This window comes from Ylistrum balloti, unplaced genomic scaffold, assembly GCF_031769215.1.
Source record: "Ylistrum balloti isolate Yb309-2 unplaced genomic scaffold, AGI_CSIRO_Ybal_v1 Utg369980, whole genome shotgun sequence".
NCBI lineage: Eukaryota > Metazoa > Mollusca > Bivalvia > Pectinida > Pectinidae > Ylistrum > Ylistrum balloti.
In genome coordinates, this window is record NW_026782068.1 from 448,792 (window position 1) to 520,880 (window position 72,089).

Consider the following 72,089-nt stretch of genomic DNA (forward strand, 5'->3'; position numbering starts at 1 on the left):
GTATTGTACACATCACATCAATACCTGACTGTGATGAGGTGTGTGGCTGCGATTCACGGGAATAGTATTTATTCACTAAAGTAGATTGATAACCAACAGACATATTGCATTTCACATTTAGACATATTGCTCATAAAAGATCATTTTATTGAACCAGAGTTGAAATTGAGTTTTTCTATTGAAATTGAGGACTTACTTGACCTGTGTCTTTTGGTGACCTTTATGTTGACCTTTATATTGACCTTTGACATTCTAGAATATGTTCAATCAAAAATATTTACAATTGATGGAAATTGATGAACAGTTTGACCTTTGACCAATTATACTGACCTTTGCCATGCAATCGTAATTATGTCATACTGATAGGCGTCGCTGAACATTTGACTAGTGATAGCCACCTGAGGTAAGCAATATCGAATAAAACGGGTTATAGCTTGCAGGAGTCACAAAAAAAAAAATAGATGTACTGATGGTGGTAAACAATTTCAGTAACAATACGAAACAAGAGGATGTGCATTCATTTGTTTTGCAACCATTCCAGAGATTTAATAATAAGGAACACATTCAATTTTGGTAAATAATTTCTAAACCTTTCTATCCATTCAGAGCATTTGATTCATATTTAGGTGTAGAGAATTTTTTTTTTCATAACCTTTAGTAAACTTGACCCTATCTCCAGGGGGAAATGCAAGATCTAGGGTCATGAAATTTACAATTCTGGTAAGCCACTTCTATACACGGTGGTCCTATCATATCTGATGTTTAAAAGTTTTTGTAATGTGACCCATTTAAGTCATATCCCTACAGCCCCTGATGGGTTGGGACAATATAATTCAAACCATTGGTTCATCTTTCGCCATGGAGGGTTTCTGCAAACTTTTCATGAATTTTTTGAGAAGCCAAATGTGTAAAAAGTTTAAGGACACACAACATCTGACAAAAAGTGATCGCAATAGGTCACCATGACATTGTCTCTTGTGACCTAACAACAACTGCCATCTCAGAAATTCCAGAGCTTACAATCACATGGAAATCAAAACTGAAGAAATCCTAGAGTTGAGAGGTGGCAATCCCTGGATGTTGGTTATGAATCACCAAAAATCCTGAAATACTGGAAACCAGTTCAAAGCATAACAACAAAAGCAACAAAATATATTATCGATTTATTTATCCTTAAAAAAATCAATTCTGTGATGTGATTTATGTACATGAATGATGAAATTCTTCATTTGTAGAGAGACACTTCAAGAAATTCCTTTAATATATCCCTCACATATTGAAACACCCATTGTGGCATTTATTTTTAGATATACTTTTAATAGAATGAACGACACTTGTATTGAAAAACAAGTGACACTCCAAGATAGAGACGCATCTGTTAGCGAACCATATAATCAGATAATGAGACACTTAGTGAAACTTAGTGAGACAATTTAAAGACACATGTATAACAAGTTAGTGAGACGTATCTATGTCACGTTTAATGAAACTCTTGTGACTGACACTTAAATTGAGACACTTCAGTGACACTTGTTCTACAATGTAGAGAGACATACCCATGACACTTTTGATGGCGTTTTTCATGAGACACGTCTATGACACCTGCAGTGAGATGCTTTACTGGCACTTGTTCTGTGACATTGCGAGATATACCCATTACACTTAATAAGATACACTGAAAGTGAGACACGTCACTGAAACTATGCAATAAGATACCCCAGCGAAACTCGCAGTAAATACAGAAGAGGTCAAACTCCGCTCATAGGTTAATCTCTTAAATGACTAAGCAGGACAGACAATTTACCTCTATTCTATCAAGTAATACACATTCATATATCACTAATGTTACTGATAACAATACTGGCTTGGAAGTAAAAAATTGTACGGCACCAATCAAAGTTTTCAATTCTGTGGTATAATTGGAGTGATTTTCTAATAAATATGATCAAAAGTATCATACACTTGCATCATTGTCCTATCAAAGTTTTTAAACACATTAAAAAGTTTGATATAACAATTAATTGACTTGTAGTTTTTTTCACATATCACATTTTTGAACATTTTACACAGAATCGCATGCAAGATCATGTATACTGCATCAAACAAAACCCGGAAATATAGATACAATGTATGCTAGTCTGATATTTTGACAATTTCGTAAAAATTCAATCTGTTTAAAATGAGATGCATGTCTATGACTTGGATGTTCTTTTACATCATAATCATGAAATTTTCATTGATTACTGCATAATTCCAGTTTTATTAGAACAAAAATCAGTATACCAAAGACATACTTTTATATATAGTGAAATTTTGCCATTACGAAAGATTCAAATATTCTTGATTTAACCAGGTTATGTGATGTAACTTGTTATTGTAAATAAAGTCAAAGACTCTTATGAAATACATTGTGTGACATCTTGTAGGAACGTTTGTGCCAACTGAACAGAAATCTTGGTCACAGGGGTGTTTGATATTGAGCGGCTTCACTTTAACCCTAAAAAATAATCGCCCACCTTTAGGGTCATTATAGAAATATGGAAATCGTCAAAAACATTTTTTCAAAACATTGAAAAACATTTTAATTGGCAAGTACAAATATCTAAGAAACAGTATAGGAGACGAACAATGTGGCTGAACAATTCAGAGCCATTAAAAAGTGAAACAAAATAAGAGTTTCACAGGAAAACTGTTTTATATTGAACATACCATCTTTAAATATCTACCAAAAACAAAGTAATTTTCTTGTCAATAAATACTTGAGAAACTGTAACAACCTTCAATTATTTTTATCAATATAATACTGTATATCAATCTACCAACTTTAACGAATTCATTTCAATATTTGTTTTCTTTCAATGACAAAAATATGGAACATATGTCCACATTTAACAGGTGTCCAAACTTTATTTTTATTAGATGGAATTCCATGATCCTGAGACTGTTGTGACTGAAGTGCTACCCTGTTTGAGAATGTGGAACACTAATTGATGAGGTGATTGAAGAGGATGAGAGACCGCCATGAGAATCACTTGAGATGTTTCATACACGTGTGAAGTATGTCTATGCCATGGAGCTCTCGTAACTTCTCCAAATGTCTGAAATGAGAAAGCAGTGTCCAAAATGATTAATTCAGAAACATTATTTTCAAAGTCTGACCTTATAAACCGTAAGCCAACACAGTTTTTTTTAAAATTAAAACAAAAGTTTTGAAAAGTATCAATTTTAATAAATATTGAATGAAAAATCTAATACAGCATGTCACATAGATTTCAAAAATATTTCATTTTGTGAACACATCTCTTCAGATATATTTCGGAATACATGGTCTAAATTGACGTTAAATTCTTAAATGACGGGCTAATAGATGTATGGACACCGATATCCATTACCAAATCAGCAAAGATGTGATCAAAAATTAATTTTGACAAAATAATCGCAAGGGATTTGAATTTGTTATTAAAACTCCTGGCGTATCAATTCGAAAATAAATCCCACGCCAAATATATGTGATTTACAGCACATGGTCAGATCCATGTTTGTTTTGTTTTTGAAACTGATTTTCATTAAACCATTACCTTGAATCTCCTTGAGCAAGCTTTGCGATGAGGATGGCACAGTTTTGTTGTACCGCAGGACGTCTTCCGTCTCTGGCTAACACTAACAAGTCTTTGATAATGTCTGTTTTAGCTAATGCCGCACACACCTTGGGTACCTGAGTACAGTGACCCAGACTTAACGCTGAGTTCCCGATGAGAATCTCGTCCTCGGCCTTTAATAGTCGTATGAGTGTCCCAAGTCCTGCAACAGACACCAACAGTGAATATCTACTGTAACAGACATCAGCAGTGAATAACTACTGTAACAGACACCAACAGTGAATAACTACTGTAACAGACACCAACAGTGAATAACTACTGTAACAGACACCAACAGTGAATAACTACTGTAACAGACAACAACAGTGAATATCTACTGTAACAGACACCAACAGTGAAAAACTACTGTAACAGACACCAACAGTGAATAACTACTGTAACAGACACCAACAGTGAATATAACTAGTGTAACAGACACCAACAGTGTATATCTACTGTAACAGACACCAACAGTGAATAACTACTGTAACAGACACCAACAGTGAATATCTACTGTAACAGACACCAACAGTGAATAACTACTGTAACAGACAACAACAGTGAATATCTACTGTAACAGACACCAACAGTGAATATAACTACTGTAACAGACACCAACAGTGAATATCTACTGTAACAGACACCAACAGTGAATAACTACTGTAACAGACACCAACAGTGAATAACTACTGTCTACTGTAACAGACACCAACAGTGAATATAACTATTTTGTAACAGACACCAACAGTGTGTATATCTACTGTAACAAAACAGACACCAACAGTGAATATCTACTGTAACAGACACCAAATGATTTCACAGTAACATTTCTATTTCTGTTGAAACACTAACAGTGAATCAAGGCTATCTAACAGACACCAACAGTGAATAACTACTGAAAAACAGACACCAACAGTGAATATCTACTGTAACAGACACCAACATGTGATTTACATATATGTAAAACATATATCCAACAGTGAAAAACTACTGTAACAGACAACAACAGTGAATATCTACTGTAACAGACACCAACAGTGAATAACTACCAAAGTACCTCAAACACTTCATTACAATGAAATAAATTATTGACACAATTAATTCATAATACGCCCATAACGTGTGATAAAGCCTTCCTCATAAATTTTGGTTTAATTAGAAATACCAACATATAGTGTGTAATGTCTGTTGTAACAAAAAAAACAAAAACAAAAAAAAAACAAAAACAATGAAATTAGAGCACCACAAAAACACATGATTTCACAGTAGCATTTCTATTTCTGTTGAAATTAGATACTGGGAATTGGTGTCACTTTCTCACAGGCTATCTAAAGAAATTATCCTTATCAGGGAGAATGCTGAAAAAGTTCAGAGTTATGACCAGTAACAGATGTAATTATCACTTTTTTCTGACAAAAAGTCATTGCATATTCAAATGCCTGTCTATTGATGGGTACATATATCATAAAACATATATCTCACTGGCGATTTGTCTGACTTAGTAACAAAAGAAAAAAACAATTAGGAATAAAAAAGATTAAATAGCAAGACTTTCGAGCATTATATAAGACATCTCTCTAAATTAAAATCATCTTATAATTAAGAATTGTCAGGCCTTACCTTTGTGATCTACTACAAATATACGTGCAAGTTCGTTGATTTGGGTGCAGGCCGTCAAACCTTTTAAAGCATGTTTTCTGTTTTCTGCATCATCTTCACTCTGTAATAGACATCAATGTATAAGAACCAGGCAACTAATCAGGTCATCAAACTACCTACATATCTAACTTGGAGATATATTCATCTTATGAATTACTAACCTTGACATGACATCATGCTCCCTTAATTTCATATGACATCCTATTTACCTAACTCTACATGACATCCTTCCCTTACCTTCACAAGACATTCCATACCCTCACTTTCAGATAACATCCTACTCCTTACCTTCACATGACATCACAGCCCCTTACCTTCACATGACATCCTACCCCCTCACCTTCACATGACATCCTACCCCAACCTTCACATGACATCCTACCTCCTTACCTCCACATGACATCCTACCTCCTTACCTTCACATAACATCCTACCTCCTTACCTTCACATGACATCCTACCCCTCACCTTCACATGACATCCTACCCTTCACCTTCACATGACATCCTACCCCTTACCTTCACATGACATCCTACCCCCTCACCTTCACATGACACCCTACCCCCAACCTTTACATGACATCCTACCTCCTTACCTCCACATGACACCCTACCTCCTTACCTTCACATGACATCCTACCCCCTCACCTTCACATGACACCCTACCCCCAACCTTTACATGACATCCTACCTCCTTACCTCCACATAACATCCTACCTCCTTACCTCCACATGACATCCTACCCCCTCACCTTCACATAACATCCTACCACCTCACCTTCACATAACATCCTACCTCCTTACCTTCACATAACATCCTACCTCCTTACCTTCACATGATACATCAGGATTTCTGCACCATCTTCTGTACACAACCAATCAACAGATGGTATAGAGTTGGGAAGAACATGGCTGAGCACCCCCAGACTTCGTGACACGATGAGTTTGTAGTGTTTAAATTTTTTACAGAACTCCAGGCACTGTTTACAGATGTTGACGGCATGTTCTTTGTGTTGTGGCGACGTAGTGAAAGTGAGATTTGACAGAAGACCCAGTAAAGACTCGACAAGTTCAACACTAATTGGTTGGTCAAGCCGTTCTTTGTGTTGAGTCTGAAATACAATTAAATACAGATACTCACTACAACAAAATTATACACTGCAAATATAGAGGAACAGAGAACATCCGAAGCAAGAATTAAAACTGAATGCATCCTATATTTGCTGTTTACACATCTTTGAACCAGACTCCTATATTCCACTAGAAATCCATCCTTAAAGACTGCCGATATTACAGAATCTTCCAGGCTGGACGTTTGATCTTGTTTTCTTTGTATTGAAAACTGTATACTGATCATTAATTGACAAGCTAATTTGTGATCGTAGACTACTTTTGATGTGATTGCATACCCTAAATAATCATATCATGTTTTAATGATATATGTCTACACTATGAATGTATAAAACAACATGTATGTAAATATCATTTATTTTTGTGTGTGTCTTTCCTTTTATTTGCTTTGACTTTGTGTTATTGTGATACTTGTGTTATATCCATATGTGTCTAACTGAATAAGCAGTTAAAATTTGTCTTGAATTTTAATATGAAGTAGCAAATTACCTGGTAGTAAAAATCTTAGTTTTAACTATCAACTACATTACAGCATTTATCTGATGGATCTAAATTTGGCACTAGTCTTTTACCATAAGGTCAAGTATCGCCTTCCATAAATCCTGACGCCTACACAGCTTGTCGCGTATAGCTGGGTCTATCGCCAGGTTCATCATTGTCGTAACACAGGTTGGTAGAACACAAGCTTGGCCGGAACAACCATCTTTCTGTAAATGTACAAAGTTAAAGAATTTGTGATGCCTTTCATCTTATTCCATTGAGAAGAGGATACAAAGTATCAGCTTTGTAAATGGACAAGTAAAAACAAATTTTTTTTTTTTTAAATTTTACTAAATTCTGTCAGAATCCTGTCAGTCTATCTGGATAAGTAGTATTTTAAACAAAGGATGCCACAGTGAATGTTTAAGTCAAGTGTATAGGTATGGGTAAAGATTTACCAATAAGAATTTGTGAAGGAAGCTGGGTTTAGACTTACCAATAAGGATTGGTGAAGGATGCTGTGTATAGACTAATCAATAAGGATTTGTGAAGGATGTTGTGTATAGACTTACCAATAAGGATTTGTGAAGGATGCTGTGTATCGACTTAACAATAAGGATTGGTGAATGATGCTGTGTATAGACTTACCAATAAGGATTGGTGAATGATGCTGTGTATAGACTTATCAATAAGGATTGGTGAAGGATGCTGTGTATAGACTAATCAATAAGGATTTGTGAAGGATGTTGTGTATAGACTTACAATAAGGATTGGTGAAGGATGCTGTGTATAGACTTACCAATAAGGATTGGTGAAGGATGCTGTGTATAGACTTATCAATAAGGATTGGTGAAGGATGCTGTGTATAGACTTAACAATAAGGATTGGTGAAGGGTGCTGTGTATAGATTTATCAATAAGGATTGGTAAAGGATGCTGTGTATAGACTTACCAATAAGGATTGGTGAATGATGCTGTGTATAGACTTATCAATAAGGATTGGTGAAGGATGCTGTGTATAGACTTACAATAAGGATTGGTGAAGGGTGCTGTGTATAGATTTATCAATAAGGATTGGTGAAGGATGCTGTGTATAGATTTATCAATAAGGATTGGTGAAGGATGCTGTGTATAGACTTACCAATAAGGATTGGTGAAGGATGCTGTGTATAGACTTACCAATAAGGATTGGTGAAGGATGCTGTGTATAGACTTACCAATAAGGATTGGTGAAGGATGCTGTGTATAGACTTACCAATAAGGATTGGTGAAGGATGCTGTGTATAGACTTACCAATAAGGATTGGTGAAGGATGCTGGTTTAGACTTACCAATAAGGATTGGTTAAGGAAGCTGGTTTAGACTTACCAATAAGGATTGGTTAAGGAAGCTGGTTTAGACTTACCAATAAGGATTGGTGAAGGATGTTGTGTACAGATTTATCAATAAGGATTTGTGAAGGATGTTGTGTATAGACTTACCAATAAGGATTGGTGAAGGATGCTGGGTATAGACTTATCAATAAGGATTGGTAAATGATGCTGTGTATAGACTTACCAATAAGGATTGGTGAAGGGTGCTGTGTATAGATTTATCAATAAGGATTGGTGAAGGATGCTGTGTATAGACTTATCAATAAGGATTGGTGAAGGATGCTGTGTATAGACTTACCAATAAGGATTGGTTAAGGAAGCTGGTTTAGACTTACCAATAAGGATTCAAAGGCAGGAAGAACATCTACATCAATTTTGTCTCTTAATTTGACTTTAAACCTTCAAAACAATAAAGGGTAATGAGAAACCTTAAATACATATATATACATATTTTTTTTTATTTTTCAAAATCCAATATATACAATTACTGGTAAGTAATTTATTAAAAAAATAATACTGTATAGTTCACAATTTATTAACAAATTTCCAGATGAGATGATCCTTATCTCAATATCCATTTATCAAAAATATTTTACCTGCCAATTTGTAAGAAACAAGTTTTTGATAAAAAATAATTGCAGTATGATAATGTGTTGTTACATGTATATCATGTCATCGTAAATTACCGAGAAGAATGCAGGTTTCAATAATTACTATCTTTAAATGTAAATAATAGGAAACTTACATTTTATCGAGTGCCAGGTTGTTTAGAACACTGCCTGCTGTAATGGCTATGGTAGCATTGGTCCTAATAAGCTCAAACAATACTGCGATTAACCTAGAGAAAACAACAACACAATCATAAACACATAGTACTGTAATTACCCTACAGAAAACAGCAACACAATCATAAACACACAGTACTGTAATTAACCTACAGAAAACAACACAATCATAAACACATAGTACCGTACTTAACCTACAGAAAACAACACAATCATAAACACACAGTACCGTAATTACCCTACAGAAAACAACACAATCATAAACACACAGTACTGTAATTACCCTACAGAAAACAACAACACAATCATAAACACACAGTACCGTAATTAACCTACAGAAAACAACACAATCATAAACATACAGTACCGTAATTAACCTACAGAAAACAACACAATCATAAACACATAGTACCGTAATTAACCTACAGAAAACAGCAACACAATCATAAACACACAGTACTGTAATTAACCTACAGAAAACAACACAATCATAAACACATAGTACCGTAATTAACCTACAGAAAACAACACAATCATAAACACACAGTACTGTAATTACCCTACAGAAAACAACACAATCATAAACACACAGTACTGTAATTAACCTACAGAAAACAACAACACAATCATAAACACACAGTACTGTAATTAACCTACAGAAAACAACAACACAATCATAAACACACAGTACTGTAATTAACCTACAGAAAACAACAACACAATCATAAACACACAGTACTGTAATTACCCTACAGAAAACAACAACACAATCATAAAAACATAGTACCGTAGTTAACCTACAGAAAACAACACAATCATAAACACACAGTACTGTAATTAACCTACAGAAAACAACACAATCATAAACACACAGTACTGTAATTACCTTACAGAAAACAACAACACAATCATAAACACACAGTACTGTAATTACCCTACAGAAAACAACACAATCATAAACACACAGTACTGTAATTAACCTACAGAAAACAACAACACAATCATAAACACACAGTATCGTAATTAACCTACAGAAAACAACAACACAATCATAAACACACAGTATCGTAATTAACTTACAGAAAACAACAACACAATCATAAATAAACAGTACTGGTATTGCTCTACTGGTCAGATGTCAATAGTTATCTCCCTTCCTATTTTCATTATTATTTGGTGTAAATAATCCAATAAGACCTATGTGTCCTTTTACACATTTATCAATGAATACTTCTTGCTCAAGCAAATCAAAACATCAAGACATCACAACACAATACTAACTCCCTTGATCAGTGTTTTAGTAATATACATATGGGTTGTAAAACCATGACTTTTTTAGTCAAGTCTTCAAATACATGTACATTGCTGGTGCAGGGTTAGGAATTAATGTATGTACGTATGTGTACATGCAAAATGGACCATCCGTCCATATCTCAGGCACCGCTGCCTCCCACTTTACGCCAACTCTGCCTCTCAACCGTAACATATATCAGGGGCACATTTAAGTCATATGTTAACCTTAATCTGGATGTTTCTAGTAAATCCTTGTGACAAGATTGTAAGTTTTAAAGTGTGTAACTTTAAACATATTAATCTTTTATTATATTTTATCATCGTATGACCATTACCTCATAGTATGAGTAAAGTCTTGGTGATTATGTATGTTTAACTATTTCGAAGGTTCATTTGGCTACAACAAAGAGCTAATACAAAACTCCAAATTTACTGCATTCAGTAGTCATTTCTGGACATGCTACAGTCGGTGCCCAACGTGGGACTCATGAATGAAACTTAGCATTGTCCCAAAGGCATCGCTGTATGACCTGGAAACTCAGGGAGAAGTTCTTCCCTGGAGGGGGAGTATATAACTCTGGTAGATACTAACAACATACTGCTCAGCTGGAGAGAATTTTGCCTTAGCTTGATCGATTGAGCATCAGACTAGTAAACCTGAGGTCATAGGTTCAAATTCTTGTGGAGGCTTTGAAATAAATAATGGTTTCTGTTACATTGGCACGCAACATGGTGCTCTGGAATAATACTTTGGGTCACTTTTACAAGCATCTCTGTAACCCCTGGAAACTCGAGGACAAGTTATTTCCTGGAGGACGAGTAGGTAACCATGACAAAATACAGGCCACAATAAATAGGTCCAGCAAGAGAGAATTTATCTTCAGCTCAATCGATTGAGCATCAGTCTAGTTAAACAGGGGATCCCGGGTTCAAATCCCAGCTGAGGCATTGATATAATGTAATCACCTCTGTTACATTCATAAAGAATATTATCAAACCTACAAATGTAACACTGGCAGGTACACTGGTTATGTATAATACAGTAATAGGCTTTGGTCTTACCTCGTCAGATTGAATACACGAATTACGGTGGATCTCCCTGATTCTGACAAAGTCAGTCGATGTAATAACGTTACACAAGCAGATTTCATCAGTCGACCTTGACCTTTGATTTTAACTTCCATAAACTGGAGAATGTATTCAGAGAAATTGTTTAATCCTAGTAAATGCTGCTGGTTTGATTCTGAAAAACAAGAAATAGCCGCTATTTAGACAGATTTCTAAAACTGGTACCTCAAAGCAACCGGAATAGTCTTAAACAAAACCTGGAGTCCTGGGGTGAGATAGATGTTTTACTGGAATAGCCCTGAACAAAACCTGGAGTCCTGGGTTGGGATAAATGTTTTACTGGAATAGCCCTAAACAAAACCTGGAGTCGTGGGGTGGGATAGATGTTTTACTGGAAAAGCCTTAAACAAAACCTGGAGTCCTGGGGTGGGATAGATGTTTTACTGGCATTGTGTGGTATGCTAAACAAAAGCTAGAGTCCTGACTGGGATAGATGTTCACTGGAATAGCCCAAATAGTAAACTATAACTTTCATGGCAGATTTCAAGCTTTACAACACTGCTAGATTTTCATGGCAGATTTTCTCTTTCACAATACTCTACTGGATCTTTATGCTTGACAATAAAAAATCAAATCTTCCCTTGTCTCCTTTCTAGTAGACTGAGACGATTCATCTGTTTATTTCTGTACAATAATTAAATTGATATGTTTTAAGGACTATCTGCATACATCAATTTCTAAACAATATCAGGATAGACATTGTAAGGATATCCCCAGTATACTGGGACAATTTAGACGTTGTGCTAAAATGTAACTATAGATTTACCATATTTGGTAAAATGTTTCTTTAATGTAACTATAGATTTACCATATTTGGTAAAATGTTTCTTTAATTTCTTGTGTTAAGAATGTGACCCTACCATTTTCCGTACATGCCATTGCCAACATCTCTACTCCTGAAGTCAACATAGTGAGCTGTTCCTGAGACAAGCTCCTAGGAGAGGACGCTATGCATCTGTCAATAGAAAAGCTCTGTTAGTTCCAAACTGGGACCATTAAATTCCTGTACAATCAACTTCTGGGATTGACTCCAAAATCAAAATCAAACGGTCAAAAAATTTATATCCCAACAAATAAGATGGGAATGTAAATGAATAAAGAAACAAGGAAATGTAGACAATTCTACTGGACAATTTTCACACTTACCGTGAGAAACAAGGATGACTGGAGAAGAGATCAATGCCACCATTTGTCCTGAATAGGGTCTTATCTTCCACTGTTAAAAGAAATAAAACCAAATCACATTTTCTATAAAGTCTGAAATATAGTTGTGTGTAAACTAATATGAAAGTTTTCTATTTTATTTCTCATTATTTACAAGTTAAGCAATGAACATGAGCTCTGGCTGCTAAGCTGACAAATGATTTTGGATGTTGAACGAGGAACATCCATGAGAGAAAATCAATGTACCTTCGAAGGGAAATAACCAACACAACAGACATCCACTGCCACCAATGTCTTAAACCCATGTTCTAGGTGAAAGGTATGAATGCTTGAAGTTACTCATCATGACTGTCGGCGAATTAGTGATTGTGGCTAGTGATGTTAACAAATGACCATTACATGATAAGTTATCATTACAGACCAATACTTACTTGTCTGAAGTCCACTACAGATGAGAGTAAATCCTCCACTATAATAGAGAGGGAGCTGATCCGGCTTGCAGACTTTCTCTAGTAATTGTACAATGGTTTGTGCACTCTCATCTCCTGATTCAAACAACTGTTTGGCCTGGACTTCCTGGGTCACCTTTTGTTCAAGTCTGTCAACTTCTGACAGGTATTCTGATGACGATAGCATTAATTCATTATTAGTCTGTATCTCAACGTAAAACAGTGTAAGCATTTTGGATATAATAAAACTTTAATTTCAAAACTACAACAAAACAAGATAATAGAGTTAAATTGTGGAAGAAAACCAGACCATCAAGAATAACTCATGTGGTCAGGCGGGTGACCCTTTACCTTTTCACCTCAGATTGAAGAATTGAAACCATCTAAGTTAAAGACAAAGGTGTCAGTACTATGCTATCCTGACTTTGTACCTGTGTAGTGTGAGTAATTTGAGCTGTTAATTGTTTAATTTATCTAACATAGTTTGCAAAATCCAGCACTGAATTAAAGATACATGTATAGCTTAACTGTTTTACTATTGTTATCAAAGCATCCTTACCTTGTTTCAGGCAAAGAAAGTCAACAGGGTCCCTTAACTGAGCCAGTAAAATGTTGCTTACTTCAGTGACATACCAAATTTTGATAATTAATCTTTTCACCTCTTTGATTTCCATAAACCCTACACTAGGTAATTTGAATATGTGTTTTAAAACCTACAATAGCTGATCACTCAAAAGTAAAGATAGATTTGATTACCTTTAATAGTCGACTCACTTAACAGTAAAGACAGGTGTAATGACTGACTTACTCAACAGTAAAGACAGGTGTAATGACTGACTTACTCAACAGTAAAGACAGGTGTAATGACTGACTTACTCAACAGTAAAGACAGGTGTAATGACTGACTTACTCAACAGTAAAGACAGGTGTAATGACTGACTCACTCAACAGTAAAGACAGGTGTGATTACCGACTCACTCAACAGTAAAGACAGGTGTGATTACCGACTCACTCAACAGTAAAGACAGATGTAATGACCGACTCACTCAACAGTAAAGACAGGTGTAATGGCCGACTTACTCAACAGTAAAGACAGGTGTAATGACTGACTTACTCAACAGTAAAGACAGGTGTAATGACTGACTTACTCAACAGTAAAGACAGGTGTAATGACTGACTCACTCAACAGTAAAGACAGGTGTAATGACCGACTCACTCAACAGTAAAGACAGGTGTGATTACCGACTCACTCAACAGTAAAGACAGGTGTGATTACCGACTCACTCAACAGTAAAGACAGGTGTGATTACCGACTCACTCAACAGTAAAGACAGGTGTGATGACCGACTCACTCAACAGTAAAGACAGGTGTAATGACTGACTTACTCAACAGTAAAGACAGGTGTAATGACTGACTTACTCAACAGTAAAGACAGGTGTAATGGCCGACTTACTCGACAGTAAAGACAGGTGTAATGACCGACTCATTCGACAGTAAAGACAGGTGTGATTTCCTTAAATGGCAAACTCACTCAACAATAAAGACAGGTGTAATGACTGACTTACTTGATGGCAAAAACAGGTGTAATGGCTGACTTACTCGACAGTAAAGACAGGTATAATGACCGACTTACTCGACAGTAAAGACAGGTATAATGACCGACTTACTCGACAGTAAAGACAGGTGTAATTACCTTTAATAGCTGACTCTCTTTTAGGGTCACACTCCTGAGCTTTTCGTAGACACTCTCTTGCTTTCTCATATTGTCCCAAACCCATGTGTGCTCGACCCATGTGGATGTGAGCCTTTATACAGTTAGGGAACACCTACAGTCAAAAAAAGGGGGAAGGTGAAATATTCCAAAAGTCAAATAGAAACATTGGGTCAAAAACAAGGGTCACACAAATCTAGGTCATACACATATGTGTGTATGTAAAAAAAGGACTGTTATTTTTATATGTTTCTACATTTCACTATATTTGGAGGACAGAATAAGATTGTAAAGAACAAAAAAAAAATTATGAATGTTCTACTTTATAAATTAAAATTCAATTGGTTGAATGTTTGAATATCTGAGATGATGGTCATCCACTCACCCGGAGTGCCCAGTCACAGTCAATTAATGCCTCCTCATATTTGTGAAGTTTGATGAGAGTCTGTGCTCGATTTGTATATAATACTGTATTGTCCTTTACCTTCTGTAAAGCCTGCGAGGAAAACACAAAAAGTGATATCAATTATTGGTAAATAATTAAAGACTTGGAAGTAAGATTAATGACTGTGGCTGGTTATCACTGACAGTCATTATTGATGAAAACAAAGGTTGTGACTGGCTGATGTGAGAATGAAAATGAAAGTCAGCAATAGTGATAGAATCTTAGAATCAGGACCACATGTAGTAATATGATAAAATCTAACTTCATTTTACAGCAGCTGATCCACTAATTGATTATATACTGTAAAATGATAATTTTTTTAGTTTCAAATAAATTGTTGTGATATTTTTTGGGGCATACAATTTTCATGGTTACAAAGGACTCAAGAAAGCCACAGAAAAAATAATGATTCATGGACCTATGAATTCCTGTATTAAGAAGAAAACCAGCGAATGAATCCACCACAAAATTTAATGTTACAGTATATAAACTTAATTTATCACGGTTGTTGATCTGGCTACAAGATGATATCTTCATTTCAGACAAAACTGGAGCTTCAACTCAATTAACAAAGACTGCCAGGTAAACTGATATTACCAGGTCTCAACCCAAATCAACTTAATGAATGATGAACCAGCAACATAACATATCCTACCTTAAGCCTTGGGACCCCACACATTACTTCTAACTGAAAGTCAACGGGTGGGCTTAACAAAGGATATTGAAAAGTTTGCTGAAAATGATCAGGTACTGAAAAGCAATAGCTTATTACCAGGCATGAACTTATTGCCAAGGACATAATATACCTAATGCATTGCTAACAGATAAGAACAAAAACAACAGATAGTTAAATATTCAGAATCTCTGGCACATCTGATTTCCTTTTATATTTGGGTGTCATTGTTGGGTGATGCAGTAGCAACAAACTCCCTTTCACCTATGTGAATGGGGTAAGTGATTACCAACCCGAAAAGAATTATCTTGAAAAATTAAAAGTGATATGTGATAAGAGCTTATTTTACCTCTGAATAATACTCTAATGCTTTTTCATAGTTTCCCTGTCTGAACTCGTCATTTCCTTTTTCCTTTATGATGTTTGCTTCCTTTTGCCTTTTTTTCCGTCTCTCAGCTCTTTCATTTGCATCAGCCTCCATAGCTGCCATGAAGGATTCTGCAAAAAAAAAAAATGGATGCCATTTCCTTTCTACAAATTTCTAATATTACTCTCCAGTTAACATTGACAGGTTAAGTATTTTTTGCTATTTTTCAAAAAATTTAGTCAAGATATATTCCTGCTTTATTTTTCTCATTAAGTGAATTTGCAACACTGTACTTCTCTTGTATAACTTTATACCTTGGCTTGAGTTGTCATATTGTAAACTATCAGCACACGGCACTTCTGGGTCTGGAGCAGCAGTTGGGGCTGTATTGATCATGGTTTTACTGAAACCTTAAAGGGAGGAAAAACAAAAATAAAGATCACATTAGAAAATTCTCAATATGTATATAAATACAGTGATAAATTTTCAAGATTTATGAATGTTATGACATCTATCTTTAAACAAACAGGTTTCTATATCCAATTACCAGAAAACATGTAGGTAATGCTTATTTTTAAAATCATTATCAGCCTTTCTATGGAAAAATAACTCGACAAATAACTTCAAACCAAAGATTCCTAATGAAGTATAAAGATGGTTTTATTTCTTTAGCAATATGCTCTTACAATTCCTCGTATAGAACCTACTTAATGTTTCAGCAGAAATTGACAAAAAAACAAAAACAAAAAAACACACATTTATCACAAACGAAAAATAGATTACGTCCATTTCCCTATTTTGAGTCTGACTCTAGGGTCATGTGTTATGGTCCTTAGGGTCTTTGACCCTTGAAACTTATAAACTGATTTGAAAGGATCACCTAGAAATCTTTAATATAAATCAACATCGAAAGTTTTTGGTTATAACTTTGTAGAACATATCAGGTTTAAAGATATCTGCCAGTTTGGAATAATAACTTGTGATATGTAACTGACCAGTTTTTGTTTGGGGAAGATCCTCGTCCCCAGGTTCAACTGGACCCAAATCCTCAGGGAAATGGCCCTTGTGGGATTTAGCATGTGCCAGCATGGAATCTGCCTCCTGCATGGCCGTCTTGACTTGGGTGTCATCACCATACTTCAGAGTCTTTACAATGGATTCTAAAAACAGAAAATTACAAAGTTTATTTACAATAGTGGAGATATAAATTGACTATGTTCTTTAAATCATACTGACCTTGGAAAAAAAACTACTTAAAATCTTTTATTTAGAATCAAATTTTATAAAATTCCTTATTTCTCAAACATCATCCTTCCTTTACTTTTTTGCTACTAAAAGTATCAATTTTACCACAAAATCTCAGATGTGCACATGTGTGGAAGAAAAGGGAACACAACATTTCAAGTGTCCGCAAAAGTCGGAACCTGCATCAACTCTAGTGTGATGATCCACACCTCAACCTGAAGAATGCTGTGTGACACTTATAGAGGCCGTAGCTAACACTACATGAAAAGTTTCAGTTGACTCACTCTTTTTAGCTCAAAACTTGAAGATCAATGTTTATTTCACAGTCACTCTATCAGATAACCTGCATATGTAAATTGTACAAATACAGACACATCGGGGACATATAATACGTCCCTGATATACATGCATGAAAGAACTGGGAAAAACATATTCCTGTTAAGTAATGTTCCATAATGTAAAGGTTTACGTTTTATCAGGTGAGAGACAGATACCATATAATCAACAGGGTAAAAGATTCATGCTACATGTCCCTTCTAGTCATGTCTTACTGGTATCTTTCACACAATGAGATCATGAATGTACAATTTTTCATGTCAATGCCTATATTAAGCTATCTGATACAGTTTGAAGTACTTATTAAAAAAAAATCGTTAAAACAGTAATAATTAATACAAGTGAAGCTCTATACTGGTATTAGGTGTAAGACTAAGTTTCATTTACGTTCAGGACAATATTATTATTTTGTCCACATATTGTCGACATGTTGCGACCACTATTAATACTTTAACATTATAATAGTCATCCTTCATGCACGAATCTAAATTCCTTAATTTAAATCCAATCAAACACAACTGATTAATCATGTTGTGCGATAACACTGAAATCCAAGTGTGCAAAACTGCATCAATATGTCATTTTCTTACATAAACCGTTAGTAGATACCTAAATAACAGTGTTATATAGTTTACTTTCCTTTGGTTCTGCACATGTTCAATGATATCAAGATACGTTATGTCAGTTTCAAATTTTGCATAATTCAAGATGATGTAAATGTAATTAAGACGATAGTAACTACATGAGTAAACACGTTTTTCTCGCGTGTTCTTATCACCTTATCTGTCAAATTTCACGAGATCTAATCTGGTTGAATCAACTTATGTTAATTTTAAAACGAGATCGAAAAGACAACTTCATGCTGTTACCTATATGACAATGTTCAAATGGTATAATTGACAAAATATTTACCAATCTGATCAACTTTGCTTAAAAAATCATCCAGAGCTGGATCTGCTTTGCCTTTGGACGCCATGTTGCTTGTTGATGGCAACCTCAGAAAGAGGCTACTAGAAAATTCGTCTGCAACCAACACGTAAATGCATGTATAAGTGATACTTTTCACAGTTATTTCCGAAAAATGATATTAATTGGCGTACAGAAATATAAATAGTTTCCATCAACAACGGATTTATTTCGTTTCAAAGTTAAAAGGGGAAATTGTCTATAACGGAAGTTATGGTGCTTGAAGTTGTAGCGCATGCGTTAGAAATCGGTATCTTCTAAATGTTTTGTAGACAGGGGTGAAGGGTGGTATTGTAAAGCGTAAAATTACGTTGATGACATTCTTTCCAAACGAAAACCAAGGCAAACTTGTGACGGACTGCTTGTGACAGCAGGTAAATATGCTAACATGATTATCGATGATCGTATTGTTGTGGTAACGATATTCATATAAGGACTGTTTCTCATATGTCGTAGATAGATAATTTATTGTTCAATTAAGACGAGTGAAAATGCTAATGTAGGATTAGAAATACAATTTAGCATCTTCCGACAAGCGTTCAATGTCAGATACTTGCTTTACCACAGCACAGGTTTAATATGGAGTATGTACGTGTAAGAATGTAAAATGTTGCCTTGGTAAAATAGTAATTGCATCCAATCTTCTCAAAGAGCGAGAATATTTTGTTCTGTGAAGATAACGTCTGTGTTATGTACATGTATTCAGGATAACCAGTACAAAAGCAAGAGGGAGAGAAGAACATTTAAAAATTATAGATGTCATGTAAACCTAAATAATTTTTCAGGGCTTAACTAGTGTTACTGCCGACATACAGGATGTCGGAGGACAAACGACGTGGGGAAGATGCAGAGGATGGCGGGCCAGGTCTTGTCTACATGCCATTTGTCATCATGGAAGAGTTTCTAGACAAGCTGAGGCTGCTAAATTATGAAAGTGAATTTTCCCGTACACTTAATATGAAACCAATATCAAGGTACATTATGACAAATGCAAAGATATGCCAAATGCAAAGATATGCTTTAGCTCAGTTACAAACTTGTGTTAATACACAACAACAAGATGCACATCTTCCAATTTAATTATTTTCAATATACATTATTTAGTCATATTTAAGTAAACGACACCAATATCATGATAATTAAAGAAAATATAATCACATTTAAAAAAAATCTTAATGTTTTGATACAAAACTAAGACAAAAATGGTAAAGAATGTAAGAACCATTGCCACTTGTCATACTATATGATTTATCATTGTGTACAATTATTACTGAATAATTTTACCTGGAGCACTACATAAAGATTGATTATAAATTGTTGTACAGCCACTAGCCTGACACCAAGTTCTTTAAAGGACTGGCTACATATAGATATTATTTTTTATTGTACCTTATCAGGAAATTTTATCAAATTGTAAAAGTTACCATGGACAAAAGCTCACTGGCTTTCCATACTATTTCAACTATCAATTTCCTACCTATTTAGATGCTTGAGTTTCATTTTAATGATATGCACTAGTATGTGATACAAATTGATTATTCACAGTATAAGATTTAAAGTACTCGCCATAATGTATCATAATTTGATTTATGTGTTTAAAAAAAACGCTGCTCATGCTCTCTGTTTTGAATAATACTTTCAGACATTACTTTGCGATACCAACAAACCCAGGAGAACAGTTCTTCATGTTTACATCACTGTCAGCTTGGTTGCTGAGAAAAGCTGGCAAGAATTTTGAACAACCACAGGAAGTAAGTGTAGAGTCACTCACAAGTGTCAGCTGCCATTCGCTTTTGTAATTTTAGTTATATTTGAAAACAAAAATGGTGAATATTTTTTTCAAACATTTGTTTTGTTGGATGAAATTACAAGAATGTTTTTTGTCATACAGTATGACGATCCCAATGCCACGATATCCAGTATTTTGGAAGAAGTAAGAAAACTTGTAAGTATGTCATATACAGATTCTGAAAAATTGTCCTGTACTCTTCTCACTTCACTATCCAATTGCCTTGATGGTCATTTGTCTGATGAAGGAAGTCAAATGTACCACTGGAAGTCACCAAATTATAACACCTTAATTTCTAACCATGTTCTGTGTTATATAAATATCTGTTCATGATCCAGTAGCCAATACATGTATACTTACGTAAACTTTATGTACTTATCAACATGTAAAATATGTTCCATCTGAGTGACACGATTATAAATTAAAAAAGAAGAAATCAGCATTGAGAAAAGGGTATCACAATTACCCATCCTTATTGTATTGTTGTCATTCATCTAGGAAAATGGAGCAATGATTTGCATTTTATTTTTTTTGTTCATATATATTGTCAAACATATCAAGACCAATATATTTCTTTGATTTATACAGGGACATCAGATAGACTTCCCTCCTTCTAAGTTAAAACAGGGATGTGGAGAACATGCCATATATGTACTGACACGACTAGCAGATGAGGCCCTCAAATCTACAAATTTCACCTGGGAAAGGTGAGTTGATTTAATGATCTATGGGTGAAAATTCCTGACAGTGATAACATGATTTATCAATAGAATACCTTACAGTGATAACATGATGTTGTAGACCAGAATACCTTACAGTGATAACATAATGTTGTAGACAGAATACCTTACAGTGATAACACGATGTTGTAGACAGACTACCTAACAGTGATAACATGATTTTACAGACCAGAATACCCTACTGAAGAGACAGAGGAAGAAACCGTGATAGAAGATGATGCTGAGCTGACACTTGGGGAAGTGGAGAAAAACTTTTTTCAGGTATGTACTAGTACAAAGGAGAGAAAATTTGACTCAACTCTGTAGTCCATTAGTTTGGCTGATACGTTGAGCTCAGGACCAAGTATTGTCTCTGACTCCTATTGTATACTTCAGAGGACTTAATGGATGATACAGTGAAAAAGTAAAATTATTGATTATTAAGGTGTTTGTATGTTTGAACTAACGATTGTCTGTACAAATGTCAGACACTAAGTTGTGTCTGTCAGTAAGTTGTTTGAGTGTTTGAGCTAACGATTGGCTGTACAAGTATTGACTGGTACAATGTCATAATGTTGGTCGGTAAAATGTTTATTTGGTATGTAACTAATGATTGACTGATCAAGCATTGGTCAGTAAGATGTTTGAATGCTTTACTACATGTGTCAGTCAGTACGATGTCTGTATGTTTAAAATGATGATTGACTGATCGGCTGTACAATATTGGGAGATGTTTTGTGTGTTTGATCTAACAATTGCCTGTACCACATGATCCATGAGTACGATGTTGTTAAATTTGATTTAACACTTTACAGTATATGCAGCGTTCGGTGGGTATATCATCACCATTAATAACTGTTATTCTTCCCGTAAATTTTCATTCATAATAGAAAACAATTGAAGTAAAATTTACAGTGTTGTCCCATCAATTTTCCTCTATGGAAACAGAAGCAATGTTTTGTAAAGGACTTTTATGTTTTGAAATGTAAAGGGAGATAACTTTTGTTACCTCATGATGTTGATAAGTTTACAGTTCAAATTCAGTTAGATTGCAGTTATTTAAAAGTATATATTAAAGTAAAACGATGTTTTCTCCAGATATAGATATGAATTTTACACATAGAAAAACAAAACCGTTCTGACACATTATAACTGTACTAATAATAATATGATTACACTTTCATAGTCCGTGTTTCATGATGTTTCTGCAGTTTACAAATTTATAAATAAAAGAGTTAATTTTTGTCGTCTTTTTATAAATAAAAACGAAAACTTCTATTTTCATGTAGCTCCAAATTAGAGGTAGCCAAGGTGGCTTTCTTAAGAGGTTGATTAACTTAAGATATGTGTACTAGGTACCTATCACATACTGCTGTTTAGATTATCACTTAAGATTGATATTTTGGTCATTTATAAAATTAAATTAGAATAAAAAAGCATTCACAAATAAATTCATAAATAGTTGTTAGATTGAGAGTAGAATGTTTTGCTTTTTGTTTTTTTGTGTTTTTTTTTTTTGGTAACTGAAAAAGGAAATTCTTTATAAAATATTATCCATATGGTATGACGAGTTTAGGTGTGGCTGTTAAACTGGTCGTCATTAGTTTTAGGTTACCATGGTAACCTGACATATATGTTTTCCCATTTTGTTCCATTATTTGCAGTTTTACCCAATGTTTGATTCTACTAAAGGGACTTTTTTTTGGCAAAAAGCATGAAATATTCATTTTCTGTGTTTTATTCTCAAGGCTATCATGCGTCTTGGTCTTATTCTAATGGTTGCAATATCCTAATATAGAGTGAACAACATCTATATCAAGTATCATTTCTGTTAAAATAGAAATAATTAAAGAAGTTATACATATGTTTTACAATAAAAACATATTATCATGACGCAACAAAAATAGAACTCCTGGAGAAATTAAACATGTTCAACGTGATTGTTTCTGTTTTTTGCTGAAATAACTGGACTATTTACATTAGAAGAAAAACATATTAATATCATGAGGTAACAATGAAAATTAATTGATGAGTGAACTTTTATCAAATTCTGCTAAATTGATGCAAAATCTATGGGATGAATATATAGTAGTAATTTGTCTCTTATAACTAAACTTATATATAATGAACCATGTAGTATATATTATATGTAGATATTTGTCTATTAACATGAAACTAGTCCATTACCTTATTTGTCTTGTAATAAGCCCGGGCCAAGTGATAAACCCACTCATATTGATAATGGTACATGTATAATTAAAATCATTATGGTACTGACAATTCATCATCCCTCTTGTTGAGAAATGAATCCATCCATTTTGGTAAATTTTTGGTATAACTAAAATTATTATACTGTAGACAACTTGATTCAGTAACAAGCCCATGTCTGGTAAAAAGCCCACTAATATGTTCAATTGTAAAGTGCTTAAATAAACAATTTTTTGACAATAAGTTCTCTATTTTTTAGCAGAATTACAGACAGATGTTGACAGTTTCATGTCCTTACTGGTCTGGTAATAAGCCCGTCCTTTTGTATGCCTGTTTGGAAGAATTAGAATTAAAAACCAATGCCACTTTTGTCGTTCAGAAATAGAAATATCCCTCCCACCACCACCATCACCACCACCACCACCATTTCTGACTTTGAGTCAATTTGTATGTTGGGTCAGTTGAGCTTATTACAGGATAGATATGGTATTCTATCTCTGATTTTCATTTGTGTTTTTTTCTTTTCTCAAATATGACATTTTTTATGTATATATATCAATTGTTGTACAAAAAAAACCTGAGATATAATTTCTTTCATCATTATCAATCATATATATCTGATTGTGTTGATATTTTCCCTGTTGTCTAATTATACATTTGTTTTGATAGCTTTAGTTACTTATTCTCTGTGTAGTCTTTTTATGCTGGTGTTTTTTTTAATACCCTATTTTCTTGTCTGAGAGAAAAACTGGAAAAATGTATGCTGAAAAAATATTTACCAAAATAATATTAACAGAAATTTTTTGATAGTCAAAAACCAAAAAATGAAAACTGTTCATATAAATTATTCAATTTTTTTTTTTTTCAATTTGTGGACTTCTTCCTGTAAGAGCACTATTGAACTTTCGGTGATGGTAACACAAATTGTTATGTTTACATCAGCAGTGTTTTTTAAGAGCAAAATGCAGTGTGTTTTACGTTATATTAAAAATACAATAGATTTTGTGTTAATTTTTTAGTTAAATGAGAAACACAATTCATTTATTGTTCATGTATTATTATGTCACAGTAAAATATTTCATGTGATGTAGTTGAATAATGTTAGTTTGTAGTCTTTGAAATAAACTAACTTAATTACTGACAGTCAATGCTTTAGATGTAATTTTCACTTAGGATTGCATTTAGTTCACATTAATAAGCTTTATTATATATTTGAAAAAAAACCATTTTTACTGTTGGTGTATTTTACACCACTCTGATCAACAAACATTACATATGTCACCTTCAGATTAGCTGTTTTGTATTTCACTTGTCTCATGTTGAAAAAGTTTATATAACAACCAAAATAGTTTATACAGTAGTACTGGATTTCCATTTGAATCTAAGGAAGATTTTTTTTTATCATTTCCCATGTGAGTTTAAATATTTTGTAGATGCAATCTGGTTAGGTCAGATATTGTAAAAATATATTTCTCAGAGATAGTATTTTTATTTACATTCAATATTGATAAATATACTTAAAGTTGTTCATTGGGTTATAACCGGATAATGATTCCAGCTTTGATACATTCATTATGTTACACACTATGTTACATACTTATTTAAAGTGAATATTTATACTGTAAATATCAACAATAATTAAATTGTGAATTTTTACATCAATGATGATGTAAATATTTCTTGATAATATTTACTTATCACACACACCTTGATTTAATATCAGAAGGGGGTTAATATATTAACACTTCTCCATCCGTCCATCAGACCATTCATCACCTTTTTGATCCTTACCTACATACAATATGTTGAGGTCTGTTTGGCCGATTTATCTCAGAAGTCATCTGTTGAGTTGAGCCAACGTTTTCTTGAAGAAAGTGCTTGGTTTGGATGGTTTTTCAGGTCTGGAGGTCAAAAGTCAAGGTCACTGTAAATATAGTTAGAAAGCTTTTCAAATTCTATATTTGCCAATTTATTCTCCAGCATAATTTTTTGCTTCTTTACAATAAGTGATTGCTTGAGATTAGTTTTCAGGTCCAAAGGTCATGGTCACTGTTACTTTAAATAGAAAATTTGCTTTGACTCAAGATCTGTTGAGTCTAGTGCACTCAGACATCATCCAATGCTTCATCAGATAAAAGGCTTTCTTGTGCTTGTTTTTTAGGATTACAATATACATCCAGCACTCCTTGTGAAATCTGATAATTGTGTTTTTTATCATAAACCTATGTTAGATATGAGCTAATATATCACGATTCTACTGTGTAATCTATTGGTGAAATACAAAAAACACAGAACAGAGGGATTGCTTTTGCTTGACCAATGCCTTGTTCAGCTGTGAAATGTAACAGTGCCTGTATATAAACAAATGTAAATATCAATTTAGTTTGTATTTTATTCTATTTGTATTTTAGCAACATGGTGATGATGAAGATGAATTTGAGGAGGAAGAACAGATCATGGATTTAGAAGGACTGAAACGCCTCGGCCAGAGTAAGGTTGGTACATCAGGATATTTTATGTGTGCTATTTTTCTGAGTTGGAACAAAGTGTGACCGACCATGTCTGTCCATTGCGTTCCATGATGATCTGTCCTGTCCCGTTTCGTATTACATCATGAGAACCTCTCAATAGATTTGTTTCATATTTACTTCATACCATCAAGTTCTACACCATATCATATTAAGATGGTCATTAGTCAAAGTGTCAAAGGTCACATTTTAGATATTCTGCTAATTCATAAAACAGTAATACTGATGCACATGGATGGAGATATTCATGTCTTGCAGAGACGTTTTTAGTTTTGTATTGTAACAATATGGTAGCAGGCAAGATAATCTCAGATAGAATTTTTCAGAATAAAATATATACAAATTTGGGTTTATATCATAATTTCATATAAGTTTCCATACATTTGAGATTTATTTGGATTTTTCTCAGATTACATTTGTAGGATCTCTTTTGTCCTTAGTTGTGTCCATTTGATTTTGGGATTGATTAGGAAAACAAAAATAGCAGACAGATGACCATATTGGACTTAGCAGTTAAAGATTGTTTTTATATTGCTTTTTCTTTAGAAAAGATTTTAACTTTCATATTATTAAGGGCAAAAATAGAGTAAAAACTAGAAAGGAAGGAAAAAAGATTTAACTTTTAAAAGACAAATAATGGGTATACAATGATATATGGGTACCAAAATCCCATTGGGATCACTTGTTCATATTACCAAATGGCTGGGGATGTAAAATGAAAAAAATCATATATCTTATATGAATTGGAAATGAATGTGAGATTCTGTTTATCACACAAATTAGAAATCTTTGCAAACATGAAAATATCATATATGACTGATACCAATTCTAAACTCGAAGTAATCTCAGTGTATATCACTTTGTTTTTGTAACTTCATACTGGAAAAACCTTCAGTCAATTATAACTCTGATGATGAAAACTGTTACCTGCATGTTGTAAAATGTTGAAAACTTTGTATTAAATTGAATTGGTCTTATCTCTACAGCAAACAAATGAGACTACCAAACCAGACGATATTCTTGAGTCAACAACAGATGCTGCTGACTGGAAACTCGAGGTTGAGCGTGTACAACCACAACTTAAGGTCACAATACGTACAGACAATAAGGTTAGTAGATGCTTGGACACTCACAACTAAAGGAAATAATTCATACAGACAGTATGGTTAGTTTACATTGGGGTCAGTCACAACTAAATGTCACAACATATAGACAATAAGGTTAGTTCATGTTAAGGACAGTTACAACTAAATGTCACAACATACAGACAATACGGTTAGTTTAGGTTGGGGTCAGTTACAACAAAATCTCATAACATACAGACAATAAGGTTAGTTTAGGTTGGGGTCAGTTACAACAAAATGTCACAACATACAGACAATAAGGTTAGTTTATGTTAGGGACAGTCACAACATACAGACAATAAGGTTAGTTTATCATCTTATTGTTTCAAATCATTATTTACAATGTAACAAGCAATTGTAGGAAGAATTTCTTCTAAATTTTTTCGTTTATTGTATTATTTCATTCTACAGGATTGGCGAGTGCACGTAGAACAGATGCATCAACACAAAGAGGGTATAGAATCTTCACTGACAGAGACAAAGTCCTACCTAGACAAACTCCATGATGAAATCACACGCACCATGGAAAAAATCGGTAGCCGTGAAAAGTACATCAATAATCAGCTGGAGCATTTGCTGGCTCAGTTTAGGGCAGAACAGGAACAATTATCCGAGACAAAGGAGCGGTATAGACAAGCTAGTGGGGGTGTCACAGAGAGATCGAGAATGTTAGCAGAGGTAAGGATTGTCTTCCTTTGTTTCAGTCACTGAAAGATAAATAAATGTAGTTTAAAGTTGGAATTGAGATCAGTGTTGTTAGTAATGATGAGGATTGTCTCCCTTTGTATTAAGCAAAGTGAGATAAAAGTATAAAACCAGTGTTTATTCTCTCATTTTGATACAGTCACAAGAATGCCAACAGAGATTTATGAAGTAGTGTCACAAGTGTAGCATGTTAGATGTATTTATTCCATGCATTACCTTTTGTTATATGTTTGTTGTCAGCTTATTATCAACCTGTTAAACTCTGATTTTAACTTTCAGGTGTCTGAGGAGCTTGAACAGATCAAACAGGATATGGAGGAGAGGGGCAGTAGTATGACAGATGGAGGTAAGTTCTTCTCTGTCAACCTGTTTGTCAAGCATTTGGTCGACCATCATCAGATATACAAATCACCCGGCATCCTCTATCCATCCATTTGTCTTTGTAAAGTCTGATTTTCTGTGAACCATCATCAGATGATGAATTGTTCTAATCACCTTGCATCTTCTTTTCTTCCATTTATGTTTGTAAAGTCTACTTTACAGTCCAGCATCATCAGATAGTGAATTGGTCCTATCACCCGGTGTTGTCCATCCATACATCCAACAGTCTGTCATTGATCAATTCTTGTTGTCACTATTTCTGGAAAAGCACTTGCTGTGTGAAATCTGGTTTGGTTATTTCTTTTAAGTTCTCCTAATCATGATAAAAACACATGAGGTAATAAAATTTCAATATGATTATCAAATTGAATATAACTATTCAGAAGCTAGCGCTAATTAAAGCAGACATATTCTTTTTTTCATTCAATGAAGTAATCAGATATTCTACTCATGCTTTTGTCACTGTTTTATGGTGATGATGCCATGAATCTTAGTTTAACGGTTTTGTGAAACAAGAAGTCAGGTCACATTTGGGGTCCAATTTAAAATTAGTGGAAAAGTGCTTGATTATGATAACACAAGGTCAAGGGTCAACTTTTGTAATGGACACATGTTTTATGTATTCAAAACTCTGTGAACTCACAAAATGTCATTGGGGTCAAGGTCATATTGACATAAATGTCATAGGTCGAGGTGATAGTTGGGTGTTTCTTACCTGACAGTAGACTTACAGGATCAGCTATACAGTTTCAGTGCTTGCTAACAAGTCTGTGTTCTAGCATATACTTACAGAAAACAAAAATTTGGTTCTTTTTGACAGCTCCCCTGGTGAAGATCAAACAGGCCATACAGCAGCTGAAGAAAGAGAATATGCAAATGGAGATCAGGATAGGTGTAGTGGAGCATGTTTTATTACAGGCCAAACTAAAGGACAAGACATCACAAAACAAACAAGTCCACAGCAACGCCACAGCCAATCAGGATAAGTTTGACTACAGTGCTTACTAGCCAATCAGAACACTTGTTACATCAGACGTCACAGATTTCTAGTAGAGCAGTTTTAATGCAGCCAGATTGAAGATGGTTTCACAACCCATTACAAAAATATCAGGAATACCAAAAAGTGTACAGCAGCTTTTGTTTTGATGAAAATGCATTTGAAATCTAACCAATCCAAGCTTGTGTTGTGTTTATCTGGGTACATGTCAGCCAATCAGAACATGCATATCAATGACATAGTCTAAAAATATATCTTTTGAAAATTCATTCTTCTGTAATAACATACACTATGATACAAAATATTTTTATTTCGTTCATAAAAACATATAAATTGTGAAATTTAAAATTAACGAAACTTTACTGTACATAGGTAACCTTCAGTAGCAGCTCTGATCTGACTGTCCTAGGAGAAGCAGTAGTGTTGTTTAGTATGGGTGATACTGATGTGTTTTGTGAGAGAGTATGATTGGTGTGAGAATGTGTAGACAATATTAAGTGTATTGATTCCTCAGGAATCCTGTGATAATAATATGGTCTTTACATGTAAGTCCGTCCAACATTCCGATACTACATTGTTATATCAGCATTTTGTATTGTTAATGTATATTTGATATCTTAAATGAGATAAAAACATATTTTTTTCTGAATAAAGTGTAGAGATCAGATCAGTGTATAGGTAAACTATAAGTAATTTTTTTACCTACAGTACATTGGTATGTGCTATTTTGACATAACCTACCACTAAACTGTGTTATTGCAGAATGATCTACTAGGAGAAATATGATCCTGATAGAATATGATGTATTGTTGTATTTTGACGTGAATCTCCTTCTGAAAAGAACCCAGCTCTAGATTATGTATAATATGATTTAAAAAGAAGACTTTTTAATTAATAATTCAATTGATAACTAATTGCGAATGCCATGAAATAGTATGTACACCTGATAGAGAATAGAAAATAGATGCATGCAAACTCAGACAATTTTCTCAAATTACTGTTTTATTGTGAAGTGTAGCATACACCCTTAAATCTTACATTTGTGCTGAATTTTCTCTTCATACTTTATTTATTGATGACATTCATAAATGAGAAATTTTTGTTTTTTTCTTTTACACTTTGAAATGTCTATTTTATCTTGTCAAATGATCTGTTTGGATCTTTCAATAAATGAAGGATGGAACTTGTGGTGTATTGTTTGTGTTTTGTTTTAATATTTATCACACTTTGATCGTATGGAGAAATCATTGATGCATAAGATAAAAATAGACCAGTATTCCCAGTGTTAAGGATGCTGTGCTACAAGGTTTCTTTAATTACACTTAGTTGTAATGGAATTTAGTGAATATTGCTGTCTAATATTCATACTCATACTTTCATCAGTGACGCTGTGAGTTTTATTTGAGGGATACTCTTGATTCTTTAAAGATTGGTTTTGACTATTAGAAACAATGAACAAAAAATATATTCCACTGTACATTATAATTGAAAGAAGGGGAAAAAACATTGTTCATTCATGTTCTGATAAATGCATCCTTCATGCTTCAAGTCGGTTAGAAAATTTACATTTAAACAATGGATGACAAATACATATGCTGTAGTCACAGAGTTTTCCTTTAAATCTGTCATGAGGTTATGTTTCATAAAAGATTTATGAAATAAGACTGAAAAAAAATTGCCATTTTAGTGAACCTCTGACTCCAAAAAACCCCAAAAAGTTTCATTTTTAGCTCGACTGGATCAAAGGGCAAAGTGAGCCTATGGCATACCCAGTCATTCATTGTCATTGTCTGTGGGTCAACTTTTTTTAACAAATCAGTGCTAGTCATGAATGACTGAGGGGATATTGAAAAAGTTTGGAGGAAAAAGAACATATTTTGTATAAATGGTAAGTCTTTGCCCTAACTTTACAAGTTCTTTTAAATCCTACTCCTCTTGTAGGAATAATCGGCCTTCTGGGTTTGGACAGATAGGGTCCAAAGGGTTAAATAATGCAAATTCTCTCATACTCTTTTTCAGCTGGAATGATTAAATTTTATCTAAATTCAATCTGAAGCGTCCTTTGTTGATGACAACTTTTTTATTAACTGCATCTAACCCCATTAGGCATAGGTGTGGAGCCAAATAGAGAAAATAGATACAAGTGTTTCAAATACTTTAAATTAAATGAAACAATATCAGCGAACTTAACCAGGTGTGCAAGAAATACCCTGTGGGCCTCTTGTTATGATCTAGAGGCTCTCAAAGATGACAATTCAAAGAAAAAGGAAAAGGTTGAACTGACCAAATACATCCTGTTAAGTAACCTACCAAATGTGTCTGATTTTATGTACTGTGAACACTGGATACATTTGCATTCTTGCTGTAAACAAATCACATAACGACAGCAAGACAATAAAACAAGAGGCCAAGACTGACCAACAGTACTATATCTGTGCATATTTTTCACAGTAGATGCTTAAAGCAATATGACAAATTACTCCATATGGGTTCTGTCCCTTAGTAGTCAGCCCCCCTCATCTGTGCAATATAGAATTGAAACTTTCTTATGATGTTTCCAGTTAAAGATAATTGATAGCTTTCTTTTAAATCAAGGCAAGATTATTATTATTATCATTATTACATTCTTAACCGCCCGTCAACACAAAAAGTCATTAGGCCATCAAACGGTAAAACACACAGCGATCCAAAAGGAAATAGCATTAAACAAACCAAAAGGTAAAAGACAAATGTTAAAAATCTTAAATGGGTATGTTGACACAAAAGATTAAAATCGTACGTCATAGTCTACTATATAGACCAACATATTCCAGGTAATGTAGAATTTAACAAATGTCAATAGTTTCAAAAGAGGATATTAGACATGAAATATTACGATAAAACATTCTCGAATAGACAGAAGGTCAATGCAGTCCAATAAAAAATGGTTGACGGTGAATGGCTCATCACATCCTATGCACCGAGGATTATCTTCGCCTTTCAACATTTATGAATGTGTAAGGTATGTATGACCCATCCGAAGACGGGCAAGGACAACTTCGTCTCGGTGGTTGTCTCTATAGCATGGAGACCATTCACCGATAACAGGTTTAACGGAGTGCAATTTGTTATTGGTATAGGTATTCCAATCCTGCCACTGAGCTTTTAAAATTTGTTTTATAAACGGTTTAAAATCGGTAAAACGAAGTTTAAAAACAACAGGTGGTAGCGATAAAGCTTCCTTAGCGGCACGATCTGCTTTTTCATTGCCTGGTATTCCCTTGTGCACAGGAACCCAGCAAAAAGCAATACGAAAGTTAAAGGCAAGTTCATGACATAGTATTAATGTATTACGAATGCAAATACTTTCGATATTTCTATTGCTAAGACTTTGTAGAACAGAAAGAGAGTCTAAATGGATAACAGCTCTCATTACTTTGTTTCTTTGAATATATTCAAGAGCGAGGTAGACAGCACGCGCTTCTCGAGAATATTGAGGCGTTGTTCGGTAGCCAGAATCCATAGGTTTCATCTTGTGTAACCATGGCCGCAGCAACCTTATCATTATCTTTTGAACCATCAGTATATAATTTTAGAAATGTTTTATATTTTAATTGCAATTTTGAAAAGGACGAATGAAAGGTGTAACTGTCTGTGTCAGATTTAACCATTTCATGAAGTGAAAAGTCAACTTCAGGTAAATTCAAGAGCAAGGGTGAAATTTCTATCGTTCCAAATGACTGAATTTTGTCAACATCAAAATTTGTTTTTTGTAAAAGAATACCAAATGATGGAACGGTTTTTGGTTTGCCTTGAAAAATGTTTTATATTTTGGATCAAATACATGGGGAAAAGCAGGATTTGAAATATTCGACCACAGCTGAATGGTGTATTGCAAAGCCAATTTATTTCGATGGCTTTATAGTGACGGTTCGTTAGCCTCTAATTCAAAGTTTTGTATATATCTATACATATTGTGTTAACGCCCGTCGTTAACTCTAAAAATCTGCTGTTTTTCGATGGTATTCATATACTTAGATCGATAGCAAGTCATCGACATAAAGAGCGCCCTGCATTGAAGGGGATAATGTTTTGACAATACTATTAATTTTAAGTACAAAAAGTGTAACCTAAAAATTGCTGCCTTGTGGTACACCCATTTCTTGCTGATGAAGATCGGAAAGGGTAGTTCCATTCCGGACTTGAAAAACTCTATCTGATAGAAAATTTGAAATAAAAATTGGTCGATTACCTTTAATACCTTTATCGTGCAGATCTTTCATTATGCCGCATTTCCACGTTGTATTGTAAGCCTTTTCCAAATCGAAGAAAACAGCAACCAAGTGTTCCTTCTTTAGAAAAGCCTCGCGCACAAAGGTTTCAAGTCTAACCAAATGATCGTTGGTACCTCGCTTAGATCTAAAACCGCTTTTAAAAGAAATTGAATGAATTTGCGTTTTTTTGGTAGCGTGTGTCTCCAGTATAGTGACTAAGAATTCCAAACCATATGTAATAGTATTCATCTATCATGAATAGCCACTAGGTTTGTTCTAGTAAAATCACCTAAACTAATAGTATCAAACGTGACTTTAGAAATCGGGTTCACACCAGTGACATCACTAACTTTAGGGATGAGGGCGGACGGCAGTGACATCACTACCTTAAGGGATTGGGGCGGACGACAGTGACATCACTACCTTTAGGGATGAGGGCGGACGGCAGTGACATCACTAACTAAGGGATGAGGGCGGACGGCAGTGACATCACTAACTTTAGGGATGAGGGCGGACGGCAGTGACATCACTAACTTTAGGGATCAGGGCGGACGGCAGTGACATCACTTACTTTAGGGATGAGGGCGGACGGCAGTGACATCACTTACTTAAGGGATGAGGGCGGACGGCAGTGACATCACTACCTTTAGGGATTGGGGTTGACGGCAGTAACATCACTAACTTTAGGGATGAGGGCGGACGGCAGTGACATCACTAACTTTAGGGATGAGGGCGGACAGCAGTGACATCACATTATAATTAGCGATGAGGGCGGACAGCAGTGACATCACTAACTTTAGGGATGAGGGCGCACGGCAGTGACATCACATTATAATTAGGGATGAGGGCGGACGGCAGTGACATCACTACGTTTAGGGATTGAGGACGGACGGCAGTGACATCACTAACTTTACCATCTGTGCTAAATGAGAACATGTCGGTTGTGTGGAAAGATACCATATACTGGTCATAATAAACCTAGTCTGAACATTAAGGTTAATACTGAATCCTTTCAGCTTGATCAATTTTTCTTCCTTGTCAATCACCTACCTGTTTACAGTTTTTAGTTAAATACCAGACAGGAATACTTTGATACTAGATATCATTAAGTTACTTTTCATCGTGAATAAGTTCACAAGGAGCTACGTTTCATCTTTGTATTTATGTATACTCCACATACAGGAAACAAAAAGAATAGTATGTATTGACAGTGGCCACCACAAGGTGACAAGTTCATCAGAAATTATAGGAAACATTTTACTTTTATCAAGATATATACGAGTATTATGAAAATATAGCATTTATGTAATTCTCACGCTTAACATAAAGGTGGGGGTTCGGTAGAACAACGCCGTATAAAAACAGAAATTTGAAATTTTCGAGGTGTATATCAGGTGGGAAGAATAACTGTGGACTTTAATTTTTTTTGTAGATTAAAATGAAAAAAATTAGGGTAAGTTCTTAAATCAAAATGGCGGCGGTGAGGGTACACGTTACCAGCCAATCAGAAGGCTGTATTCATAATGACGTCAATCTCTTAACAGCGAATCAAAAACAAGGTTTATATTAGGCTCTTAAGGGGGTTTACCAAAACAAGTTAGGGATCGATATGAAGGAAAATAGACCTATATGTGTCGCCAGATTAAATAAGCTATACGTATAGCTTGAATTTATCAAGGCATCCATGTATTGTTGATAAATTAACACTTACAATGTTTATTTCGTCAAATATTAAAAATTTCCTTTAAGATACACTTGGCGGAACGTATAAATGAAATATTGGAAAATGAATATCTCTAATAGGAAAGCGATTTGGTGGCACCAATAGTGATAATTACGTCTATTGCCGAACGTTGTCACATTAAAGTTAATCATAGTGATTATTGTTTGTCTTAGATTGCTACCCCTACCGCCGTCACCATAGCAACAGGAATATGTTTGTAATTTTGATAGATGAATAGAAGTAAAATGCTTCGAATTAATGATTGATCTTTGAGGCTGAATTTGATTTTCAATCATGCATTGCATGTATAGGTTTGATATATACTTAATATTATCAACAGCCAGAACAATTTGCGGACGGCCTTCCGGTACATAAATGCTAGTGCGCGTGTTTAATGTGTGATTTTTTGAGGCTCGTGAACTCCCTTGGTCATGGTGTGGGATTTCCTTATATGGAAAACAGATGCAACAGCTGAAATACTTTTTGCGAATGGCTTTGAACCAATGCGTAATGCGAAATGCTGAATGCGAAATTTTTAAAGTGTAAGTAGTTTTACTGATGATAATCGAACTGGATACACGGAGATATAGAGCAGCATCCAAATAACTTCACAATAAGCCTTTTTACATTCAGTATTTTGCACCATGCATTTAGTATAACTGACGAAAAGTAAGTATTCAATTATATAGCATTTCTAATTGTTAATATAAATGACATTGACTTACTTTCATGGTCAAAAGGGTTCAATATGTCAAAATCTTTAAACAAATTCTTCTCAATAACCAAAAGGTCCATGGTAGCGATATTGATATTGAAGAGATACCAACCTACTGTCAAGGTGACAGTGGTCAAATGTTTTGAAATGCGTAAGCAACTTCTTTCAATAACCAAAAGCCAGGGGTCTTGATATTGGGCCTGTAGCATGTATTTTCAACAAGCAATATGTCCAGAGTAATGGTATTTGTGTAGTTCATGTATAGAGATTATGATTTCAAGTTTGCAGAAAATGTACTTATGAATAACCAATGTCTTCTATGAAAGTTGTGGTGTAGCAGAGCAATTCATTTTAGGCCTCTTTCACATACAAGTCAGATGACTTATAAGGCAAGGGGGCCTATTCTTTATTTCTTCACGTCCAATTAGCAGTCTTTTACGGACATGCCAGGTATGACGGAGGAAAGTTGGAGCTCGCGGGGAAAACCACCACCATGCGGTCAGTGCCTGACGACTGCCTCACATAGGCGACGAACCAGCGACCCAGATGTGGAGGGCGAATCCAGCGTCCACTGCGGTCTCTAAATGAACCTTCATTACCCAAGTCATTTCCGGCAATTTACATTTCTAATCCTACGAATAATGACAACGTCCACAAAACCACGTGCATTGGATTACAGATTAGCTTAACAGGTACCATCCTTATTATCGTTACATCAATCAGCAACACAGACAAGATGAGAAGAACCAATATAATTAACTTCAAATAAACAAAAAGGGTAAACGTTTATAGGTCAACGTACAATATAACCGTTAATTAAATGTAGCAGGTCTAACGGTAGAAATATAGTAAAGTAAAAATTTCACACATATTGTTGGGGAATTTAATAATCGCGAATAAGTCGATCCAGTCCGTATTGACTAATTCATAATTAAACATGTTGCAATTTGCGTCATGGCAACATTTTGTTTTCCTTTCATATGTGCTTCTAAGCTCTGTTCCAATAGTAAACTCAACCGGTGTCGCTTTATGATAAGATATGTTGCTGTTTATGTCAATTACGTCAGCAAAGCATTTTCTATAGAGTGTCAAAAGTAATTCCAAAATGAGCATGCAATATCCGGAGGTCTATATACAGTATAGAGGAGATATTGTTTGGAAATTGGAATTCGATCCTGATAATCTCGCCACCATGGTATTCCGAATTCGCTCTTTGTCGGGTGCACAAAAGACTGGAAGTGTAAACAACTATACCACCTTCCGGTGCTCCGCGGTCTTGACGGTGTATATCATAACCACTGAGGAGTCTGCGATCCAAGTATCAAGGTGAGTCTCGTTGACATAGACAATAACATACTCGGGCTAGAAATATTCTAAAAATGATAGTTTGTTTTTCAAACTACGATTGCTTACATGGAAATAGATTACATAAGCTGTAAGTAATACAAGACATAATGACATGCATTTATGACGCGCATTAAGTTATACCTACATATGGTAAATAGTGTACCAAAAGAAATGGAAAAAAATACAGTGTTGAGTAGTTATCATAACGTGAGTAATTTGGTAAAAGCAACCAATAGCTGCTCGATTCTGAATTAAATTATTACCACAAGTCAACAAATATTCCGTAAAGAGAGAAACGGTAGTCGGTTACATCTGGAACTAGAACACCCAGTATTACAAGTAATGTAGAAAAGATAAGGACAGAAGAGGTTTAAAAGAGGGAAAAGTAGGATAACGTTTAAAGGACACATGGGTTTGCTATTCAAGGGTATCAAATAGTCAAATTGAGAAACAACGTTTGCTATTATATAGCTGCATACATTTATAATTTATAATAGCTACACCTTTTGATGTGCATATATGATAAATGGAGTCCGATATGAACCGAAATCTGTAAGTATTGCATCAAACATATAACATTTTTTTCAAATATTACAAATACATGTACCAGATTGTTATGTATGACATCAAACTTAAACCAAATATGTTGAAAAAAGTGATAATAATCAGACATATACCAAAGTTGAACATAGGACATAAAATCTATACAAAATTGTAAATATATGATATCAAACAACCAACAGATTTTCAGAGTTAACGACAGGCATTAATACAATATGTATAGATATATACAAAACGTTGAATTAGTTTAGAATTTGCATTAGTGGCTAACGAACCATTACTATATAACCGTCGACATCAGTTGAGTTTGCAATACACCATTAAGCTAAAGTCAAATCCTTCAAATATTGCTTTTCCACTTGTATTTGATATAAAATATAAAACTTTTTTCAAAACAAACCAAAAACCGTTCCATCATTTGCTCTTTTACAAATTCAGTCATTTGGAACGATACAAATTCCACCCTGGCTCATGAATTCACCTGAGGTTGTCTTTATTCATGAAATGGTTAAATTTGACACAGACAGTTACATCTTTCGTTCATGCTTCTCGAAATTGCATTTAAAATATGAAACATTTCTACATTTATATACTGATGGTTCAAAAGATAATTATAAGGTTTCTGCGGTCATGGTTACACAAGATGAAACCTATGGATGCCGGCTACCGAACAATTCAATATTCTCGGCGGAAGCGCGAGCTATCTACGTCTCCAGTTAATATATTCAAAGAAACAAAGTAATTAGAGCTGTCATCAATTCAGACTCTCTTTATATTCTACAAAATCTTATCTATAGAAATATCGAAAATATTTCATTCGTAATACATTAATACTATATCATGAGCTTGCCTTTAACTTTCGTATTGCTTTTTGCTGGGTACCTGGGCACATGGAAATACCAGGCAAGGAAAAAGCAGATCGTGCCGCAAAGGAAGCGTTATCGCTACCACCTGTTGTTTCTTTACATCATTAAATTAAAGAAATTTTAACAGCTCAGTGGCAGGAGGAATGGAATACATATACCAATAATAAATTGCATTCTGTAAAACCTATTATCGATGAATGGTCTCAGGCTTTAGAGACAACTACCGAGACGAAGTTGTCCTTGCCCGTCTTCGGATGGGTCATTCATACCTTACACACTCATATATGTTGAAAGGCGAAGATAATCCTCGGTGCATTGGATATGATGAGCCATTTACCGTTAAACATTTTTTTAATATACTGCATCGACCTTCTGTCTACTCCAGAATGTTTTTATCGTAACATTACATGTCTAAAAACCCTCTTTGAAACTGTTGAGATTTATAAAAGTCTAGGCACTGAAAGACGTTGGTCTATTTGATACAATTGGACGTACCATTCTAATCATTTGTGTTAATGTACACATTCAAGATTTTTAGCATTGGTGTTTTACCGGTTGGTTGCCATGATGACCTTTTATGAGTTGACAGGCCGTTAAGAATGTCATGATACAAAAAATAATAAATTTAGCAAAAAATCACGACCTGATTTATAAATATATATCCGTGCATTTATATAAAATTTTGAATATGACAGACAATATGCCAACTTATACTTGCGGGTTTTTTTAGTCATGTGAAACAGTTCGTATGAAATTTTGTCCTGATATAAAGGCAAAAGAATATGACAAGGTCGAACTCTCAAAAGATTATGACTACAGCAAATTGCGTATAGCTACAGGACTAATTAATGCTTCCCTTTGTGATGGCAACGTGTAACGACGGCGACAATGATTAAATCTTATTAATGACTGAGATATGACGCATGTTTTTACGGCCTGACCGTATACCCAACGATCACAAGCGATCATTTAGCAAGTCGTTAAGCTCATCAATCGGTCGCTAAACATAACGTTGCCAGAGAGCTTTATGATGATGTATCCAGGGCGCATGTAATAGGTCTTGTTTAAGATACACACCTGTATATTATGTTCTTTTGAAATTATCGAATATTAAATATCTCTCTGAAGTCTTCTTCAGCAGTACATTTTTTCTTATACGTACGTATGTGACGAAAAGTGACAAAACTGACAACCGCAGATCTTGATCGATCCATAACAAGTTTTGGATCGATTCAGGAATTCACAAGAGGAAACTTGATACATGACTTAATTATAACACAAAAATGTAATCTAAGCGGGCAAATACAGAATACAATTTGTCTACAATTTTTTTTGTTTTTGTTTTTGCTCTCTGAACTGCCTCTTTAGTGACATGATACACCGTATATCACAGTATCTTACAGAGTAGAATGTTTATGATTTTTTTCATTATCAAACTAATAGAAAACTTGCGCATAAACATAATTAACTTTCGCAAAAGTATTTGTATTTGATCATTCCCCAATTATTCATTGATATATTTTAAAATCATAAATAAAAAAAATACATTTTTACTATTTTTTCAGTATGACTTGACGCGTACAATAATCTCCTTTACACTATATACAATTGTAGAACGATAGACAATATAGAGCCAAACTAAATCCAAATGAACAATAAATAATAATGATATTAAATGGTTTCTTTCATATGACTAATAATAATTTATTACATTTACATGGAGACTCCTGATGTTTCGGAAGACTAATCGTCTTCTGCTTCATCCACGACACCCGCGATGTAAACCTTGGTCAAAGTAGGTAAGTAATGTCATGTTCTCAAGTTGGAATAATTATTTTAGTGTTTGTGTGATAAGGAATAAACAGAACGTCTATGTCCGAACGAACCCCTCCAGACAGACGACAGCGAAACTGAATAAAGATTATATCTTGCGACACTGTTCAGGCTTCGTGTATAACCATGTGTTAAATGTGGTTTAATTCTTTAACGAACCTGTAAAAATCACAATGTAAACAGAACGGAACTTGTTTCGGAACCACTGTTTTGGCACGTACAACATTCTACTCATTTTGCACACACACTCACACTTTTAATTTGAATATATTGCATTGTTTCAATAACGATAGAGTGGGAAGGAAACAGTAACTACAACTTAAGAAACGCCCTCTTCCGACATACAGTGAGGTAATTACAACAATTAATAAACCTATATTGAAACAATAATATATATACATGGTTAAAATCTAAAATCTTTCACTGACTTGGCTTGATAAAATGATACAAGTGCGCACATCATCGTCATATTATAATATACTTGAATTAATATCAACATTTAAGTTTCGTAACTGACAAAATACGATTGTTGTGTACAGTTGACAGTTTTCACATTGTCAGAAAGTATTATAAACGCTCTCACAACGATATTCACAGCTACAATGTTGGCTATTGGTGAGTTATTATTATTATTATTACATTCTTAACGGCTCGTCAACACAAACGGTAAAACACACAGCGATCCAAAAGGAAATAAAATTGAACAAAGCAAAAGGTAAAAGACAAATGTTAAAAATCTTAAATGGGTATGTTAACACAAAAAGATTAAAATGGTACGTCCTAGTCTATTATATAAACCAACATCTTTCAGGTAATGTAGAATTTACAAATGTCAACAGTTTCAAACGGGGTTTTAGACATGTAATGTGACGATAAAAACATTCAGGAGTATACAGAAGGTGCAGTCCAATAAAGCAATGGTTAACGGTAAATGGTTCACCACATCCTATGCACCATGGATTATCTTCGCCTTTCAACATGTATAAATGTGTAAGGTATGTATGACCCATCCGAAGAGGGCAAGGGCAACTTCGTCTCAGTGGCTGTCTCTATAGCCTGGATATATGCTTTTTCATTGCCTGGTATTTCCATGTGCCCAGGAACCCCAGCAAAAAGCAATACGAAAGTTCATGATATAGCATTTAGGTATTACGCATGAAAATATTTTCGATATTTCTATTGCTAAGAGTTTGTAGAACAGAAAGAGAGTCTGAACGGATAACAGCTCTCATTACTTTGTTTCTTTGAATATATTCAAGGGCGAGGTAGATAGCTCGCGCTTCTGCCGAGAATATTGAGACGTTGATCGGTAGACGGCATCCATAGGTTCATCTTGTGTAACTATGGTCGCAGCAAACATCAGTATATAAATATAGAAATGTTTCATAATTTAACTGCAATTTCGAGAAGGATGAACGAAAGGTGTAATTGCTTGTGTCTAATTTAACCATTTCATGAAGTGAAAAGTCGCCTTCTGGTGAATTCATGAGCCAGGGTGGAATTTCTTTCGTTTCAAATGACTGAATTTGGTTAACATCAATATTTCAGTCATTTGAAACAATTATTGGTGAGATGAACCCGAAACGAGAAAAAAATAACTACATCGGTGTCCCAATTTAGTGTGTATCAGTCTTTTTATCAATATTTCAGTCATTTGAAACAATAATTAGTGAGATGAACCCGAAACGAGAAAAAATAACTACATCGGTGTCCCAATTTAGTGTGTATCAGTCTTTTTATCAATATTTCAGTCATTTGAAACAATAATTAGTGAGATGAACCCGAAACGAGAAAAAATAACTACATCGGTGTCCCAGTTTAGTGTGTATCAGTCTTTTTATCTCCAAAATTAAAATACACTGGATATTCACTCAGGGATTTGCGTTCAAGTTTGTTTTGAAAGTTGCTAGGGAAGGTGAAGGCCTAGTCGGGTCGGTTCGAAGAGAGGAAGGTATAAAAAAGAAGAGTTAGCAAGAGAAAGTCTGTAATTTGGGATTCTATAACTGATATTAGTTCTTAGAACATACGCGTTTCTTGTTAGTATCATCGACTTCAAGAAGAAGTGAATAGATATAGTATAGTGTTAATTTGTTATCGATTTGAGAAATAAAGCTCGATTCTATTTCTTTTCTCCTATCATAAAGCGTCTCAAGGTCCGCGGCCCTTTTCTGATAATAAAGACAGAACATTAAGATATGACGGTAAACCAGTAATAATTGGCACTATCTCGCGTTGAGCTTTTTCCAATTTCAAAGAAACAACCTTTACAAAAAAGGAAAAGTTACCAAATACCATTCCGACACGGAGAAGGCAAATATTTTTTAACGAATATTTTTGTAGTATAACTTGTCTGAACGATAGTGGAATAGCTTTACCAAATTTTATCACTAGAACTAAAAATCATATGTTGAAACACACTGCTGATTTAGTATGTAAACCATTAAAATTACAGTTTATTTTTTTCATTGATCGAAGGTACCTATCCTGAAACTTGCTAATGTTAAGCCTGCACCGAATTATAGAGCAATTTTTCCTTTATCGACTGTGAGGAAAGTATTCGAAAGTGTTCTTTTTAAGCACAAGCAGAATGGTTTGTTACAAAATTCTCTGTTTTATCAACATCAGTCTGGTTTCACGCCTGTCTGTCCACAGTATTTCAACATTTGTTTAGCACTTGAAGACAGAAAACACTCCTCTATCGTTTTTGTGACATCTCTATACAATGTATGTCATCGTAAACGTCTTAATTTACAGTCTTGTAGCTTTATTGGGGATCTGTTTTAAGTGGTTCAAAAACTATCTTTCTAATTGTCAGCAAAATGTTTTCAAACATAGCTCATATTCAGCTCTAGGTACAACTGAAGCAAGGTTGCCTCAAGACACACACACACTAAATTCTTATATACATAGAAATCACATGTATCACTGCTCGGAGGTAATTTCATAATTCAAACTTATGTATTAAATTATTTTTTATGCACATTAATATCTAGACGTGGGTATGCAAATACTATCGTAACGTTTCCTTACAGCACATGACCAGTAAAAGCGTGTACGTAAGTTTTGCAATGAAAAATGTACATGAATTACAAGTCTTTTAGCTTATATGCGTGTACTCCTGCATTTTTGTTATATAACTCTCATTTATGTTACGATTGTTGACACTAATACACATGTATACCTAGTACACGTGGGTAAATACCTGTCACAAAATAATTTATACCTCCGAAACTGAGGAGTCATTATCAAAAACAAATGAACACTTGTACAACAATAACAGTAACGGCTGTCATGACCACGATCATGTATTCGTTGATGTACACAATTGTATAACTTGATATCGCCCTCTCACGATCCACCGATGTGGATTTCCCACTTATTTGGTTTTATTTGATAAAGTTTTTTAAAGGTTTTGTAATCGCGACAAAACGTTACATTACTGTTTACATATTAGACATGGTCAGTCGAAATCATATTTTGACGTCACATGTGTCACTTGTTCGATCAACTGATTACATTTCTACCTCCTACGTAATGAGTACTTTCGACTGCCTGAAACAAGAATCGGGACATATTTGAGCAGCGCCATCTAGGTGGTAGTGCTAAATATTTAAGTTACGATGAATTCAACAAAACCAAATATCATGGCCAAAACCCTTTAAACTATCCCCATTCACTGAAAATTCAACAGAAATAATCTGTGTGGTTATTTACAGATGTAACTGGTTATTTAGAGTTGTTAATGTTCTATCAAAACCTCTTGATATTTGCGGTTTTATTAAAATAAAACCGCATGCCAGGATCTCAAATACGTAGGATACTGTTTTATATATTGTTTCATTGATGTATACAGGTCTACTGTCTGGTTAAAAAATTCTGCTAGTCAAGGTTGGTAACTATATGGAGATGAATTGGCTTAGTTTACTGCGGTAGTAATTTGTTTGTTTTTTCATTACACTATCAACTGTTTTACATTGTTTACAAAATCAAGAGCCGTAGCATGGTTCCTTGTTGCACCATGGACTCGAATGTTTGCTTCACGTTACACTAGCTGCTAACCTATACCTGATTTGGTATGTAGCTTCATATGCCAGGGAAAATTAGTCGACAAGTGTTTTAATGAACCAAAGATTAAAGGTCTTTTAGAAGCCTAGCAAAAATGACTCTTTCAAACGCCCACATGCGGAAATATGACGGAAAATTTCATTTAGGGGGTATTAAACAAGTTTTTATGCAAATTGGAGATTGCATCAATAATTCTGTTTTTACAAGAACCAAAGCCTCTGCATGAATTTTGGTTTAATACGATGGTCTCACAACATCTTTAACCGTTGAACCGTTAAATGAATCCTGACCAATGCCTGTCCTTAAGTGTCCCCTGTGATCATCATAACTTCAACACGGTAGCATGACTAGCAACGCTATCACATAATACTGACAAAGGACAGTCACTGCATTTCATTCATGGATGAGTATGTAAGAAGCACGAAGCACAAGTGTTTGATTGCCACGGGAGAGAACTTGTAGCTGCATCACATTGTTGCAGACTATGTAAAAGGGGAGGTAATTTCATGAGTACATAACACGCTTTTGAGTTTAGGTAACCTAATAATCGGATTTCTTTTATTTTACAGTTACCATACATAACGGGAATCATGAATAATCGAAGCAACACGTCATTCCTCTTTCCTACGACCAATGCAGTTAACTTGCAGTATTTTCTAATGATGTTGGGTACTCTTGTTGTAGTCGTCAACTTCTTTTCGGCTGCTGCTTTACTTCGTTGCAAAAACATGGAAGCAAAACTGAGACAGTTCGCCGTATGTCTGACAGTGATTGATATTTGTGTTGGCTTTCATCTTATATTCATGGTGGTTAATTACGCTAATAATCTCATGCAGAACAAAGTGTCCTGCTATATTGTCTTGATGATGCCCCGGTTCACAGCATACGTAGGCATGTTCACCACAACTGCCTTTGCGATAGACAGATTTGCTAGTATATACCATTGGCACAGCTCATATGCCACAAAGAAGAAAACCAAGGCATTCTGTATCGCAGTGTGGCTTATATCCCCTGTTATTACAATAATGTCATTCCTTGGAAAAAGCTACGGATGTATCTCACAGGACCAGATAGATCATGATCGTGAAACCAACGCTCTCTTTATGATAATCCCGATGACAATATGTTTTGTTGTCATTTCCTTGTGTTATGCTGCGGTGTATATTAATATTAGAAAACATTTAAAGAAAACAAAAGACCTAGGAGTAAGTATGAAAGAGTACACTTTGACAATGTTTCAATCTACTGTTGTAATCGGTGTGGTCATCCTTTCCTACTTTGTGTGCTATGGTCCCATCTGCATCCTGAAGATATACAATTACGTTGATCCAGATACCATTGTCGCTACTCGCACTCTCAGGAACGTGACGCAGGTCATTTATGTTATGAACAGCTTAATTGATCCAGTTATCTACTCTGTTCGATTCAAAGAATGTCGTCTGGAACTGAAGAAAATATTTTGCTATTTCAGTAAAAGCACAAGAAAAGATATTCTTTACAAGAAGAAGATAATGCAAGCACCTTTTCTTGAAAATGGGACGAGAAAAATCTCACATTCGCCAAAACCGGAACATCGTGTCGTGGAATCCTCTAATGACGACTTTATACCAGCTAATGTGTCTTCTGAAGAAATACATTGTGTCAAATTCACTGTCCCGCCATTATCTCTTGATACTTCTATCTATGACATTCGGTGTTTTGTTGTTTCTGTCGGCCTGTTCTGTGTTCAAAATGTAATACCACGGCGTCTCAACCCAACAACATATTGGCATAATCCCGACGTATCCTGTGAAAAAAGTGTAAAGAAAGATGTCCTTGACGTCAGCGGTTCGAATTTGGGACATCAAATTGATTATATGTGTGCTGAAGTTACCAACATTCAAGATTCTCTGTCTGCCTCCAACTCCAATATTCTCTCAAACCAGGTTTCATTTCACCCGTCCGTTCCGGAGTCCAGTCGCACAATGTCCTTTGCTCAAGATTTTGATTTCGTCCTTAATTCAACCGTCACGTCAAGCCAGGCTTAAGAGTAAAACACAAGCTTATCTATCAGCGGTAGGTGTTTAGTTGATACTGTAATGACAGATTTCCGGTGGAAAAGGCAGCTCACATATATCAATTCTGAAAACGCTGTATAACGTTATGTTTATGAAGCTTTTACATAACGCAACGAGTTTAGACGCGTATGTTTTCTTGAGCATTATTATCTTAATTGCTGTGGATGGCATGTGATGGACCTCCTCGGTCTTATTCGGTGAGGTTACCATAAGCTACTACAATGAGATTCCGCCTCAAAATGACCCCAGCTGTCCACAGAGCGATAAACCCAGCTAGAAAAAGAAATAATTATCATTCTGTCAAAAACCGTGAAAAAATATATGTTGGCGTTCAGTAACTGATATTTATTAACAGCATGACAGTTGAAAGGATACATTACTCTAAACAAGTAAATAGACCATATATTATTAGCACGTGTATGTAATAACAAGCACTCACTGGTGAACTCTGCATTCTTAAAGGGATGAATCATGTGTGCCGCGATCTTTGATACAAGCGATCGCTAATTTGATTGGTAATACTTACCTGTGTATCGCATCTGTCATCTCCGGTATGCTATATATCATATTTAATGAAAAACTGACGAGTGTTGTTGGCTCTTTGGGATTAATAGAACATTTTGTCTGTAATGCTTGTTAATGAACGTTATCGCAATTTCTTCACATTTTTGTGGTTTCATTATTATCGTGGTATCATTACCTAATGGATCCATGGTGTCTACTATCCATCCACGGCACACTGATGAATATAAAAATACATTGGTAAGTAAACAAAAGGTCCAATCGGCCTGTATCTCTAACTTAATTCGTGTATTTAGCCACACCACGCAGTCCCAAAAACGGTCAAACAAGCTGTTTATACCACATTCAATCCCCTCGTTCCGAAGATATTTCAAATTAAATCTCAATTGAAGTCCTTTCATTCCTGCCAATCCGAAGGAATAAAATAAATTAAATATCTCGTTTAGAGCTATGTCCATGGGGGCTTAAACACAGCGTTTAAACGAATTCAATTGCCTCCATCCAAAAAAAGCTGGATTTAAAGATTTATTGTTTCCCAAACTAGTCCCAAACCATCACTCATACAAAATTCAGCTCCCTTCATCTATGGGTGAACAATACGGTATTAGTTAAAACTCACTCATCTTGTTAGGTGGTTTGCTGAAATTGCATATATACTAAAAGAAAATATTTAGGATATCTACATCGATTTCACTAATTAGGTCCCAGGCCCTTGTTAAAGGAGGTCAGATGACCATTATAAAAATCTGTATTTCTTTCACTCCAGGCTTCAAATCAAATTTGGACAAACATTCCTACCGAAGAATTTTTTATAATGTTCAATTTGATCAGCCTTCATAGGGATTCTTCTGACCAAAATTTGTCTAATTTCGCTTAGTCGTTCATGACAAATAGCGAATTGTTGAACCAAAGCTGACGGTCGGGACAACGGACACTTCGGTATGCTATAAGCTGTAAGGATTGTACGGATCTGTTTTTTCGTACGAGCAGGCCCCTCTGCCCTATCTCCCCTGGGGGATCGGACGTATCCTTTTACAGAATTTAGTCCCCTTCTGAACTGAATCTCCTTCACCTAAGAATAAATTTCGTTGAAACCCCCTGATCACTGCGGTAGGATTTAAAATAAATAATAAAATGCTCAATATTGGGTTTTGTTCCTCAACGCCAAGAGTATATATAAACTGACAACACTAGGATGCTCTAGGCGACACCTGGCAAAACTTCCGTCATCCCGACAAGGGAAGAATTGAAATGTTTCCCATTGAACAAATTGGAGTTCCCTTCACCAAGAGATAGAGGAAGATTAAGTGTCTACGGTGTGAAAGACACGAGTGAAATATATTTGTTATGACTGTAGAAACTATAAAATGATCTATATACTATTTAAATAGCCATTTACTGGCAAAGGTAGCACAGTTATTTTATTTTAATATTCTTATAGAAAATGTTACTTATTTATGTCGTTAAGAGACAACATGTGCTGTAAAACGTTCAACATGTGACAAGTCACTACACGATTGAAAATATGGTGGCAACCTACAGTTGACGTGTATCCCATTATAATCTTAACTTATTAACTCCACTTTCAAGAAGTTGATGATTGGGTTTGATCTCTGATAAGGTAATCTGCATTACATTGCGTGGTTACTTTAATGCAAATGAGCGTTTACCATTGAATTGAAGGTTATGTCACAATTACATTATTGTAGGCAACCTCTTTCAATTTCGTGCTTTTTGTACCAGGTGGTATGATTTGGCAATTCTAGCAGATGATTTGTGTTCTCTCGTTTCATTGGTGTACGTCTTCAAAAAGAAGATCTGTAGATCTGGTTTCTGTTAAACTGACCCGACCTCCCCACTTCCGCGAGGATACTTCTGAACAAATTTGATAAAAATCGTCAGCGATTCATTTGCTTTCTCTGTTGGGACCGCCCCTCTTTGTACGAAGGGGTCAGGTCAATACATAAAGGATTATCCAAAGTGTTACCATGTACGCATATGATACATCGCAATATGTTAAAGGTAAAACAGTTGAGGCACTCGAGCAAAAATTGTATGAAAACTTAGAATGCACATACAAATGAATGGAAAATAACAAATGAAGTCTCAATCTCAACAAAACTTATTGTATGATGATTGGTTCTGTGCAACAACTTGCAAAATGTAGAAATCTATGTTTGAACTTTAATTGAAAAGTCATTGAAACTGTTGATTGTGCCAAACTTCTTGGTGATCTGTTCGACAAAACATTGTCATGGAAAGAACATGTTGACAGCGTTTCCAAAAATCAACCAAAAAAATTCCTAAGTCTTCGACTATTTATGTCAGACAATTATTTTGAAAGTCTACTAGATTATTTCCGTTCCATATTTTATATATTGTTCAAGTGTTTGGTGTGTTCCAAGCAACAAAATGTTCATTGACAAATTGTTAAAACTACAAAAGAGAGCAGCCAGGATTTTACTCAACATCAAAGATATTTTAATTCCATCGTGTTCTCTTTTTAATGCATTGAAATGGATGCCTATTCCTGATTTTAACAATTTTAGGAAAGCTGCTCTGACTTTTAAAATTCTTAGTGGACAAACACAAGATATTCTAAATAATATGTTTTCTTATATCGGAGATGTTTCCAGTAGATCTACCAGAGCAGCTACAAATGACAAACTCTATGTTCCTTGAGCCATGACAAGTATTTTAAAGAGATCTATTAGTTATAGTTGCTCTGTTTCATGGAACATATAACAAGGGATTCCAGTGTTGATGTTTTAAAGAAGAAATACATTGAAGCGTTTTACAACCAGTAGGCGATATGCTGTTCGTCTGTGATACTAGTCATTGTATATGATTATATGTATATTGCTCAATGAATTGTTGACATGTAACGTTTTATTGTCTTATCAAACTTGTACATACATATGCCGACACTCTACAGCAGGGCCATATTTTAAACTAGATTTTATTTAAATATGTCACCCTGTCTAAATAAAAGATATTATTATTATCAATTATACAGATAAGGTTCCTTTCATGTAACGATGTTTCAGACCAAATTAGAACAATATTATTTATTTCATTGATTTAATTACATGAGTCATAAAAGCTAAACTAGACTAAACACTGTAAAACAAACTAGCCTCCCTTTGATGTTGATAATTACAGCTCTATTTAGTATAGCTATCAGCACAAACACGGTGTCTTTTGTCATTAGATGGTCACTATCTCATATAACCTGATGGAGCGACCAGCATTCTAATTCAGGCGATAAGCGCGTTAGACAAGCAGCGTTCTTCACGCAAGGTTTGTGCCATTTTCACTGCTTTATAATGCGAAATTGTTTTATACTACGATTATATTAGAAGCACATATTCTGTTAATTACAATTATCAATTGACATCAAAAGATCAGTATTCGCCATATTGTCATTGACAATTTTCATAACATAAATCTAAACTGCTTTTTGATGTGATAATTTGTTTAAATCTTGTTATTTTCTTTTTTTTTATCAGTGTTTTTTTCTATACCCAGTTATCTTGTTTACCATGATTTTACGTTAAGGGTTTCATTCAACAGATCTAGGTTCTTTGAAAGCGTTCATTGTTTTAAGTGTCTCATAAACATTGATGTTGAAACGAATGTGATTGTTTTGTTTCTAGGCCCTTAAAATCATGAAACAACTTATAATTCATGTTGTAAGATATAGTTGGAATTTTATTAACGCGTGATAATAAAATTAAAACGATGTCAAGATTTTAATTCTACCATCTGCGGAAAAGCTGTGAACTGAAAAATAGGATAAAGACTATTTTTTCTATTACAACAATTAATCACTTGAAAGACTCGTTTGTTTTCTTTGTTATGAGAACTTTCTTTTCCAAGTAAGGCTGAGAGCGGTACAAATATGTTTCTGGTTATCACTATCGTTACCTGCAATGTGACTAAAATGAGAAGCTTCTGCCAAGCTGTATGATAAGCGTTGCGACTTTATTTTCCATTTCATGATAGCAACAGGCTCTGACGTACCATTTTTATCGTTTATATTCATATACTAATTTAAAATTTTTAGCATTTGTTTTTTTTTCCATTGCTTTGTTTAATGATATTTCCTTTTGGATCGCTGTGTATTTTACCGGTTGATGGCCCTAATGACATTTTATGTGTTGACGGGCCGTTAAACATATCATAATTATAATAGTTATGATAGCAACAAATCTGCATTCCAACCTTTAGTGATAACATGTCGCAATTGTTTCAATAGTCTAGGGGACTGTTCCCATTTTTACGATTTTCGTGAAATAATTCGTCGAATAACAGACACTTTCGTAACGCAGAAATTCAAAAGATTTAGGTTGATGGAAATCACGGTTGTCTCAGTGATTCCATTGAAAAATATTTCATTTTTTCATGCGATATGAATCTGGACATGAGAGATGCTCCTTTTACTTTTTGTTCCGTTATTGTATACTTTGTTCAAAAGATAATTAGGTTGCTGCGGCCATGGTTACACAAGATGAAACCTATGGATGCCGGCTACCGAAAAACGCCTCAATATTCTCGGCAGAAGCTCGAGCTATCTATCTCGCCCTTGAATATATTCAAGGAAACAAAGTAATGAGAGCTGTTATCCATTCAGACCCTTTCTGTTCTACAAACTCTCAGCAATAGAAATACCGAAAATATTTTTTTTTATTCGTAATACGTAAATATTATATCATGAACTTGCCTTTAACTTTCGTATTGATTTTTGCTGGGTTCCTGGGCACATGGGAATACCAGGCAATGAAAAAGCAGATCGTTCCGCGAAGGAACCTTTAGTGCTACCACCTATTGTTTTTAAATTTCATTTTACCGATTTAAAACCATTTATTAAACAAATTAAAAGCTCAGTGGCAGGAGGATTGGAATACCTATACCAATAACAAATTGCACTCCGTTAAACCTGTTATCGGTTAATGGTATCCAGGCTATAGAGACAAACACCGAGACCGAAGTTTATTATTATTACATTCTTAACGGTCCGTCAATACATAAAAGGTCATTAGGGCCATCAAACGGTAAAACACACAGTGATCCAAAAGGAAATAACATTAAACAAACCAAAAGGTAAAAGACAAATGTTAAAAATCTTAAACGGGTATGTTAACACAAAGGATTAAAATCGTACGTCATAGTCTACTATATAGACCAACATCTTTCAGTTAATGTAGAATTTTACGAATGTCAACTGTTTCAAAAAGGGATTTTAGACAAGTAATGTTACGATAAAAACGTTCTCCAGTAGACAGAAGGTCACTGCAAATGTTAAAATGTTTAACGGTGAATGGCTCATCACATTTTATGCACCATTATAATAATTGTTCTTATTTGAGTACATGGCATTTCTTACTTGAATAGACCAAGATTTACATAGCGGATGTTGTCGATGAAGCAAATTATGGTCAGCCTTCCAGAATGCATGGTCTTATTCTCCTTGTACTCGTTCAGATGTTTTGTGTAAATATTTCCTTTGTTCTTTATTTGTCCTTGTTTTGTTGATTTTAAATTTGGATTATGATTGTGTATACATGCATAGTATTATGTTTTTTTAATGCAACATTATTAAATAATGGGCACATGTAACAATACCATCAATCAAAGATAATAACAGTAACAGAGGTCATTTTTTATTTTAATGCATCTGCTAGGATTCGAACACGGGACCACTGGTTTACTAGTCTGACGCTCGACCGATCGAGCGAAAGAGATGTTCTCTCTAACCTGAGCGGTATATTGCGGCTGGCATTAACATTTGTTACATACTCCCCATCCAGGAAATAACTTGTCCGCTAGTTTCGAGAGTTTACGCAAAGTACACTCTTGCTAGCTGATAAAGATGATTTTTTACGTTTTTAGTAAATGTGATTTTTGGAACATATGTTAATATACAATGATGTAAGTTTACCCTTAATGTAAGTGAAGAGGGACAACACTTCCGTACTGAATGTTCCATTCACGAGGAACTATCAAATAAAAGATAATGAAAGATGCATAAATAACAAAACCGTACATTAGAACACTAATTCACTCTAAATTCCTTTTGCACAATACTATAGAAAATGTAATTAAAGCCCCAATATACGTAAAAATCACTATAAAAAAACAAACTTTATCTTATTTTCCCCGTAATATATGTAACAAAACAGATACTTTACTTTAATTAAAGAAAATAAAACTGACTGTTTTCAATTTAAATAAAAATTGAAAAAATCGGAAAATAAACAATATGGGACCCACAATAATTCATACATTACCGCTCGTAGCGATGACATTGCGCATGTGCATATTCCGCGTGTGTAAACATGGCAGACACAGTACAGACGTTCACCAGTCGCTTCCTTTTTTTCCAATCATACATCAGGCCAATTTTGAAGTCTTACGTTATAATTGTGCGTCGTATCGTTTCTAAACTAATTATTCCTTCTAATAATTTCCCAAAAACTGAATGTTTATAACAGGAATACCTCAAGTCTTCGACAAGACTTCGCAAACAATGTAAACAAAAACGTACCGTAGATATATCTCCATGTGCTTCCTCTATAAGTAGAAACCTCAACTCTCGCGAGATCAGGTCATGAACTTTCCGACGTGGTTCGGCAACAATCGTAATTTCGATGGCGGCGTGTTTAAAATGGAGGTGTGTTTACAAATAGCTAGTTTCAACTGCTCATATATCAATACTTTATGCACAAAGTCATGGTAACTATTGTTTGAATGACTTAATTTTAACTACATCTTCGAGAATATCTCAATAATTATGTGTGATTCTACACTGAATTTTTGGTAAATGTTACGTATATTGGGGCTTTAAACTGCATTTGGTTTCGAGTGAGTTACCTCCCATTACGCGGCAGTGATATTGTAACTTACGATCATATCGTGTTCGTAACAGCCATTATAATCAATGCATTTTGAAATTCTAATTACGAAAAATTCACTTGACCGTACAATTACGAACATTAATTTAATAAACTATTACATCAATTAGTGAAAACTTAGCTATACGATGTCAGTTTTGAGAGAGTATCAACCGTCATCTAAGAAGAGCGAGTAGGCAATGGTGAGTAATCTTGGTAAGATCGCATGTGGGAAAGGGGCGGAATTTTCCGTCTCCGTGACTCCTACCTTTGCCAGGAATCGTCTTATTGACGAAATTCAAGTGTTCTGGCGACGTGAGGAGGTGACCTGCATCCTTCTCAAAGTGGTGGAACCGCCTGTAGCAATGACAGTTTGATCATGTTAGTTTTCGAAAACAGCTCCGGGGTATAATAATGCCTTATATTAACTCTGAAATATACTCAGAAGTGGAATGGAAGAATTGGGGTGAAGGTAATTAAGAAGTCAGTCCAATGCATTAAAAAAGTATAGCCTAACACTATCCCTTAAACCCCTTGCCTAGCATTACCACGCTTACTCTTTATCGAAAAGTCACAGAAGGATTTTTAGGGTGGGAGTATTGACAGTCCTCACACTGACCAACGTTTAAAGCCTCCTCTGCCTAACTTTTTGATCGATGCAGGAGCAATTATGACTAACACTTTTGTTTGGCTGTCAAATATTGAATCCTTTACTTGATCGCTTTATTATGTCTATTGTTTTCTGATAACCCACTTCACCCTTGCTGCATGATATATGATATTTGTTTGAACGTGCTGATTAAGAAGGGTTATTAGAGGTAACGGCAAGATAAATTACGTCGAAGTAGAAAATGTTATGATAGAATACGAAAGTTAAAAACCAAGTTTGTGATATAGTGTAAATGTATTACAAATAAGAAATATTTCATTATTTCTATTGCTAAGTCTATGTAGTACAGAAAGAGAGTCTGAATAGGTAATAACTCTCATAACTTTGTTTGACATATTCAAGGGTGATTTAGATAGCTCGCGCTTCCGTCGAGAGATCTGGACTAATATAGCACGTGTTGTATAAAGTGTAAATAAGCCTGTGAATAGAATTTTCACTGGTGTGATGTATTTCTACGGACTCTGTGGATATATATCTACCCAGTCGCATTACAATAACTTGATCGACATAGTGAAGCATTGTTTCGTTGCTGCGGCAATGTGTTTTGGTGTGTGTAATGTCCAAACCTTCAGGATATGACACTTTGTTGTGTTATAACTCTAACAGATCGTTTACAGTTAGACTTATCATGATTAATCATTTTTCAGTGTTTGCTTTAATACATGAATATTGTTTTATTTGTTTCAGACATGCTCATCAGAAACGAGAGTAACACAAACCCTGAAGGGATGGTAGAGGATTTTAACGCCAGGTTATTCGCGAAGGGAGGTACTTACTCCCCAGTATTAATAGTTATACTAGGTTTACTCATTATGTTTTTAAATGTATTGGCGATAATTGCTCTTTATCGGTCTGTCCGTATGGAGGCTAAGATACGACAATTGTCAATGAATCTAGCCGCGTCCGACATACTTGTAGGCTTCAATCTTGTCACCTATATCGCATTATATATCAAGAATGCTGTTTCTTATCCAATCATCTGTCAAGGAGTAATACAACTACCGAGGATAGCATACTTCGTTGGAACCTTCATCACAACTTCGTTTGCAGTTGACAGGTAAATACTTTAATATAATTTTTAATAGCCATATCTTCACTGAGTAAGCTCGCTGTTTCGGGTACCTATGCTTAAACAGCAGAGCCCTACGGAATCATTTCGGGTATGCTGAAAGTTAAAGGGTGGTAACTACAAGGTGCTGTTGAATCCCATACAGTTATAATATCTTCCAGAACCATGTACCGCTATCAGATTTATAATTTAATTTGAAAGAAAATGATAGGCCTATTGAGCCTGGCTTTGTTTAGCTCAATTTGCATTGATGAGAGTATGTCTCTATTCCCATAGGGTCACATCCTTCTGTCCTTAGGGGGTCAGCGAAACCATTTATAGAAAATTATTGTTCCACCAAGCATGCTTCAGACCAAATTGGCACAAATCCCCCAACAACAATATTTCTTTTCTCGTTAAGTAGAATTCAATAAATAATGGAACTAATTTCGTGTATAATACAATTAATATTTAACTTACAAGTTTATAAGTAAATTTTCATTACGGTATTTAGATGCATGATGTGAAATTTACAAAAAAGGTTTATGTAATTTATGTCCTTTACAATAACTTCAGGTGAAATGTTGTCACTACTATAAATTTAGGTTAGGTTATTTGCTCATGAAGTAAAATCTTGGTATCAGGTAGTTATCCGTTTGTGAATACACAAGCTAAGTTACTTACTCCAGAGTTAAGATCGAGTCAATGAGAAATTCTAAGTTTGTGAGGTAAATACCAAAGCTAATTTTATTGATGTAGATATGCAGTTAATTTCGATGGCGAACTATCAAGTGCAAGTCCAGTTTACTGTTAGTAGACGTGGAGGTAGGACTCTGCTTGTGGCTGGTTACCGTAACATGGTGAAGAGCAACGCGATACTACTTATTGGGGAAGCTGTGTTCGAGAATGCCCTGCAACCATCAATACTACCGATGACATTCCTGTGAATGTTGGTCACCAACAAATCACCTACTCGAACATTTTCAGGGAGCAGTTCAACAGATCATGAACGGCATAAAGAAGAGGTGCAGAGATGAACTACGATGAAGAGGTCGCCAAAATACACACGGCCAGGCGGCTTAGAGACAACTAGTAGGACAGTTTCTAACTTATACATCCTGCAAGACATTTCTCGTCAAACCAGAAGCAAGCTTTTACCAAATCGACCAACATCCTTACCAGATCTCGTATTGGAAGATCAATGGACTCGAACCAATAACGGCGACCTGTGGCCGAAGTGAATGGACGCATAGTGGTCAGCACAGCATATCGTCTTATAAAGTGATTGGTCTGGACTCATCATGGTTCTCTTGATTCATCATATACGATTTTCTAACCTTTTAATAATGCTTGATATGTAAAGTCATATTGATATTCTCTACTTTATTGGATAAGGTCTTCCCGTATATATATATATATATATGATATATGCTTATATATACACACGTTAGTGGTCACTTGGGCCGCCATGTTTCGCTAACATAAACTGTGTACATACGTGTCTTCTGAACTTTTTACTCGTATCATATATTATATCTACCATGAATTCGGCAATTTAGAAGAGCAATCACTGACCTAAATTATTTTAGTGAAATTGTATCTCAACTCCTTAGTAATGACCTTTTCAAGGATATTTATCTCAAAGCTTTGGATTCCCGACGTACAAAAACAATTAACTGATCTCACCAAACAAGATAGGATGATCTGGAACAATATTCTCGGAGAACAGTCTTAAGTTTCGGGGCATCCTAGAGGAAAACCACGAGAACTTTCAATGCATGTAACTGTCAATAAAAGATATATAAGCCGCTCTCAAATGATGGGACCCAAGTCTGGACTATTACCCCGTGACATCATAATTCATTATTTCCTACCGTGTCTGTGCTTCTGTTTATGCAGCCCGGTTCTCGGTTTCCGATGATTATATCAAAGGCGAAGAATCCTCTACTCGACCTTCCTACAAACTATTAGTGTTTGAGGCACTGACGAAGCAGAGAGCAATGGTAGTTTCCGCTATCTCAACAAATGCTTTAGCTGGATCTTGTGCAAAAGACGGATGAATCGTAATTGGACATTCCAGTTGGGCCAAGGTTACCCTACTCTGCGAGTTGGATGCCTATCCTGACTCCCCCCCCCCCTAAACAAGACCGTGGCAATGATTCACCATCCCGTGACCGAATTAGAGTCTCCCACCATATTTCATGTCGTTCCAACTAACCCAAACAGCCGCCTGATAACACATCTACTACATTAGCCGCACTCCTCTCGGTCGATCCATTGAAAAACGTGAAAACTGTCTAAATGAAAATGAAGGTCCCTCTTGACAAGTGGTGGGAGATAGCAAAATCTATTACTAACTTCACCAATAAATCCTCATTTATTCCCCCTCTTGAATTTGATATCATCCACCATCTTCTTGGCAAAGCAGAAATCGTTAAGTCATTTTATTAAGATCTCTACATCTTCACCTGACCTTGCACTCCCACAGCCAGCACAGCCTTACAACCCCTACTCACTAATATTCATGTTACTGTCTCATTAAAATAATGGAAACATGTATTAAACACCTGTACAACCATCTGATTGAAAACTATCTCAACCAAACACCAGTCAGGCTTTATCTAAGGTGATTCTACTAATAAATCGGCTTCATTTTATCTATAATGGAATAGTCAATAATATGGACCAGGGTAAGGAACTGATATCTGTATTTTGTGATGTTAGTAAAGCTTTTGGCATGGTGTGGCAACAAGGTCTCTGTCAAAAGCTTAAAAGTTTGTTTGAATATGTTTAAGGACGAAGTAGATAGCTGTCGCTTACGCCGAGAATACTGACGCGTTGTTTGGTAGCTGGCATCCAAAGGTTTCATCTGGAAGTGTGAGCGTTATTGAAGTGTCATAAACGACATGTGTGAATTGAGAAACAAGCCATCGTGTGAAAAATTGGATTTATCTTAATTACCTTAATCTTTTGAAAAAAGTGTTTAAATTGCACTTAACATTGCAATCTATGTTCTAATTAGAAAGGTGTCCATATAAAGGGACAACGGGTATGGATTGCACACTTACTTATTCCATGAAGATTGTTGGGTCAACTAAGTCAATATCTGTAACCTTAAAATTCTATTTCTTAAGCATGCTTCCCAACAAATACCATGACTAGGGACCTATTAAATGTTGAAAGAAGAAATTGTAAATTATTAATACATTTGATGCCAAAAAACTTGAAAATGGGTCAAGGTCAAACATTTAAATTATTACTACATTGAATTGTTACAGTAACAAAACCAATAGCCAGGACATTTTGGTTAGTATGGAGAGGATTGAAGGCGTTAAGATATTTGATCCTTGTAATTTTTAAACGGATCAAGGTTAATTATATTAACTATCGGTCGCCCTTCATTTAATCATGCGTCAAGCCCAATATCAGCACCATAATAATAGTTATTCAGAGGAAGTCATTCAAATATTTCTATGTTGATCATTTAAATATTTGTACACATATTTACTACTTTGACCTATAAAACCAATGTAAATTATTTGAACAAAATTGATAGCCTTAATATCAACATGCTATTAGTCCAATATTTTGGTTATATTAGTACTTCAATTTCTTTCGAGAAAATCAGGTCTTGTTCTCATGTTCAGTGGTCTCAGTTTTTTTTAAATTTTCACCGGTTCTTTTAAATTGGAACTTGATTTAAAAATATGGTGACATATCAGTGTTTTCATTGTTGTTTCTATTTTCTTTGTAGGTGTTTGTGTTTGTACAAATGGCAAAACTATAACCGGCGAATTAGCAAGCGTATGGTAACTGTGTTCTGTGTCAGTGTTTGGACTGTATCAACTGTTCTGACAGTAATTTCGTATTGGAACACCAATGTAACATGCCGATCACAAGAGGAGATAGATATCTCTAGGGAGGAAGGGGTACTTGCAATCCTGGTTTTAATGGCTGTCTCCTTCTTGTTGATCTTTATGTGTTATTTTGCGGTATTTTTTAATATCATAAAACATTTAAATAACATCAGAAATATGGGAATAAGTAAGAGAGAATATTGTTATACCATGTTCCGCTCTACATTTATCCTTACAACAATCGTCCTGGCTTTTCTCGTATGTTACGGCCCAATATTCTCCTTTAAATATTCTCTTTATTTTTATCCGGAATCGGATTGGAACACCAGGGAAATGCGACTCTTTGCACAATTCATACACATATCTAACAGTGTTATTAATCCTTTTATTTATACATGGAGATTTGCTCATTGTCAGTTAGAGATGAAACTGTTATGTACATTTAATCAGCATAAAAAGGAAGCCCTAATTGAGCAGAAAAAACTATTGTGTGCACCTTTCCTACAGAGAAACGTAAAGGTGCAATCAAACACGGCAGTCGCTCCCCACTGATATTATCTGGTCTGCTTCTTAAACGTGAACTATTATTGAATGGAAAAAAATTCAATATGAACATAGTTCGTATTGCTTCAAAAATATGGTCACAATTTAGAATTTCTGTTACTAGACGACAAATCGACATTTCATTCATCTGTGTGAAATGCGCAATATGTTAATATTACTCTGACTTCATAAAAATATATTATGAAAATTTCAATGATCTCTTCTATTGTTTCCATAACAGAAAGAGAGTAACAGCCTAAAGTCAATCCAACTTGAGGCAATACGCATAATGTCAGGCATGGGACAGGGAACAAGTCATGACATTTTGTATAGAGAACCTGGCTGGCTTTCACATGAAAACGTTTCATTTTTTCGGCGATAGGTGTCCCTCTTATGTTGATGATTAAATTCAATCTTACATCATTAATAACAATGATAGTTATTATCTACGTCATAATCAATCATTATCAATCTTCATCTAACAGAAACACATATTTCCAGTTTATTCCCAAATAGAATGTCTGAATGGAATAACCCATTTTGCCCGTTTCCCATGTCATCAATTAGGGCAATTTTCCCCAACCCGTTGCAGATGGTCAACACGAATGAAATTTTATTTTAAAGTTAATGGAAACAAGAACGTAAGTTGTGTCAATATTCTCCACTTCATTCATTATCTGTTATGTTTATTTGTTAATATAGTACGGAAAGGGCTTTCGTAGGTTATGGCTACTGCTCAGTACCTTTTGTCATTAAAATCACGACAATAAAACATTTTGAAACGAGATGTGTTCAGTAACTAACTACCTCAATGCATGAAGCTCTCCGTGTGTACCCAGTCATTCAGGTAGGTGACTGATATCAGACTACAATTGTCCCGATGCTGGTGTAAATGTGACACAGTAATAGCAACTAAAATTCCCTTTTTCCGAAACAAAGAACAAATGTATTTATCATAATCTCTTACTCAATGTCATCGGGATAAACTACTTTATACAAATGTCATTGAATTCCCTTAAAACGCCATTGAAATAATTAAAATCTCTTTCATAAAGCATTTTAATATAAAAATGTTCCTTCTGAAAAAAACTCGTTATAATCTTTAATGAAAGTCAATAACTACCAAATTTTCATGAAATGGACTTTAATCATTCTTAGCAAAATGAATGTTTTTAGTAGTAATAAAATACCCAAAAGTTTAAATAAACTGATTTTAGTATGTTTATAATGACCATTTTAGAACCAGTAATAATCATTAAAATATTTTTATATACCATACAAAGATCTACAGACGTTGAATGCCAATAGTTAGTCTATGGAATTTTTCTAGTAATTAAGGAACCGAAAGTGATGTTAACACACTTGTTTTCGAGGAGAAATATATTTTTGACTTAGAGATGTGGTACTGTGTAGTGAACTGTGTAGGATGATAAATGTTCTGTATCATGTCGTTAAAAAAGAAGGCGTGATAACATCTTTTGTCAACCACTTAGTCTGAGGGCTAATTTTAATTCATCTGCAACTGATTGGTTCAAAAAAACATTCCTCATCAGAAGTTATGGCAACGCACAGCAAACTGAAACACATCTTCCGCACACGGGTAATCTACAGTATCCAGCGTACAACTGTGCGATATGATAGTACATTGTGTGCTGTTTGGTAAAAATGGTTGGCTAATATTACGATTGAAAATTAAAAGGAAAAATCTGACTATTTATGACCAAAAAGCAATCACCTAATAAAATCGATCCATGATTAACAAAGTATTTTTTATTTCGAAATATCACCAGACCCTTATTAATTAGTTTTTTTTATCATATAATTACACACATCATAGTGGCCAGTGGTGTGCCTCAGACAACAATTTCCTTTATACGGGTATGAACGAGATAGGTCCGTATCCATACCTACTAGGTCTCTCGTGCAATAAACATAACACTTAACATTTATCCAAGTACAAATTTTTTCTTCACAAAATGACATTGTTTGATCGATATGTTCCCTTTGAAGGTTGGATTTTGCCCTTCCTTTCTCTTCTCTCGTTTTTGCTCTTAATGACAACTTATTTGGACATTCCTTTGCTGAAATCAATTATATTTACCAGCCAAATCCAAAATGGCCACCTGGAAGTCTTTTGATCACTCCCAGAAGCAAACTAGCACATGGAGAAATCGAAGGGAACATACCTATGAAACTTGAGAGATATCCATTGAGTACTTCTTAGGAATTAGCAATAGCAATATTTACTAGACTTTGTCTGATAAGTACTAAAATCAAACAGACACATCAAATAATCGAGGATAGCATTCAAATGAAATTTGAGAAAGTCCTATGGTGTGGATCTCAAGAAATGGCGATGGCAAACTTTCAAATTCAAAATCTAAGATGTCCGTCTGTTGGCCAATTTGTTTTCCTGATCAATAAAAAAATGGCACAACTAGGGACCAGGCGGAACCGACATATTGAATTAAGAAAGAATCATCAAGTTCTTCTCAAGAAACAAAAAAAAAATGTTTATGGACGGACGGACTACGGACGCAGAGCGATTTGAATAGCGCACCATCTGATGATGGTGGGCTAAAAATAACAAAATCTAACCATTTAGTCCCTTTAATGTAATCATAGAGTTACATAGATTGACGAGTAAGAAATTATATCTATCCTTTCATGCCATTTAGCATTATGTCATATCGGCAAGATATATCAATTCAGTTTAATTTGTATAAGTAGTGTGATGACCGCGTCATTTATGTACATTGTAGGCCTCCATTCCTAATAACATATTGCGACCCACTGTGTTACATGTATCCTTCGGCTATGATTCTTTACAAACCTGACCCCCGAGCTGTCAACACCTCTTTGAGATCTCGCTGTCTTCGCCCAAGTGACATCCTACAACAGGGTTTGAATTGCGGCATTGTGTTAAAATTAGTATAAAGTTATAATTTGCTTTTTAAGCAGGATTATAAAGGTTTATTCCTTTTGGTCTAAATAGGGTTAAATCTCTATAAGTATATAGCGGCTCACTACTTCATGAAATAGAGTTATATGGTGTCTATTTTCCTAGATTATCAGTGTTTCTCGGACATTTTTCAAGGATTTAAAGTGTACAATAGTGTGATTCCTGGGAGATTAATTGTGATAGTGTTCAGGATCCAGTAAAGTGTATAGCGACAACCAATTCCCTTCAGAAAGGAGCGCGAGACGTCGCATCTGATAACAGCGTAGTACTGACGTGCTAACAAGCAAACCTGTCATAAAAATACCCCATTTACACGACATTCACGAACGGCACCCCACACTACAAATCACGCAAGCTGACACGCCCATCGGACATGAGCCAGTGACAAAACAACAATACAGAAACACAATTAACTCACTATTGACAGCTATGGCAAAACTCGACAATAATCCTGTCCAATTATTCGAAACATGTACTTAAAGAAGAGTTAGGAATAGGTTTAAACGAATCTAACATAGAACCGGAAGTGCGGAGTACATTAGACACACCAACTTCCTCACGAAACACTCATAAGACAACGCTCGACAATGCACCATCTAAAGCAACACAAAATTTTAAATATTTGTTAAAGTCGCCAAAAACAAGACCACCATCACCTGCCTCCCTACCACACCAAAAACACCACCCGGGTAGAACTTGAGGCCAAGAGAGTAGAATTTCAATAACTCGAAAGGGACAATTATTTCAATTGAAATCCAATTATGATTAGAAACCAGACAGGTACAAAGACCGCGAACGCCTCAGAAGTAATATTCGAGAGTTCAAACAATTTTTAATAGGAAATCCCGATAGAGGCATTTTCAAAATTCGGGAATGAAAAATTACAGGTTAATATGAACCTATTAAATTTGGCAATGAAAAAACATGGTTACTTATATATATCAAAAACAATATCGCCTACAAGGGTACCCAAATTTTAACACCACACCAACAATCGAAACGATAGTCGCTGAAATACACAGTGAAGACAGAGTCACAGCAGTCTTTAACATACAAGTCCCAAAGAAAGAAAATTAACATTCATGACCTGGAAAATATTTCTAATATAATCACCAGATATGACAGCAACGTTATATCCGAGAATTGCAACGCAGCCAATACGCTAAGAGGCAGTAAAAATACATATACAAAGGGTGACATAATAGAAAATTGGATAACGGAAAACGATTTGGTTGTAATCAACGACCCCGATCAGGCCACCCGTACCGACATCAACACTGGATTCACGTCAAACATCAATCTAACGCTAACTTCCCCCATTTTCCTACCTCTACTGAATTCTGGGTAACTAATGACAGCACACTAGGGTCCGATCAATACCCAATAATCACAAAATTTAGACTTCATCTTATTCAAAACAGAACTGAATTCCCGACAAAATGGATATTTTCAAAAGCCAACTTGGATAAATTCCAACAACTCAGTGACACTGTCTCCATCGACAACATGCAACACACAAACATCGATAAACATATACACCATGCATTCCTCGGTCATCAGGAAAACCTAAAGAGAGAAAACACTATCCCTAGTTGAACAAGCCGTCAACAACAACAAACCGCACCAAACGTAGATGAGAAGCTAAATGTAGAAAATACCCTTCAGAAATTAGTTTAAAATGTTACAGAATTACAAAAAAAAAAAAAAAAATACAAAAACAAAAAAAAACAAAAAAAAAAAAACAAAAAAAATTTTAAAAATTGAAAATTAAAAAAAAGTTCAACTGAACAATAAAGTAAACTAAGGAATATCATTGGGTTGAATTTTGTAACTCTTTGAATGACAAAACGGAAACAAAAACTGTCTGGAACAAAATTAAAGCAATTTAAGACATCCCCCTAGTGAAATACCCATATTAGAACAAATGACTAGGGCAAAGCCAGCTTGGAAAAAGCAAATATTTTGACGGAACACATTAAAAAAAACAAGCACCTTTAATGATTGTACTAAAACATATATCGACAACAAATCTAAAAACATAGATAATATTAGAGAGGCACTAGAGCATGCTGGAAAAGAAGACACAAACCTAAATTGTCCGATCTCTATTCAAGAATATTTAACAGCACTTAAATAAAAAAATACATCACCAGGTATAGATAATTTATCTTGTATCATTTTGAAACATTGTCCGGAGAAAATCAACCATACCATTTTGACACTTTTTAACGAAATTTGGGAAGTCAGGCTATCGTTATTCCAATACACAAAATTGGTAAGGATAAAGAAGACCCAGTCTCCTATAGAGCAAAATCTTTAACTTCCAAGACTCAAACACCATCTAGAAAAAATAACATAATTACCCAAAATCAAAGCGGTTTTAGAAACAACAGAACCACACTCACGTCAGAGGTCAAAAACTCCCTTAGCAGAGGTCATCATGGTATAACAGTATTTTTAGACCTTGAAAAAGCTCACGATCTAGTCTGGCATGAAGGACTTTTTTATCCGTTAAAGAAATTGGTATCCCTGGTAACATCTTAATATTCAATACACCATTTTTGAAAGATAGAGAAATACAGGTAAGAGTACACAACTCCAGCTCAGATGAGAAACCTTTAGATAATGACGTCCCTCAGGGTATTGTTATCTCCCCTACTTTGTTTGATATCTTAATAAATAAACTTAATCACTATCTCAGAAATTATTCTCATAATAACAATTATCATTATTATTACATTCTAAACGACCCGTCACAAATAAAAGGTCATTAGGGTCATCAAACGGTAAACACAGCGACCCAAAAGAATATAACATGAAACAAACCAAAACCAAATGTCAACAGTTTCAAAAAGGGATTTTAGACCTGTAGTGTAACGATGAAAATGTGGCCAGGTGAACTATTTCACCTAATTTAATAATGTATTTTATTTTCAGTTAATTTACTGTATTTGTAAAACATGAAATTATTTGACGTATTTTATATACGTGTACATGTAGGTCAGGTGGTATATTTGTACATGTACTGGTGTTAGTATACAGGTGGAAAGTGCTACCCACTTACCTGTAGAGAGTACCTGTGTATATATGTTATATATATAGGTATGGTCATGTGACCTACTTGTCTATATGTATTTTCCAGTGTTACATGTACTGTCCATGTCTTTTCTGCATGATATTTATGAGTAATTTTCATAACTAACCCAACCTTTGACATGAACTTTTAAACTGACCTTTCATTTTATTGGCTATACTTTTGGAAGGAAAGTTCGTTGTCCAAATTGTTTTGGGCAGAAGGAAAAGAGCTTTGGCTAGAGATAGGTGTGTTTCTCACCTCTCGGCGCAGATGATTTATCCCGAATTTTGAAAGAGCCAGCTTCATACATGTAATAGTGTGATGTATACAGCAACTAAACACTTTTTGTACTGATCCTAGTAGATTGGGTTAAGGCGTATGATTCTCGACCCATAGTTGAGGTTCAATCTTTAAACGACTTATACCGCTACTACTTGCATTATATTGATTACGGTTGGTGAATATCAATAAACGAACGAACCTGACCCGGTTGTCCTAGTCATCATTTTCTTAGACCCATGTGCAACTCGGTTACAAATTTGCGCCCATGTAGGGACCATCACGGATTGAGGGAACTCGATACCTAGGAGAGCTGGTGACCTCCAGCCATTACCAGCACACAAGTGACTAGAGACTGATGAAGGACCAGCACACCATTCGCGATGCGAATGTCAGTGGGTAATTCTACAGGAATACTTCATCAAAAGATGTGTAGGTTAGATTATATGGTGCAGTTACAGGACATAGTCTATAGATAGTCCTGTGAACTTGTGTAGGAACCTTGGGAGTACCTTGATTCGTAAGGTCAGAGACAATATCAGTGAGACCAGCACATGGTAGGTCGATTATTGACTTTTGATGAGAAGAACTATGTCCTGCAACTCTTTGCTATTGAACTAATAGACTTTACTCATGCAGTTCCATGATAGACTTTTTTTCAGTGTAATGATGATGTGACCTTGACCTGTCAGCCTACTTCCGGTACACATGTACTTGTGAAATTCCAAAACCAGTGAAATTGACATTTTGTGACATTTTAAGTATTCAGCTGTGTTTATATATTGATAAGGAAAGTTAATGTGTATATTGTAATATAGTGATTATATTTTTTTCTGAATACCATTTATAAGCTTCAATAATTTGCTTTTTTTAGTTATGGACTTTTTATCTATCTTTCAATTATTTATTGCGAATTTTCAGACTGTATTAGGAATTTTGACTTTGCCTTTTTTGTGTTTGATAATATTATACTGTGTAGCTCTATTTTAGCTGGTATATTTTGTTCTCACTGCTTATCTTTTTTTCTTTATTCCTATTTTCGGTTCTCTTTAGAATATTGTTAGGGGAGAGGTAGATTTTCTGTTTACTTTTTTAGGAAAATTAGGTTATTATAGGACTTAGGTTGACAAATACTTGTCTGACAGACAACAATACTAATACTGTGTTATATGTGGTACATGTTCATGTAACATGAGTTGTACAATATGTTATCGGTGTTCTTTGTTTCAGGTTAGGTAATTAATACAGACTGGTAAGCTCATCTCTACGGAGAATATACTGCATTTTATTATCTCCCCTTGTTTATCCTCAGTGTATATATTTAGTGTAAAACTGTCATAATGTGTACATGTTTTCTTGCTTTTCTTCAGGCATTTGCTGCACCTTGCTTCTATAGGTGATATTGTCATTTACTATCTTCTATATTGTTTGTTTACTTATCCAGCCACACATTGTTCTTAGTGTTGTTGTGTCATATATATGACACAGATTGGTATTTTTGGGTTTTTATTGCTTTTTGCTGCTACTGCTACTTGTCTTCCCGTATCCGGATTACCTGTTCAGCATGTCTGACCCTGGTGAGGAGACTGATGAGTCGGATTAGCCACAACCTAGCGCAGATAGTAGAGAGGGATTAGCGCTATTGGAGGCCTTTGCCAAGTTAGGAGCCAAGCCTAAGTTTGAGTCTCCAGCTGACTTGGAGCGATGGATGACAGATTTCGTCATAGCTAATGGTCCATCAACAGTAGCCCCGGATATCTACATTTTCGGGAGAGAAAGGGATGACAGACACTACTTATGAGCAGTGGAGATATGAGGTGGATGGCTACCTACGGGACAAGCAGCACTCACGGCCCACTATCCTGCAGGCAGTTAGACGATCACTGAAGGGGGAAGCGGGCCAGGTAGCAATGACGATAGGATATGACGCCACCTTAAGTGAAGTATTAGATAAGTTGGATGGTATTTACAAGACAGATGAGCAAGGGGATGATTTGATGCAGGACGTCTACGCAGCCCAGCAGAAAGAGGATGAAGATGCAACAAGATGGGGATGCAGGCTCGAACAACATTTTACCAGGGCTATGAGGCAGGGAGAATACCTTATTCCATCGAAGGCTAACATGTTGCCACGGAAGATTTACTGGAAAGGCCTGCGGAAACCACTACGACAGCTAACTGCCCACAAGTATGATACCATCGCCGATTTTGATGACCTTAGAGCGGCAGTACGGAAAGTAGAGAAGGAGGAGATGGAACTAGAGGCCAAGTCTTCCAAGAAAGCAGTTGTCAAGATGGCTAATACCCCTGATAAGGCTTCAGAGATTCAGGAGCTGAAGGCTATGATCAACCAGTTGAGCACTGAAGTCTCCAAGGTAAGGACCTGGCAGAACAACTATAAAAAGGATGGAAAAGAGAAAGGAAATAGTAAAAAGACAGGACAGCAGCCCGCTCCTAGACGAGAAGAAAGAACTTGTTGGAGATGCGGACAAGTAGGACACCTGAAGTTAAACTGTCGTGTGAGGCTGGACCACCAACGCAAGCCTTTAAACGCCGAAGCACCTATGGATATGGACGAGCCATAAGTGATTGTAAAAGTAGTCCAAGTAATGGAGACCACAGAAGTACAGAGGGACTAATTGGACACCCTAATGAAGTTATATTGTTTGTGGACGGGGTGGAGACGAGAGCTCTGTTAGAGCAGGATCAACTGTATCGACATTGAGTCACAGATTTTATGAAAAACATTTTAAGGACCGGCCTATTCAACCTCTGAAGGACGTTTTACATGTGGAATGCGCAGATGGAGAAGCGTTGCCCTACTATGGCTACATAAAAGCTACAATTTCACCATAATTTTCAGGAGGGACAACAGTTTCCCGTGCTTGTTTTTAGTGGTGCCGAATAGTAGGTATAACTCTACGGTACCCATACTCCTTGGGACTAACATATTGAATGTTTTTATGGAGGAACTACAGGAGAATCATGGGAGGAGATTTTTACAGACAGCTAGCCTGAGGACACCGCAGTATACTACTAAGGGATAGACAGCTGGAGCGGCACGACAACCGGCTAACACTAGTGCGGTCGGCAGAAACCAAACGGATTACCGGCATGCCCAACACCACGAGGACCATACATGGTTAAGAAGCTACCATACTTACCTGTCTGTGCTTATACTACAGCCTATACCAGGAGCAGTAGTGACAGCAGATCTGGACATGACTCCCACATTGGTACCCTATAACCAGGAGGCGACGGGACTCATTGCGGTACAGATAACTAATGTCAGTATCCAGACTGTCACTATATTTCCCAAGGCGCAACTGTGTGAACCAGTTACGGTGGAGAAGATCAATGCTACCTCTGAGGAACATGACATCATGAGAGGACACGACATACCGGTAAGCATCAGTACAGAGCACCTAACGGCAGAACAGCTGGGAAAAGGGAGAGAACTCATCTGCCAGTTTGATGATATCTTTTCCAAGGATGACCTGGACATTGGACACTCCCGTCTGGTGAAGCACCACATTGAGGTAACCGATGGAATTCCATTTAGGCAACGCCATAGGAGTATACCGCCCTCCATGATTGATGAAGTGAGGAGCCATCTCCAGAAACTTCTAGCAGCAGGTATCATCCACAAGTCCCATTCTCCTTGGACCTCCAATGTTGTCTTATGCAGGAAGAAGGATGGAAGGCTCCTGATGTGTGTATGCTATCGTCAGCTAAATCAACGCACCATTAAGGACGCCTATGCCCTTCCAAGAATAGAAGACATCCTGGATATTCCAGATTAGCCAACGCCCCAGCCACATACCAGAGGTTGATTGAGGAGTGTCTAGGGGAACTGCACCTTAAGTACTTCTTCATCTATCTGGATAGCCTCATAATCTTCTCTGACACCTACGAAGAGCACCTCCATAAAGTTGAGAAGGTACTTCAGAGGTTATGGAAGTTCAACCTGAAACTGTCTCCCAAGAAGTGTGCCTTTTTTCATGCCTAAGGTAAAGTATGTAGGCCATATCGTATCAGCAGATGGATTAGAGCCGGATCCAGACAAGGTTGAAAACGTCAAACATGGCCACGCTCCACCACACCTGAGGATGCGAGATCTTTCCTTGGCTTTATATGCTATTATAGGAAGTTTATTAAGGATTTTTCTAAAGTAGCCAGGCCCCTTACAGATCTTATGCCAACACCGAAGAAAGCGACGAAAGGGAAGTGAAAACAGGCAACGACAGCCAAAAAATGAAAGTGGGAGGTGGAACAGGAGACTGTCTTTACAGCACTGAAGGAAGCACCGGTGTCCCCACCCATCCTTGGCTACCCTGACACCAGCAAACCCTTTGAAGTTCACACGGATGCTTCACTGAAGGGATTAGGGGCCGTCCTTTTCTAAGAGCAAGAGGAGAGGATGATCTGTTACACACAATACCAAGTCTCTCCGTAACAGATAAGACTTTACTAGATATTCCAAGAAATCCTTTTCATATGTAAACTTACATATAGTAAAAGCTGGAAATACAAAATAACAGATATTCAAATGACTGAGTACAAAATGGGGATTTCAGTACTCTCAGTACTTTGATTAGACGTGAAAATTTAACCAAAATGTTTCAAATTCAATGTTATACATAAAGACTAACTATACTTGTACTGTCATGACTGACGGACTGCAAGACACCAAATGATAATGAATGCCATGGTATTTCTCACAATAATAAGAGCGAAAATTAGAACAACGACGTGTTCTCGTTGTGGAGACAATTAACGTTGGAATCTCACATTCCACAATTACACTCCTGTAATTTCATAAAAACAACAAGGTATTTAATACATTACATGATGCAGTAATTTGCAGTAAACTAACCTACGATAGGCCATACAGATGTTTTGAGTTAAGCACAAATCTGATTTCGATTGAAATTGGACGGAATGTCCAATACAAATTTTTCGATATAGGATAAACTCCAGGTGAATCCAGACAAATATATGGTCGACATCAAGTATCTATACACTCGTATAATATCCCAGAATGTTATTATTAGTATCACTTACACTGTGTGGATCTCCATGAGGGTGAAACTTGGTGAAATGTATAGTACCGTGCTTTCGGTTTACAGTTCTTCTGAGAACCTGCCAAGGGCGATAACTCTAAAAACTATTAACTACCCAGTAGGGCTTATAGGTGTCACAACACTATGCAAATCCTATATAAAGCCAGCACAGAGGAAACGGGTCATCGCCTATGCGAGCAGAGGGCTCAGCAAGTCCAAGAGGAACTACCCGGCACATAAACTTGAGTTCCTCGCTCTCAAATGGGCCGTTTCACGATTATCTGTATGGACAAACCTTCACTGTAATGACTGACAATAACCCCCTCACCTATGTCTTGACCACAGCAAAGCTCGATACGTCAGCATATCGATGGATAGCCGCCCTAGCCAACTTTAACTTCAACATCATCTATCGACCGTTAGCCAGTAATGCTGATGCCGACAGATTGTCACGTCTCCCGGAAAC

General features: G+C 35.4%; 3 protein-coding genes across 3 annotated transcripts; 2 read left to right on the forward strand and 1 right to left on the reverse strand.

Moving 5' to 3' along the window:
* Positions 1-1,180: 1,180 nt before the first annotated feature.
* LOC132547829 (tetratricopeptide repeat protein 12-like) lies at positions 1,181-18,849 on the reverse strand. Its single transcript, XM_060211631.1, has 17 exons — positions 18,786-18,849; positions 17,288-17,452; positions 16,607-16,702; positions 16,275-16,423; positions 15,193-15,303; positions 14,790-14,922; positions 13,078-13,266; positions 12,629-12,698; positions 12,343-12,437; positions 11,417-11,597; positions 9,022-9,114; positions 8,612-8,675; positions 6,998-7,132; positions 6,125-6,406; positions 5,259-5,358; positions 3,579-3,801; positions 1,181-3,098 (listed from the first exon to the last, which is right to left on the reverse strand). The coding sequence occupies exons 1-17, from the start codon at positions 18,847-18,849 to the stop codon at positions 3,029-3,031; spliced, it is 2,220 nt and encodes a 739-aa protein (XP_060067614.1). The 3' UTR covers positions 1,181-3,028.
* Positions 18,850-19,166: 317 nt separating this feature from the next.
* LOC132547828 (intraflagellar transport protein 57 homolog) lies at positions 19,167-30,479 on the forward strand. Its single transcript, XM_060211630.1, has 11 exons — positions 19,167-19,213; positions 19,625-19,813; positions 20,482-20,590; positions 20,731-20,784; positions 21,217-21,335; positions 21,536-21,629; positions 25,967-26,050; positions 27,070-27,192; positions 27,619-27,885; positions 28,192-28,258; positions 29,114-30,479. The coding sequence occupies exons 2-11, from the start codon at positions 19,656-19,658 to the stop codon at positions 29,299-29,301; spliced, it is 1,263 nt and encodes a 420-aa protein (XP_060067613.1). The 5' UTR covers positions 19,167-19,213; positions 19,625-19,655; the 3' UTR covers positions 29,302-30,479.
* A 14,764-nt stretch (positions 30,480-45,243) lies between these two features.
* Positions 45,244-46,680, forward strand: LOC132547810 (melanocortin receptor 5-like). Its single transcript, XM_060211613.1, has one exon. The coding sequence runs from the start codon at positions 45,244-45,246 to the stop codon at positions 46,678-46,680; it is 1,437 nt and encodes a 478-aa protein (XP_060067596.1).
* Positions 46,681-72,089: the final 25,409 nt, after the last annotated feature.

Bases quoted from the DNA above. Each gene is read 5' to 3' on its own strand.
- LOC132547829 (XM_060211631.1), bottom strand. From the start codon at position 18,849: ATGGCGTCCAAAGGCAAAGCAGATCCAGCTCTGGATGATTTTTTAAGC. The intron at 15,304-16,274 runs GTAAAATAAGCT...TTTTCCTCGCAG, and splicing joins CATTAGAGTATTATTCAGAG to GCTTTACAGAAGGTAAAGGA. The intron at 13,267-14,789 runs GTAATTACACCT...TATCGTCATCAG, and splicing joins AAGAGAGTCAGCTATTAAAG to AATACCTGTCAGAAGTTGAC.
- LOC132547828 (XM_060211630.1), top strand. From the start codon at position 19,656: ATGTCGGAGGACAAACGACGTGGGGAAGATGCAGAGGATGGCGGGCCA. The intron at 26,051-27,069 runs GTTGGTACATCA...TTATCTCTACAG, and splicing joins AACGCCTCGGCCAGAGTAAG to CAAACAAATGAGACTACCAA. The intron at 27,193-27,618 runs GTTAGTAGATGC...TTCATTCTACAG, and splicing joins CAATACGTACAGACAATAAG to GATTGGCGAGTGCACGTAGA.
- LOC132547810 (XM_060211613.1), top strand. From the start codon at position 45,244: ATGAATAATCGAAGCAACACGTCATTCCTCTTTCCTACGACCAATGCA.